This window comes from Aplidium turbinatum, chromosome 9, assembly GCF_918807975.1.
Source record: "Aplidium turbinatum chromosome 9, kaAplTurb1.1, whole genome shotgun sequence".
Taxonomy (NCBI): Eukaryota; Metazoa; Chordata; class Ascidiacea; order Aplousobranchia; family Polyclinidae; genus Aplidium; species Aplidium turbinatum.
The window spans coordinates 15407078-15479166 of NC_137480.1; the positions used below are offsets into that span (position 1 = coordinate 15407078).

Consider the following 72089-nt stretch of genomic DNA (forward strand, 5'->3'; position numbering starts at 1 on the left):
ACCTAAACACAAAAAATGGTTTAATTTCTTTTCGTGATGAGCTAACGCAGGGGTGGGAAACCTATGGCTCTTTTGAAGACGGCATCTGGCTCGCAAAAAAAAATCTTCTAAAGTGCAAACCGCAAAAGTTTTATCTTAACTTTTCATTACAATTTAGAGCTGAAAATGCGCTCAGAATGCACCAAATTAATTGTAATTTTTCATTTTTTTCTGGTGGGGAAAACCCCCCCGCTGTTTTTCTCCTCTTGCCAAGACACGTTCCTACTTTCAAAACTTCACCAGTGCCACCACGTGTTAATTGTATTAAGTGTTAAGGCATTGCAGTATAACCTACGGCTCTCACGAAAATGTATTTCCAAAAATGCAGCTTTAATGCCATGGCTCTCTTACTTAAAAAGGTTCCCGACCACTGAGCTAACGCTTCAAAAGTGTTCCCCTCAAGACCATCAACAGTTTTGATAACCCACCAAGGTCGATCAACGTAGAAAGTATCTTTTCGTCTTGTTTTTTTTTTACTCATATAAATTGTTAAAAAAAAACTTCACTAGCCTTTTTTCTCCATCTTTCTACATTTGTAAAAACTTTATTAAGGTGTTGCGACCATGCCATAACTGATTGTCCTGCTTTGGCATGATGCACGTTATAGCGTCCGTGTTTTGTCGCTTCTACCTTTTTTTAGACCCCTGCATATGTTTGACGTTTATTGTTTTTCGTTGTGATGGTTAGAAATAAAAACATACTGAACTGGATATCCACCTGCATTTTCATAAAAACCTGGATCACTTAAGTTGCCAGGATTGCCAGATATTAAACCCTAAACATGCACATTTTTGAAAATTGACACCTTTCTACCAAATTGGTAACCTTGCCTGACCGAGGTCTCCAAAAACGCTGCTCCTCAGTGAAATAACTAAAAATTAGGTAAAAATTTTAAACATACTACAATTTTTACATAAAAAGTTATTTTATATTTTAAAAAAAAAGTAGCCCAATTGGGCGCCAACCAAAAAAGCGCGCCCAACGCGAATTTTTGGCGCCTGGAGAAATCAAAAGTAGCCCAATTGGGCGTAAAAGCGCCCAATCTGGCAACCCTAGAAGTATCCTGAAACTAGCCCTTCTAGTGTTCGGATAAGGAAAAAAACGGATGAGGCTTCGTATCCCGTAATATAAATCCCTAATCATAACACGTTTATTGGCGCGAAAATTTCCCGCCATTCTGAAGCAACTCATTTTCAGAAAAAAATTGTGTTTGTGTGCACAGTGCATCCCTGGTACAAACAGTTATAAAGTTTTTCTTGCAAGAATGCAAGTTGAAGGTTTATGAACTTTGGGATTAAATTTTGATCATTGCAGCAAAAGAAAATCTGCCAAAATTTCTTCACTGCTTGATTTTCAAAATTTCTGATTCATTAAGAAATACTGTAACATTTGACTAAAATGTGGGTTCAAGTGCGAACCATGGATGGTAAAAGATCCGTACAAATTGATGGTTTGTCTAAACTAACCAAAATAGAAGATCTTAGAAAAAGAATTCTGCAACTATTCAACATTGAATGTGATTCACAAAGACTATTTTTTCGTGGAAAACAGGTACGGCACTATGAACCCTACAGTGGCTGTAGCTTCTTTGGTTTGAGCTTCATAATTGTCATAGTAGCAATTTTTATTTGTAATGGCTATGATTACCATAATATGCCTCTGGGACAGATGTAAACTATTTCGTCCCCTGAACACTTTGACCCCCAATTTCGCCCCCTGAAAAGACTGAAAAAAATAGAACAAACCAAAGTCACTGATCAGAGTTCCAGCAAACATTTAAAAATTTTCCCCTTGAAATAATCATTAAATTTTTATAAGCCACCACAAAATAAGTGACTTTTTTTGTAATTTTGTGTAGAAATGTTAGTTGGAAGTGAATAGATCATGCCGGTGTGGCAGCTCGTGATCATTTGTAATGGAAGGGCTACAATCTTAATTTGATCACCCAACCCGAAAGTGAGGTTCGGTTTATCAAAATAACCCTAACCCGAAATTTGGTTTTCAACTACCGGTATTATTTCATGATACTTAGCATGGTCAATTGTTTTGGCAATGGCAACTCTAATCAGCGACTTTGGCCTTCTGTATTTTTCTCTTGATTTTTTTAAAGAAAAAATTTTGAAATGTTTACGGCAACTCCGATCAGCGCCTTCTCTCTGCTGAATTTTTTTCGATCTTGATGAAATCGGGAAACGAAGTGTTCAGGGGACAAAATAGGCTGCACCCCTCTGGGACAAAGATTTCCTTTCACCCACTTTCAAGCCTTTACCGGTATGTTATTTAATACGCTATTTGTAAACATACATGTCAGTCTGTCACGGTTGTTGTACACGATTTTGCACACTGTTTAGTTTTCTTGTAATTGCGTGACGTTAGCCAAATGACCTGAAAAACACAAACTGAAAACTCTTGTTTAACAGCCTATATATATAAGACTTAATCAAATACAATGCAAGTAATAAGTATCTAAGGGTGTGATTATGAAAACACTCGAATGGCATTTGGAGTGTACAATTTTTTGCTATACACCGGCAGCAAGTGGTTTTGCAGTCAAATGTGCGGTACACTCAAAACCACAGACACATTGATTTAGCCTTTTTTTTTTCTTGATTTATAGGTAAAGCGACAAATGCGCGTAACAGCTAAAAGGCTTTGAATGCGCGGAGGTGTAAATTATAATAAACAAACAAAATTATTTTACGTTCCGACTTGTGAATTATGTAGCACTAGGGTAGCATCATTCTTGCAATGATACAAAATGTAACATCCTACCTATCTGTTTTCGTAGAAAATTTTCTCTTTAAATGTAACTAAATCTAGCTAACTAATTTCACTCCAATAACTACTTTGCTGGTAGTCGAATTAACTTTGCTGATGCTGCCTCGTCAGAAACCGTACGAACGCCATTTCTTCTTGTTTTGCAGTGAAGAGTAGATACTATCGTCATATCAAAAGAAACAAACCAAATCTCATTGCTTTGTTTCGTTTTTCACGAAAGCACGTGATCGAAGTCAAATTGCATCAGATCTTCCTATGCGCGCCAGGGCAAGACATGTGCATCATGTCGGCAAGGGTTGCCAGATTGGACTTTTTAAGGCCAGATTCCACAAATGTTTTTCTAGATTCTGTTGGCCTTAGAAATTATACATTTGGCCCTTTTCTAGATTTTGCCTTAAATTTAGCCTTTTTTTAAAATTTGCATATATACTCTTTAAAATGCATAATTAATCAATATTTCTCAATTTATATAGTATATTATTATTACTTCTTAAGGCCAATCTTGTTTATACTTGTTTAATACTCGTAATAGAGATGTGCTTAACTGTTATTTTTGTAACTGTTATTAACCGTTGCTTTGAAAATCTTAACTGCTACTTTCAACTGTTACTTTATAACAGGTAAAGAAATTAAAGAACAACACCTTGAAAGCAGAAAAAGGCTACAGTAAACCTCAGACAACTGGAAGGATAACGTGTGACTAAAAAGAAAAGTCACAAGTCATGTATTATTTTCAATAGAAACAGATAAATATCAGTTTGGCCTTTTTGTATTAATTTGGCTTTAAGACCTTTTCATAATCTGGCAACCCTGATGTCGGTTATTTATGCTTGTAGGACAGCATCTTCCAGGGGCGACGGAACGATTTTAATGGGGGCAGGGTTAGAAAAAATGCCACTTTTGTTGCTGAACGACCATTTTTTTATTAAGTTTTAAGATATATATCTCGGTAACCGGCCTTACGTCAAGAGCCTCTACAAGTATGCGAAACCAGGGGCGCCGGGACGATTTTTGACTGGGGGCAGGGTTATAAAAAATGGCACTTTTGTTGCTAAAAAGCCAATTTTTTATTAAGTTTTAAGATAAGATATAGCCAAAAAAAGTTAAAGGGCACCATTGCCCCCCATCCACAGAAAAATTGAAGGTCCGGGGGGAATCCGCGCCCGCTTCCGGCGCTCCTGTGCGAAACTACCAGGAATCACCTATCAAGGCTTTGTCACCATTGCCCCCCCCATCCACAGAAGAATTGAGAGCCAGGGGCATCCGCCCCGCCTGCCCCACTTCCAGCGCCCCTGTGCGAAACTACCAGGAATAACCTATTTAGGGTTTGTCACCAATGCCCCACCCATCCACAGAAGAATTGAGGGCCAGGGGGGATTTGCCCGCCCTCCTCCGCTTAAACGCTGCCCCTCCCGCTTAATCGCATCTGGCCCCACCGGCCGTCAAAACCCCCCTCCCCTTTTAAAATACCTAGCTACGCTACTGAATTGGATCATTGTCATTGGGGCCCGCAAAGCATATTCTGCACAGGGCTCGAAATACCCCAAGACCGGCACTGCTGGGGTTCACAGGAAGAGAGTTTCGACGTCCCTAAGCTCTGTGTGCTGTTATTCATTCATTCGATTGTGCAATAGGTGATGTAAACCTATTTATTTAAGTGGTTTTCGCGCAATGAAATTCCACGTGCGCTTTACCGTAATAAGCGTCGCGCATTAATATTTTTGAGTGAAAATGCGGGTAGTGAGTCTTTAATTACGTGCTTAAAAACGCGAACCGGAAATGACGTAATTTTTTGGGAGTACATACCTAAGATGTTAGGCTAGCTACAGGGTAAAAGTTACTTGAAATGGGCAAGAACTATTTAAGCTACATTAAAGTTTCTTCAAATTTCCGCGCATTTGTCGCTTTACCTATATATCATTTACATTGTTAGCTTTGATTCTTAGCATCATTCACATTGCTGCTTGGACTCGAACCTGCTGTTAACAGATTTTAACTAAACTGCCCCTTAATTAAAATGCACATAAAAAATATACTGAAAATGCATTAACATTACCAAATGTAAAATGATATGGTACATGAAAGCATGGTAAGGATAAATTTGCATGCTTTAGATTTCATACTGGTAGTACTGGTATTGGTTTAGGTGTGTATCTTTACATTCTTTGCAGTCATATCCGGTATCATGTTTGCAATGCTGTATAACAAAAAGCCATTACATATTCAAGATTTAATGATCTTTGTTAGTATTGTAAATACTAACAAAGATACTCATTGTCAGTGCTGTAAGACATTGTTAAGTACGGTAAAACTAGTATTTCTTCTACTGAAGTTAATTCAAAATGATGGGAAATCAAAGAAATTGACAATATCTCAACCTGCAACTGCTAAAATATTTCTCTCAACTGGTAAAGAAGACTAGCCCAGTTTGGCAAGCAAAACTTGCCAATCTGGCAACTCTTGAAAACTATAAGGCATCGTCGGCATTTTCAGCAATTAACAGACAGTTTAAAGGGTTAGATCATAATCCTACCCCCCAATTTGTAATCCGCAAAACCTGCTCAATTCGAACTGACAACGCCCAAATATTGAATATGCTTAACAAAGCTCGACAAAAAGCCACAATGCCTGGCAATTGGCGTATGGAGATACCGCTTCAGTACCGTATTTATGTCTTTCACTTGTTAAATGTTATGCTAATTTTTGTTAATATATGTCATATAGATGGAAGATGGGTACAAGCTATTTGATTATGATGTTGGTCTGAATGACATAATACAACTGATTGAACGCAAGTCCTCAACCATTCAGGTTTGTTGCTCTTGACAAATCACTGATCTTTTTAGTATTATTAATTTGATGCATTTAATGCTTTCCTTCAAGTTTTTAACCTTTTTTTTGGTTGATATGTCATATTATTTTCAGCCTACAGAATCTTCAACTGAAAAGCAAGATGTATCATCAGATACAGATAGCGGCATTGATACCAAAGAAGCTAACTCACATTCCCAAACTTCAAGTGTTAAAGACAAACCTGCTGAAAAAAGCAATGTGCGTTTACTTTATACAATCATTTTGTATTAATACTGGAGCGGAATGAGCCAAGTTAGGTTAATACTTTGTTTAACTGCTGCAGTGAAACTAAAACAGATGATTATTCATTTCTAAGTAAAAAATTGTAATTGCCTTGGTAAAGTAGAAATTCTAGTGCAATACAGTTTTATTTTTGATTAATTCATGTCCTGAGTAAATTATTCAACTGAAGCTTTTGGAGCTGTATTCAACTATTCATTTGACCTGTGTTAATACTGAATCAAAAATTTCAAACAATTGATGTATAAATAACTTAGTTGCGGTTACTACATACGGTACCTAAGCTAATAATAAATTTGTAGGAGCCTGAAATGAATGAAAGTAGTCATTTTAAAGCGAATGATTTTGTGGATGTACAAGACACTGCAACTGGAGCTTGGTTTGAAGCGAAAATTTTGTCTTTATCTTCATCTGATGAAGAGGGTTTACAGAAATATGAAATTTCATTTGACGAGTAAGCAGATTTTCTCATTTATCTAATTTCAATGAACAATCGTAGTTTAGCCACAGCAATGTTAATATGTCTAAACCCATTGATCATGAATTAAAGGATGACCTAAATAATTGATAATAAATAGATGTTGAAAAGTTTCAAGTCGTAGACTTGTATTGATTTGAAAGTATTCACTTTTGTTATAGCCTATGGAACTTTATGACATTAACTCTCAAACACTTTACTTATTATTTTTTTACGTTTGTTTTTTTTTTTGTTCAGGTATGACGAAGGTAAGATTGTTGCTGAAAATTATGTCCGTCCGCGTGCAAGAAAACTACTGGAATGGGATGATATTAAAATCAATGACAAAGTTATGGTAAACTACAACATTGATAAACCGTTTCAAAGAGGGTTCTGGTATGATGCTAACATACTGAACAAAGTAAGTATATACAGTATTAAAATTTTGCTTTTCTAAGTAGAAGTTAGACTACTGATTTTTGACAGTAGTAAATTATAATAATCTGATTATCGTTACAAGCAGCATCTATATAATTTATTTAGCGAACATGCAGTTAGTGAGTGTTGTGCAACCTTTATATATAAGCTTCTTATACCTAAAACGTCATCAACTTGATCATGTATGTAATTTTGTTATAAATCATAAAAAACGTACAAGTTTACAAATCTGCAGATAACAACAACAGAAGTTCTTTGTCACAGCACAATCTTTTTATTTCAGAAAATCAGAAGATCTGTGAAGGACATTGAAGTTGAACTTATATTAGGGTAATACAGGATGCTTAACGTAGTTTGAAGCTCTCGCGTGAATATTTCTGAAACGAAATGTTCCGGCATGACAAGTTTTTCTCTGTGTAATTGCAATGAAGTTCAATTAACAAAGCAGATACCGTATGTCATTAAAGATGCAGTTATGTTACTGTCAGTCTTCACAAAGTTTTATTGTTTTGCTGCATAACACATTCATTGTCGCCTGCATAGCCGAGTGATGAGAGCCCTGGTACAACACTCGAAACGATGCCGTTTCTGGGTTCTTTACTGAATACAACGGAACTTAACTGTAATTGCGAACACTAATGACTTGGTCGTAAAGAAACTAAGTGTGTTTTCAATTCGATGCTATTTATTTATGTAAGTAATGTGATTTACTTTCAGGCATGAAAAGACTCTGAAACCCTGTAAGATTATGTACGTTGAAGAAGTTTTTGCCATTGAAAAATGTGGTGAGGAGAGCAGTTTGTTGACAGATGAAACCGCAATTAAACGTAAGTTGTGCTTTTTATAATTAATCATGCTAGCAGCATAGTATGGTTTTTGTGTTGTTTTGGGGGCTAATAATGTGTTTTTGAGCTTTCATCCAAAAACTTGGGTACTAGTATGTGTTCCCAATGTTATTTTTTTAGATAACTGAGTTTTGAAGCATGGTTTGCATATAAAGAAACCTTAAAAATTAATATTTCAATTTTCTTGATGTCTCTAAACCACTGATTTTCAAGCTGTATTTCACGAAAGATGGTCAGGTGTTCCACAAAAATTTAATTAGTTCGATCAGTGTTTTATGGAACACCTGTCGAAAACCAAAAGCTTTACGTTTATCTTTCTGCAATTCTTTTCCGTATATCAACTTTATGCTCATCCAAACAGAACCAAATATTGCAATGAGAAAAACTGACAGCGAATAAGTTGTGTTGTTTATCTTACTCCATTGAAATTTCGTTTGGTGTTCCGCAAGATTATTTTAATGCATAGAGTGTTTCGTGGCTCAATAAAGGTTGAAAAACGCTGCTTTAAAGTTTAAACCCTCGTGTGCGGAAAGCAACACGAGCTGCCGCAGCCATAGCATCACTGCAAACAGCATTTGAGATTCCCATTTGTTGCGTTACGTGAAAAGTTTTGCTTTCTCTTAATGACGAAATTTGCTGTTTTCTATCTAGCTACAATTTGCTGTTTGTTTTCAGGCAATACGGAGAAAGAGCCTTATTGCGGTCACTGCAACGATAACACGAAGCGAAAGTGTAAGGAATGCGGATGTCACGTGTGCGGTGAAAAACGAGCGTATGATCGAACTCTTCTCTGTGACGAGTGCAATCTTCCTTTCCACACGTTTTGCTTGGATCCCCCACTGGAAAATCTTCCCGAGGAAGATGAATGGTAAGTTGAAACGTTTTTTTAAAAGCACTGTGTGCAAGCGATTTGTGCGTACATTTCTCCGTGCTTGAATTGTTGGTTTGTTTGTGATAGTTGACTGTGACATTTACCAGAGTTTTGGACCAGGCTAGGTGGTATTAGGAAGCAATTTCTGATTTTTGAGAGAAAGCTATTCTTGGTGATTTTGCAAGCATTACCCCTCCTCACGTATTTCTTGAGATGTATCGTGTTTTAGAGCCTTGGAATGTCATTGGTACCCGGCCCAAACGAGCTTTTCAACGGCTTTGTTTACTGACTGTTGCTCTTTGCACCCATTCACATTTATTTTCACGACTCAGGTATTGTCCTTTGTGTCAAAACGATCGGTCGGAAGTTGTAAACGCCGGAGAGAAACTGAAACAAAGCAAGAAAAAGGCCAAGATGATGTCGGCGAAAAACGAGACTGAAAGAGACTGGGGAAAGGTACCACAATTTGTAGCAGGCCATTACTGTGGTTTCGTATCAATAACGGTATCTAGAAAACTATCATGAATTTCACTTGTATTTCAGGGAATGGCTTGTGTAGGACGTTCTAAAATCTGCACCATCGTGCCTTCCAATCACTGCGGTCCTGTGCCAGGCGTACCTGTTGGTACGTTGTGGAAATTCCGTGTTCAGGTACACGCATTATGTTTATAAACTGTGGTGTCTTATTCATAGGCGCCTAACCCGTGGGGGCCAGGCCCCCACGCATATTTATGCATGGGAGCAACCTTTTATGCTGCATTGATACATAAAACAATAGATGAACTAGCGATCGGCAGCAGGAAAACATTTTTAAAAGCAAACCACAACAGCTTTGCGCTAAATAATCACTAGAACGAGTAGCGATGCTACAATCCCACCCCAGACAAACAAATCTGTCAATTTTACATTGATTTAACGTCTGCAGACGTTGAATTAATGTAAAAATGACTGATTTTGCTGCCTGAGACATATCAAAAATCTACCATTTTGCGTCGATTCAATGTCATCAGATGTTGAATGCACCCAAAAACAACATAATTTGCTACGTTGACGCGTGCGTTTAGCTTAATGCGCTTGCAAACAGACTCGATGTCGCTTTCGAAAGTCGAAACCTCTGCAGAGAATTGTCGCGGCAGTGAATCGCTTGCTGTGAAAATGAACTTGAAGTCTCGGCCCGAGGTTACCACTAACCAACGCAACAAGGGCTGGTACAAACCGCATTGCGCACACGCGGCATAATCAACACAACAACGGACTCGCGCAAACTGCATGGCGCACACACGACCGTTGCCATAGAAACCCGATCAAAGGCGGGAAATATGCGCATTTTTTGTTTCATCTGCAACCCGAAAACGGGCGTATTACAGCGAATTGAAACTTGAAAGCTGGTCAGCGATAAGTTGCGATATTGTAGTGAAAAGGGAGCAATGTTAAGTCGAAAACTTAATCAAACGTCTCTCCGTGACTATTTTTCAAGGGCTGTTTACGGATGTCAGAAACTTTTAAATGTATTCAAGGTGACGTGCTGTTCGCTGTTGAATTGATGTAAACATGAATGATTTTACTTTCAACAGGTATATTTTCAAGCGTATGATCAAGTTAGTATTTTCATTCCATTTACAGACAATACCTTTTAGTAAACCTTTTCGTCTCTTGTTTCATGCTAACAAATCTAGTTCGTTGCTAAACTTTATGTTGTGCTTAGCTTAAAGAATCGCAGTCCATCAACCGCTAGCCAACGCAGACGCATAGCATGTGTTTTGGTCGAATTTTGTTTATAATAATTAACGGTAGGTCGAACGTAGCGATAACTTCGAGTGTGGCAATAGAAGCAATCCTAGTGTGACGACATAATTACGTCATTTATCTGCGTGACATTTCGCTGAATTTACGTTGCTGCTGATGAAACACGCTTTCGCCCCCACGGCCAAAAAAATAGTTAGGCGCCTATGGTCTTATTCATTTGTTGGATTTTTCAATCTTCCGAAGTTTTGATGTGGTGAATAAATTTATCCAACTCACGGATGACGCTTGTGCGCGGCAGGTCAGTGAATCTGGAGTCCACCGCCCACACGTGTCCGGCATTCACGGGAAAGAAGGTGACACTGCGTATTCCATCGTCTTGTCTGGTGGCTACGAAGACGACGAGGTAACATATGCCTCTATCCCTCTATCAATACATCGGCAGCTTTTTATTTTTAGATTATGACGGTTGACTTGTGTGTGGTTTTTTAGTGTTTGCTAATTGTGCATTCTTGGAGAACATGGAGATATTTTTGTTGTAACTTCAGCGTAAGCAATTTCACTGGGTTAGTTTCTCAATTTGCATTAAACTCTTAAATCTGTTACATTGATAAGCATCGTGTCAAGCCTCACCTTATTTTAAGGTCTTGGAATTCCTCTTGCATTTAACGTATCTCATATCACGTAGGCTATAGCATTTCATTGTTACCAGATTTACGCTAAGTTGTAGCTATAGGTCAGACACTATAAAAAGCTTCTCAAAAATTAGTTTAGGACAATTGAATTAGAAGTGTGCAGAAGATTGAAAGGTCCATTGCCCACTGCCCTGCGTGACAATTGTGTCGAAATGACAGCTACGACTTGGCAGCACTGTCACTAAATGTGGTTTTTGGTTATAACACACAACAGCTTTCATGACACACAAGTTACTCGTTGAATGTGCGTGGGGGTGGAGCTATCGTTGCGTAAATTTGCAAATGTTCAGTTGCTTGGATGTTAAAAAGCTAACAACCATTTTCAGTGTTGTATGAATGAGTGAGTAGCCAACACCACTTCCTTTCCTACCTGCACAACATATTGTGTTGCTGGCTTGCATATTTTTCAGTGATTTAGATTCAACGTTTCTAACACTGTTTGGTATGCGTCTTTGCAACACAAACTCTCAACATCAACCTTTTCTGCGATGATGTTGACAGCGATTTTTAAAATTAGTTTAAATGTTCGCCTTGTCAGTGGCTAATTGAACAGTAATTCCCAAACTGCGTCCGTGATCCCTTCGGATCCACAAAGTAGTGCCAGGTGGTCGGCAAAAGAAATATTCTTTGTAAACTTTGCTATACTGTGTGTTGTTTTTTTTGGGGTGGACTTTTACATTGTTCTTTCGCTAACAACACTTTAAATTTTTTTTAAATTTATCTCTTTATTGTATACAGTCTCTTTACTTTTGTACTTCTATAGCTTTATGCTTGCACCGCTTCCCCAGAGTATTTGTGCGGTTTTTGTACAATTTGTGCTTAAATAATTGGGAATTATTGAACAAGAGTTTACACGATTGGTCATGCACTATGCAGTATTGAAATACAAGTGACGCATTATTCCCAAACATTTCGTTACAGGACAATGGAGAGGAGTTTACGTACACGGGAAGCGGTGGAAGAGATTTATCTGGCAACAAACGAACTGCCGGCCAGTCGTGTGATCAAGTTCTTGCTAAGAATAACATGTACGCTTTCAACCTAGTTTTAAAAAAGGCTTCGGGTTCAAGTGCATTTGTTGGTTTAACTTTCAACTACTGAAAGAGAGAATGCGAGTTTAGAAGTGCAGTAACTGGTTCATGCACGTATTGTCGCATTGCATCGTTATTGATCACCTCATTTTGAAACCATGCATAATTTCTCCCATCTACTTCAGGGCCATTGCTCGTTCTTGCAACGCAAAAATTGATTCCAAAAACGGGGCTGAGTCCACCGACTGGGCGAAATCTCGGCCTATTCGCGTGGTGAGGAACTACAAGGCGGCTAAGCACAGCTCATATGCACCAAAGGAAGGAAATCGTTATGATGGGATTTACAAGGTCAGTGGTGCGGTTAAGGGGTCGGTGGGAAAATTCCAATTGAAAAAGTTGTTTTTCTTTACTGAAATTATAAAAGCTGTAAAAATGCAACTTTAACCAAGAAATAAAACATCTTTCGGCATCTATTGGTTTCAATGTCCTTTTTCGACTGGCGGATCAGCTATTTCTTTAATTTGAATGATTATGTTGGAATATCATTCTAAATGCTATTTCACGTGAAATGATCGCTCTCCTTCGTCGTAGTGAACGATCAGTGTTTGCACATAAGAAAATAACTTCCAGCCGTTGTATCTCAAAGGTGGTGAAATACTGGCCAGAAACCGGCAAATCTGGTTTCGTTGTATGGAGATACTTATTTCGTCGTGACGACACAGAACCAGCTCCTTGGACGAGCAAAGGAAAGAAAAAAATTAAAGAACTTGGAATAGAAATGCAGGTGCAGCAACATGATAACAACTGCCTTGTGTGTTCTTGTGATCGTATAGACTTAGAGGAGTTACGAAATATTTTTGTTTGGCTGTAAAGTAAAAGTTTTGTCTAATTTTGAACGCCCAGCAATTTTGTCTTGTTTCTTCACTGATTATTTTGAACCGCTCTTTACAGGAGTTATTGCAGTTTGTTATCAATTTGTTGTAATGTCATTGAAAGATCCCGTGTGGTGCACTACACTGAAACTTACAGGAAGGCTTTGCGTTGCGGACGTGCACTGAAAAGGTAACAAAGTTTTTCATTCACTCACATGTTTGTTTACTTTCAGTACCCTGATGGCTATCTTGAGTCGCAAAAGAATGCATCTGCTGACAACGAAAATAAAGAGAACAAAAAACGGAAACGCGGTACGGCTAATAGTGTTTTCAATTGTTTTATTAAAGCGTTATAGTGACGACAAACTAACTTACTGGTATAGTATGCGATGCTGTCCTTTTATGGGGAGTTGTTTGAGGAATGGTGCATTTTCTTGTGCTTTTTTGTATTTATTAAAGTAAAATTTGCTAGTGAGTATCTTTTTTAGACTCGACTTCCAAGGGAAAAGATAAGAAAGCAAAACTCGCTGCCTATGAAGTTGCGAGTGACATCAAGAAGCTCATCAAGGCGGACAAGGAGAACGATAAACTATGGAAGGAAGGGCTAGAGTGCACCTCCAAGGGACAGCAGGTACATTCGGCGCAGATCTTTTTCAGCAACATTGCACTTAACATCTACGCAAAGCCGTACATGTGTCATCCAATGTCTGGTTTGCATGGTCAGATGTGTGTTGGATATCCCAGGCCTTGTTGCATATCATAAGATCTTGAATTGAAACTTGACTTGGTTTCTGAGCACACAGCAATGCGGTAATTGGTTTCTGATAGCATTAGAGGTGTGCTTAGGTTGTACTCGTGCAAAACGCTGGTGGATTCAGTATCGTAAAAATATACCTTGCAGCTTGAGATAAATTTCGTTAATGATCACTTTGACGCTGTGTTGTAAGGTTTTCTTGTATTCTGAACAGATCTTTTATGAGAAGCTGCAAAGTTTATTTTCCTGTGTTTGCTGCCAGGACCTTGTTTACCAGCCAGTCACCACTTCTTGCAAGCACAATATGTGCAAGGTATTTATATTTTTTTACCCAATCAGCTAAACACATTCTTGTGTTTTTGTCGTTTTGAACGCAATTCATCAGTAATTTTGTGTCTAAATTGTCATAAATTTCGCTGCAAGTCAATGTGAAAAGACACATAGAGCCATGTGTTTGAAAGTTTTATGTCGACTGTCTCTAATTTCAACATTTGACCTTTAAATATCATTGACCGCTTTTAGCGGTACGATTGCAACCGAAGTTTTGTTAGTGCTCCAAAATTGAACTGTGGCCTAGTGCTTCATTAAACTTGGTAAATTTGTTTTTTTGTTTGTTTTTGTTTTTGCAGGATTGCTTGCAGCGCTCGTTCAAAGCCGAGGTCTACTCTTGCCCGATGTGTCGCACAGAACTAGGAAAGGACAACAAACTAGAAATCAACGTTGATCTGCAGAAAGTCCTGCTCAATTTTTTTCCTGGCTACGACAGTGGGAGATGAATCTCAGCAAAGATCATCTACTCAGCTAGCAAGTCAATCATTTTTTTCATTTATTCAACGTCCGCAGAGGTTGAATTATTGTAAAAAAATCTGGCTGGATGAGCCCCAGAACTATCTTCGTTCGTAATTACGTCCCAGACAGCAAGTCAGTGTTTTGTTACATTGATTCAGTGTCTGCAGACGTTAAATCAATGTAAAAATGACTGATTTGTTGTCTGACGTCTGCTTTGTCAACGTGCCTTAACTCAAACGTCGCTTTTTTATGTTTATTTGTTGATGTTTTTGGATTCTTCCACTTTGTTAGACCAGGTGTCTCCAAACCGGACGTAGAGATTCTCTGATGTGTCGTTTCAGAATTATTGCAATAACGTCGCAAGCATCCAATTTTTCTACAAAGATGTAGAGATTAAAAAAAGACTGCCTCATTCAATTTTTGAAACTTTTTAGGCCGAATTCTATGGGAATCTATTGCTACGAATCTCGACACTCTTGCTTGTGTGCCATGGCTCTATGGGGAAACTATCGCGTCACATTGAAACCCTCAATGGAGACAGAACACTTAGCATTGTCTTTGCTAACAATCAGCTCAAATCTGCAGCAAGTATCTTGTAGCAGATATCCTTTTGAGTATGTGTTGCAATATGTGAAACAACAAATTTAACGTGCTTCGCCTTTTGGTGTCGTAGTACTGCTCAATATCATCTGCTGTATGCTTCTGTATCATGTTTTTACTGCGTTGTATGATTGTTATTCTCCAGTTTGATTTTCTAATAAAATTTCGAAAACCTCTACTTAGAAATTGCAATGAACATGTTAACATAAAAACTCTGCAGAAAGCGGTCCTGAAAACTATCTCATCATCACCAAAGAAAACCAAGTGACAACTTGACATATATTTGCGTTAGGCTCAGCAAAGTTGCATTCAGTTGAAACGACATCATCTACTTTGTTAGTATTCCAAATCTAGATTTTTCAACGTTTTTTGTCTTCTACCAGGTTTATTAGCCAGGAAATAGACGACTAGACGTGTTCATCTTCATCATACACAGTCTGGTCTTCTACGCTGACAGGTTTATCCCCCAGTTGTAAAGCACACTCCTTCACGCCATTGTCAGACATACCCTGCCTCAGCAGCTTCAGCTTGTTCGTTGTTGTAATCAGCCTGATCTCCCATGTCATTGTCAAACATGGAGCTCAAGTCTTCCGAATCGAACGAGTTGTCTTGCTCATCTGTGTCTGTTTCCGAATTTGATGATTTTGTCGACTTGCTTTCCGACGAAGAGCTTTCATCAAAAAGTTCCATGCTGCAAACAATGAAGAAATGTTGGTGCACTTTTAAAATGTCTTATGAAACAGTGGGCAAAATGAAGCCAATTGTCGTGGCGTAAAGTTGTTTTGTTAGAACTTTGCTATTGTTACCTGTGACGTTTCTTCATATTGGTAAATCCTTCCAGTAAATGAGGATTTTTCCGCAGATCGAACCTTCCAAACGGATCCGGCTTTTTGTTATTTTTGGCAGAAGCAACGCATGTTTTTACAGCTAAGTGCAAAGCAGAAACAATTTCAATCAACGAATCACAAAACGTACATTTGTAAAGGTTTAGGTGTCATATCTGCTTGAATTTAAAATTTAGTTCGGTTTTAAATCCACAATGAAGCCCGTAGTTAATTTTGAACGAAAACCAATTAATTTAAATCCTTTTTAAACCAAGATCGGCACATTTGATGCTTTAGAAAACTTTGGCTATTTTTCGCAATCTCACCTTTCATTTTATTCTTTTCGTACATTATTTGACAGTGTCTCTTCATCAGAGCTACTAACTCTAGAACTGTGAGAAGGATGCAGCACGCAGTTACCCCAAACATGAAATACAACATGACTGATTTTTCATTCGGTCTGGAAACGAAGCAGTCGACCTGCGTTAAAAATAGTAAATCCACAAAACAGCAGTGCCCCACTTGTTCACAACTGCAATAATAAACCAGTCAAAGCCACCCTTTTACCGCATGTTGGTGATCTGATAAAATGCTTATGAAATAGGCCTAGCACTGTTCTGTTCAAAGTATTCGACAGCTCTTCAAGGCCATTTTCTTGAATCGCTTATGACGACAGATATCCTCTGCGTGTCGTAGGCGATCGACCACGGCGGAAGGTAGGACTTACTAGGATCTCGAATGTTTACAAAGAATTCTATATTGCTAATTAGCCCAATTTACTTTTTACGGTATGCAACATTTAATTTTGTCTTCATAACTAGGCAGTTGTTGCTGCTGTTACATAAAGGAAAGTTTACAGGTGTTATTGCAATTGGCTTACCTTGTTTGGACATGGCCATCTCTCACACTTAAACAACTCTGGTACATCAAAACTGAAGACAAGATACTGCACTATCAAGAACGCAGTTTCAAGAAGCAATCTCATCAGGCTCTGTGCAAAGTAGGCAACTGCTATTTGTCGCTGCACGTTTTCGATTCTATGGACAAAGCGGGTGTACCCTACTCGGTCAGGCCTGGATTGAAATGGAATCTTAGCTTTTTTGTCAGTGCTGGATTGAAGGCTTTGTTGGCCCAAAGTGGTTTTACTGGAAGTCGATGTTTCATCTCTAGATATCAATACCCCGCGTCGTTGTTGAGCCACGGGCGAAATAGAAGAAGCGTGATGGCTGAACAGAGAGTGCTGCACAGATTTCTGTGACTGAAACACAGTCGTTTTCGAAGCATTATGTTTTGCCCTGTACGACGCACAGAGCGATTTGGGAGAATTTTTTCTGATATCCGAAGGCACTTTTCCACACGCCTTGTCTTTCGGTTGTGGATAGAGCTGAATTAATGTTGCCGGGAGAGGTTGATGTTGGGAAGCGTAACTGGCAAAGTTGTTCTGCAATATAAAATATTTTAGGTTGCTTCTGAAAGCTTAGTTTCAAAAAAAAAAAGTTTTAGATTGTCAGTTCATCGCATCTAGGATTGATCTCCATTCAGCTTCACCTATCTGTCCTAATGGATGAAATCGTTCACAGCCAAGCCAATCAGAAACTTTACTGTCAATCTCTGTAACCGGGCCTGTGTCAGTGGTTTGAAGCCTCTCCAAGTATGCATAACTGCCGAGATTAAGCTCTCAAAAAGCTTTCTCATTCGAAGAAAAATGTTTCTCGCAATCAATCGTGTTACCCCAACTATACAAAAAACATAAGAGAAGCCAGCCTTTGGTCACATCATCCTGACTCGACATCCTTTTGAAAATTGCTTTTGTTTCCCTCCATCAAATCAATCCTTTGGATACAATAATCAACATCTACAAACGTTAAATCAATATAGGCTACTGTAAAGGAGCACCGATTTGCTGGTTGCGTGGATTCCGTAGCCACCACAAGTTTTGCGAACGTTCATAAACTTTTGAGTTAACGGCAGTAATTTTTTATTTCCAATTTGTCCAGTAAGTATTGCAAATACAGTATTGAGTACGGTACTCGTTAAAATAAGCCGAATTGGAAACTTATCCTGCGCTCAGAAAAACACACATGCACCCTAAAATATTAGCTCATGCTGCCAAGATTTTTCAAAGTTTAGGACAGACGGTAGAAAGCTAAGTTAAAGGCAGCTTCGTCTTCTACAGCTATGTCATGCCTCTCATTTGGTGTTTTACAGACTGGGCCCTCAAGAATGACATGAGCAGTTTATTTCTCTCATCGAAGCAGACTGCCAAAGGAGCCAACAATCCTTGCGGATGCTGCCTTCTGCTGTTCGTAGTCGATTGAGTTTGCCAAAGGTGTTCTTTCTTACTAACCAGCAATTCAGTTCTTTTATAATCATTCAACGTCTGTACACACTGAGTTAATGTAAGCAAAATACTGATTTGCTGACTGGTCAAGCCTTGAGCAACAACAAATGCACGTCACATTTTTAGGCCGAGCCTTTTCTTTTTGCGTCAGCAGCTCCAGCTAAAATTACAAATCAATTTGACTTTGCAGCGTCTTCCGAGCTTCAGCACAACTAAACAGCTTTTGGGGATATAAATTAATTCAATATTGCAACAGCGCTAGAAACACATACTTCTGGTTATTTTAGGGCCATATTTTTGCTCTTTCTTTGGTTTGGCAGGAATAGTAACGTACTTTTAATTACTAAAACAAAAGCCGTTTTCAGTCACTACACTCATAAATATTCAATTTTTCATTTAGACATGAGCTTTTATGCTAAGGTTTGTCATCTATTTTTAATCTCGTTGACCTAGCGTCACTGATCTAAAAACACCAAAAAAGCTTTGTATAATAGAATCTGCACAACAAATTACCGCTGTTGTTACTTGTTACATTACAGGGGATCAACTGTTTAAGTTTTTTGTAATATTTTTTCAACTTCATTTTTGATTCCATTCAATATAGTGCATTTTTTCCGAAATTACTGTTATGTGGTTAAAGTTCTGTAATTTTTTATTTTGTGTCTTAAAATGCATAAAAAGGTGTAAACTACAGTATAGGAAGTGCATATAAATAATAATTAATGGCAAATCTTAGCCTGACTCTATGATACTTTTGTAGTTTGTGCTAGCCTATTTGATAAAATATCGATTTTAAAATAAGGATATTGGTTTACTGCAAAAAAAAACGCTACCAAATAAAAAATCTTTTATTCCATCCTTAAACAATTGGTCTAGTTTCATTACCGTATGATTTAAGATATCAATTACTGTAGCCTATTCTATGTAATGAAATCACAAATCCAGTAGCGACTCCGAAAGGATGCGAGTAAATCATGAGCGTTGGTATTAGTTCTACGTACTGCCTGAAGCAAAGTTTTATGTGGTGTTTTTTAACGCTTTTTCCGCGCCATTTTCGGTTTGGCATGAGTGATGCTTTTTCAAGTGTAAGTTTCTTATTTGTTTAGTCCTATCAGGTGATAGTCGAGCTTATAAAATGCCTTTAGAAATTCATGATAGTGTCCTATTTGTACAGACCCTATTCATGCAGCGCATCAAATGAGAGATTGGCGAAGAGGCCCGGCAAATCTTCCCCAGCCTCGGTCCCTTGCATATAAGTTCTTATTGCATGTAGTCCACATACAACAAACAGTTAAACCAAACGGCTGGAAGTCAGTATTCTTTCAACATGAAAGATTATTTCTCTTCACAAAGGAATATGATAAACGACGCAAAATCAATGATCACAAACAAATATGGACATCGATTATAGTTTTGTTTTTGATTGTGGTCTTTTTTGTATGATTATCTTTTTGATTACTGCGTGGACCTAGGCAACATCGAAATCCGATTAAGCAAAACTTAATTCAAAACGCATCGATGCTCAAATGCTTTTTGCATGTTAAAAAATACTTTTCCGCGCCAATAGCTGAGTTGGATAAACGTCGGACTTTGCAAGCAAACAAATGGCATGATCAAGCAGCGATGGTCAACTCCCGCGTTGTGGGCTTCAGCACTTCAAGGACAGCTTTCACAATCCAAACAAAAAACAGACCGCAACAACCTACTATTAAGTTTTTTTTGTACATTTCAGCTTACCAAATTGAACAGTTGTGGAGCCGAATATTGAGATGGCGACTGTGCAAAGGAAGGAACTTCATCTGATCTCATTGGGTTGAATTCTGCTGAATGTTGTCGTTGGTGCTCATTGCCATTTTCGATTTTATTTATTTTCTGGCTGGTGATATCTCCATCACTATAGCAACGAAGTCTTTGCACGGGTAACTGTAGATCTTGTTTCTTTCGAACTGGAGGATTTCGTACAGATGAACTGCTGAAGGAATTTCTTCGTTCTTTCAAGCTATAAAACGTATCATCAAATAACTAGGACAAGTAAAATCAATAAAGTCATTTTTGTAAGTAGGCTAAGTTATTGCGGGGTGGGATTTTAGTAAGAATTTCGGACACAAAGAGTATGTTTCTACATCTTAATTTGATAGGTCAATAAAAAGTCACGTTTTTATCGTTTGGTCAATTTTTATTTTAGGTCAATAAAGTCAAATTTTTGTAGTTGACACGTCCAGTCCAACTGTTTTCTTTTAAATGTGGAGAAAAACTGATACTTTAATAACTTCTTGTTTCCACTGTAAAAAAAAATTGACTCTTCGCAAACATCTGACCATTACAGAAACTCATGCCGAAAATGTGAAACACTACATCATGTTACTGTACATTTGAACTCTTGTCTTTGGTGAAAGAGATGTTCATTGTGAAGTTAGTTGCCCACATAGACTTCAGACTAGCCATAGCCTAATTCCTAATAGGCTACATTCAGTTGAGGATGTAAATGCTTTTGCGTTGATTCAAATTTCATTTTCGATGATGCAACCTTCTTTTAAATATAAAACACAAGAAACAATGATTCACTCAGTCCAATGGCGTTAGGTCAATAAAGTCAATTTTTTTAGTTGTAAAGTCTTTTTTTCTGTATTGTTAGGTCAATAAAAACTTTCCCTATAGCCTACAGATAATACTTCTATGAGAATAAAAATTATACTATAGGTTTACTGCAAAATGTTATTTACTCTTCTATCGATCTTGCAAGACTACAGTTTCTGGTGACATTAAAAATTCAAGAACAAAGCAAAATATGTGCAATTACATCTTTGAGAAAAGTTCATTTCATATTAACGTTTTAGAAAAAGACTTACTGTCCATTATCATTGTCTGCATTACATGACACGAAATAGTTAGATAAAAAATGTTGAAGTAAAGACGAGAGATTCAATCTTTCTCATAAAAATATTGGCTAAATATCAATTTACTGTAGTCTACAGTAGCCTACACATCAGTTACCTTCCAAAACTGACATCGCAGTCTATTTGGATAGATGGCATGGGTATTGTGGCAACTGGCACCTCCTCGTAAAAACACGCAGTGCTGCTTTCATGGTAGGCTGGTGGCCTATCCTAGGATTGTGAGAAAAAGCAAGGTTTTGTAAAAGCAAATCAAAAATCGCACGCATGTCGAAACTTATGATTTGGCTTGATACAAACCAATTGATGAATTATATCGCCAATCAAAATAAACCTTTACAAAAATGAAATCCAATAATTTTGCTCAACCGATATCTATCGATCATTCTTTTACCTTCGTATGGCATTGCTTGATGTTGAGTGCCCGACAATCAACATACAACATCGCACCATTAACTCTTTTCAGTTTATTTAATACCAACCTTCCTACACGCGTTGGCTGTAACGAATTGAGCGGCAGGCAATTATGTTTTCGTTTCATTTTAACTTAAGTAAATAAGAGGTGTGAAGTTAATTGAATCAGGTATAGAACCTGTTCTATTTTCCTGTCCATATGCTAGTAAGCTAGTTCTGTTATACATGTAGGCCTACATATTTTCTTGATCGATAATCATTTGCTGCCATGAAATCTTTTTACAATCAGCTTGCTGGCATTGTTTTTGACAACTACCTAAAAGGTAATAAAAAGTAACGTGATTTATTTATTATTGCCCACAATAGCTGTGCTTTTGTGGGGTTTATCAATTTTATCTGACGAATGCCCGCTGCTGCATGAGAGCATTTCAAACAGAAAGAACACGAGGGCACTAAGTTTCGATGCTACGAGTTTGACAATGGCAAATAGATGAAAACAAAAATTGAAGTTTCCATCTGCTTTATCCTATAAGTGTGTGAAAAGAATTTTATTGAAGTTTTGAATGTTTAATTGATGGGCATGATTTTTATTATGAAAATTTCTCTCCAGAAGAATAAAGTTGCGGCAAAAAATGTACACAAAAAGATATCCTTTTGGGGAGGTTATGTAAGCTTAAACTTTGTTTTTGAATTGCAGACTACTGGTAGCTAACAGTTAATCAACTCACACTATTATCTACTTAGTACTTACCTCATGTAGGTGCTCCCTGTCTTGCTTAAGAGACTCTGAAGTTTCTTTTAAACTGATCAGCTCAACTACTGGAGTGGGATCAAGTGCTGTTTTCCATCGTTTAACTGCATCGTATTTGCGTGTCTTCAATTCATAGCCTCCGCTTGTTTTCTTTTGGCAAGGTTGGCGTGGCAAAACAGTTGCTCCGTTTAGTGATGACATCAATGTTTTTCTGGAAAATACTCTTGAAGAATCTGTATCAAAAGAAGAGTTATCACTGTTCCAAGGTTAGTAGCCTATTGCACAATCAAGTAGCAATTAAACAAATGTGTTGGATCTTCTTTTCAATTATTGGGCTACAATTTATTTCTTGGCAGTCGAGTGTAGCAAGACTTTACAAAAGCTTTACATCACGAATTTAATCCTTGTTACAGTTCACAACGAGCATCTACTGCTTCAACAACAACATTGCTAGCAGTTTTTTGGACGCAATATCACATAACGCATGTAAAAATAGTCTTAAAATGATATATACTATTAAAGACCCATGTGTGATTAAGGTTCCATTGTTATAATTAGTCACCCTTTTTTGAAACTTTGCTTTTTTGGCGAGGTAGTTCAATTTGTCTTCCAACCAGTTTACAACTCATCGGAAGATGCGAAACTTTATGAGCCGCATAAACCATAAACATCATGGAGGGTGTGGCTACAATAATGATCTAAAACATATAAAAGATGATGTGCGGATGCATGATCAAATGAACGTGTTGCCATGATTGCTATGCTACAGCACCATACTCAAAATTAAAACACACACTCAGTTTGATTGGACGCTTTCGTGGAAACTTGTGAAATTGCCAATTTGTTTATTTCTACACACCACCGTAATAAACTGAAATGAAAAGTTCACTTGCAAAATAATATAACACAACCCACTATAAATTAAGCTAAAGCAAAAATGAAAGATTCAATAATGCTCTACCAGTCTATCACAGATTGTTGTTCCGTAAAAATACCAGTAAAATTGTTAACCTGATGTTTGGTTTATAGCCTACATCTTTAGATGCATCTTATACTGCTCATTATAGATTTACTTAAGTAGACAAAATGTATTCAAGGTTGGGTACCGGTAGATTAGGATTTGTTTGTTTTTTTAATTTGCATATGAGCATTTTTTAACAATTTACGCTTGACCACGATGGCTCAGTTGGTTAGCCTGTGACTTCGTGAACAAAGAAGCTTCAAGAGCAAACGCTGGTTCGACCCTCGGGGTGTACGTTGAGCAACGCATTCTAAGGACTGCTTTCCATTCAACGGCTCTTAATAGATGGAATAATTCCCTAGCAACAAGACTTCAACAATCGGAAATTTCACTCCGTCAATCTCGGTAAGCGGCTCTGTGTTAAAAGCTTTTACAGGTATTCAAAACTACCAAATATAACCGATCAATGCTTTGTCAGTCCGAAGATAAAGTTTTAAAAACCAAACCAACCACCGAGACGTTGTTAACACATGCTCATTGCTCATGCACAGTTGCAACAGTTGTAATTGAACCGGAAAAGCATAAGATATTGACATTACCTGAAAACCCCAGAATCGAACATGTGAGATAGGCGAGAAATCGTTGAAACAAACGTTTTCACAGCCTGGCTGCTTTATATTACATCTAAAAAAAAGCATGAACTAAAGTACAAGAAGCTTGTAGATCAAAATAACTTGTGCTATTAGTAGTATAATGTGTTTGTTTTTCGTTTTATGATGCATCTGAAACCACAGTTGACAACTGCATATTGACATATGAAACAAACCACATGGATGGGGTTCGAACCATTGCCCCTGCCAAGCCATCAGCTCTGCGCCATCCAATACCACGTGGGCTAATGCTTGTTTGTCCATGTGTCGTCTAGTTTGCTTGTCAATAGATTGCTTTTGATAGCAATGTGGTCGCTTATTGTCACTTCAGATCAATCAATGCCTTGGGGAGTGCAGAGATCGATATATTTTGACAACCATGAAGCAAATTATTTCTATTTTCCAAACATACCATAACCTTTTGCAGTGTAATATTTTAGAGTTTCGACCAAGTTGAGCGATATTATTTTCTACGCATTTGCATTAACATGTGTATAGCAATTAAAAATGTTTTTTATTAATATATAAAACTCAAATAAATACATACAGCTAATAGAACTGTTGAAAATTAAATTTTAATAATTCCAAACATCAATCAATGACAATTTCTGGTGTCAATAATTTTTTTGAACCTAAAAATATTTTTATTAGCTTACACTATAAATAAGTAGCTTAAAGCAAATTAATAACACTTAGAAAAAGCCTATATAATTGTTTGGGTTTTTAATTTCAGTATTATAAACTTTTTAACCAAACAAACACATGGAAGACCTCTGCATATGTTTAATCTGTATATATGTTTTAGCGCGTCACTTCTGGAACGAAGAAGCTTCAAGATCAAGCGGCGCTGGTTCGACTCTCGGGGTGTGCGCTTGAGCAACGCACGTTAAGAACTGCTCTCCATTCAGCAGCATCTAATAGATGGAATAGCTCCCCGGCAACAAGACTTCAACAATCGGAAACTTCACTCTGCCAATCTCGGTGACCGGGCCTGCGTCAGTGATTCAAAGCCTCTACAAGTATGCGAAACTGCCAGGATTAAGCTCTGCAAGAAGCTTTCCCAGTCCGAGGATAAAGATTCAATCAATTAATCAATCAACTATCATTACTATAGCCTCTTTTGATAAATCACCAATGCTTCCAAAAAACCCGTCATGCCGTTGACTCGTTAGTAAATGATAATTGTATTACACTGCAGCAACTCAAATTGTTATAACATCCAACAATTAAAAAAATACCTTCAAAATCAACACCTTTGTTCATTTTTACATTGAATTGTTAGTTGGACAAAAAGGCATAAAAGGCATGGAAACTGAGCCTATACATACATGCACTATGCCAAAAAACGTTGTATCTTCCCAAAACCCCATATCTACTTTTCGCCAGCGACTGATCAGAGGTTGATGACCTTTACAATGGAGAATAAAATGCGTAAAACTGTTTGTTTGAGATTAAGCAAGCTGTGATAGCAAGCCATGTATTCTATGTCTGCAATAGAATAAAAACTTATTTTTCTTCTTAAAATAGTTAAATAATTAATAGAGTTTCCATTGTGTCGCAGTCTCTTGATTCACACATGTCTGACACAAGAAAGCGTTGTCTCAAAGTTCATAAAATAACAACGTCTGTCGATGACATTTGACAATTTTTTTCTCCGAAAGTAGGGCATGGAACAAATGCTCTGCAAGTAGGATTTAGCCAAATTTTTCAAAGTCCACAAAGTGCTTAGAAAGGTTTGTGATGTTGACACTTCATTTTAACTTAACACCACAAAGGCTCTGTGAATACTGAATAGGTCTACTCTATATTTGCACTCTATTTTCAGAGAGTAGGCCTATAGGCCGTGCTGGTCGCGAGTAGGCCTGCTTTTTCTCTGTATAATTGCAACATTTTGTAAAGTAATAATAAGTAGTATTTTAGTCAAGGCAGTTGCACTCGTTATCGAAACTTTCACTATAAGAATCTTTAATGCATCATGCTAACATCTAAATGAAGCTCTTCGAACGCTTTCAAAAATTTAACATCGGTTGCAATTGCAAGTCATATAGAAAGAACTTTTATCGGTAGACTTTAGTTTTAAAAGATAGCCTCGGCTACTTGTCATTCTGAGATCTTATTGGCATTACGGTACTTATATGAGTTGCTATATGACTAATTGTTAATGGAATTGGTCTACACAGCTTAATGTTAATGGGAGAAACAACCCTGTTTATTGCAATCAATTCTTGTCAAACATAGAAGTCAAACACTCAAAAATAGCATCACGCCTGAATAGCATTTCATGCTTGCCGAGCGTGGACTACTCGGCCATGTGCTGTTTTTACAGTAAAATTTTGTTTTTTCTGGTGAGCAATATCAGGCTATTATAAATCTTAACAGACTTTGTAAATTTACCACAAACTGATCAAATAACGCAGGAAAAACTAAAGTTTTATAGGCTATTTTTGTCAACTGGTTGTTTTATAGGTCACCGTGGCCTACAGTGTTATTCATACCTTTCTACTGCATATCTCCATGCTTCTGTTCCATGAAATTATATTATTTAGGCATTTTGAAAGCTCAACCTGATTTTTCTTTGCGATTAGGTTAATGCAGTATTTTATTTTGGGACATCAAAGCGTGCAAAAGCGGCTTACGTTGCATCTGTTCTTGATGCATATGTGTGCCATGAACGTATTTGCGTAGTGGATTGATTTGCTATTTTCAAATCCTGTTTTTCAAATCTAATGACTAGGGCAAGTTTTTATTGCATTAAAATCGTGAGAAATTTGCACTTAATTTCAACTAAAGTTGCAGTAAAAAGTTGCATTTATGCACAAGTATTTTTAAATTATTAGGGTATGAGATACTCGAATAGTTCTGTTGTATAACCCAACAACTTAGGACTTTCTTTTCTGTACGCTATCGATCATGCATACATTTTGATGTTCTTGAGATTTGAAACCTACATCACAGCATTTCGCTGTCAGCTCCTGCAGAGCTGTCAAATTTAAACAACAGTGATTTACTCAAGCGATCTATTTACATATAATGCCAAATATTTCTTTGTTATGCAAATCAAAGAGAATAGCACCATGGGCCTACTAGCAACAGTTTTACAGCATGTTTTTTAAATCACATCTTTACATTTTGCGCAATACTTGATAAAAGTTGAAGTAAAAAGTTGCAAGTAAAATATACTGTAAATAAGTTGCAAAAAGTTGCAATATAAAATTCCTACAAACAGCTTAAAACATCATACTACATAAATTTTGAGTATTTAGGGAGCTGTAGGAAGCTGTAAAAAAAGTTACAGAAGTAGCAAAAACTTTCCCTACTAATGACTCATAAAACACCTTTAATTGCATACAAATCTTGTGGTGTTGAAACACTTTAAAATCCAACTATTAAGCGATATGTTTTGCTATTTGTGGTTGAGCGTTTATGCAATATTACTGTAATTGAACTACTTGCAGCTTCACAGACAACCAATCAACTGTTTTTTACATTGATTCAACGTCTGCAGGCGTTAAATCAATGTAAAAACGGTTGATTTGCTGTCTGAGTCTTCTCTTGACTCACTTGAATGCTGCTTGCTCGTCCGCATACACTGTATCCCCCATCCTCGTAACGGCTATCACACGAAAAACGAAAAGCAAAGTGATCCATACTTTGCCAAAGAATGTGGATTGTTTCGATACTTCGTCCAAAACCTTTTCCAATAAATGCCAAGACATGTTTTATAACTTATATAAAATTATCTGAAACCAAATATAGATTGGTTTTCTCGATAAACATCTGGTGAGATGGAAACCGGTCTGAGGCAGTGATTCAAAGCCACTGCGAGTTGCCTATCGTATGTTAAACTGCCTAATTTAACTAAACCGTTTCGCAGTCTGACGATAAAGATTTTCAAAACTAATTCATGACTATGTTTAAATCAATCGACACTTTTCCAGAAAAGGAATATATAAAATTAGAATCATGCTGCACGGTGCCCTTGATTTTTACGTTTCTATCACTGCCTATGTTTTGATATGACTTAGCTAAAACACCAATCAGGGTGAAAGAAGTGATCTGTTTTATCAAAAAGAGGTGAAATTTTGTTCTATAATTGGTGATTTGAAATGAAAATCTTTACAAGAAAATTAATTTGAAACGACACAAAACAACATCAATGCTTTTGTTTTGAATGCCCATATAAATGAATGAAATGCATCATTTGCTTTGGATTGTACGATGTTATCTGGGTTTTGGTATTTTCTTTTACTTCGATTTCGTAAGTCCAACAAATCAATTACAGAAAAAGAATTTTTTGCCGGACCAATAGGTTGCATTTTCTATGACTTGCCTGGAATTTTTTTATGCGCTCACTAGAAGTGTAGAACACGTGTCTCATCAGTAGGCTACAACACCTAGTCTCTTGTTGATATGAAAATGCATATTACTAAATTTTCGTGTGTTTTTACGCGACATAAGTTTGTTCTTTTTTATGCCATCGTAAAAAATGTGCTTACTTTTCTCTAAACACATTGTCGACTGCATTGCCGAGTGGTCACAAAGATTGGCTTCTTTGCCGTCCTGTCCACTTAATTTAAATCTTCAATTACCTGGCGTAAGCCTGGATACGACAAATAAAACATAAACACATTTATGATTCCACTGAAATATAACGATTTTAACGCTTAAATTATGTGCACAGATTTGAATTAAATTGCCAATTGCGTGATTTTTTTGTTATTTTTGTATTTGTCATAACAATGCTGCCCTTACGTTAACCAGTTAACTTGGCTACTCAGCCAATCAATCCAGTCCCAGTATTTCCTTGCTGGTAAAAAAAATAAAAAAAAAAACAAGAAACGTCTTGGTCGTCCATCACCACAATACGATTAAGCTTATTTTGGATTCCCACTATGCAAGTGACGCAACCAAACAAAATCCGACAGCAAATGCTGGAAGCTAATTGCAACTGTTCCAGAACACTGAGTAATAAATTATTTACTTGTTTCTATGAAGCGACTTAACCCTTTATCAAGGTAGCCTAACCATTTTTGCTCCTTTCGTTCATTGCAGTCTATAGAGCTTTTAAAACAATTACTTACAGTTTTTATAACTAACCTTATTTCATTACTTAACAACAAGATAAGTTAGGTCACAGTAAAATCTTTTTTTAATCTTGTTTTGAAATAACCTCAAAAATGAAATGAAATAGGCCAAGATGGTTTTAGTTTTTATAATGAAGTAGGCTACTTTCTTGTTTATCGGCAATTCTGGTGCCAAAGTTGAATGAGAACTTCTATCCTAAACTATACATCCCAGTTTTCCTTGCCGCTTTCGGTGCTTAAGAGATTTTTGTCTAGAACTTTAAAACGTAAGTATCGCTTTTTCTTCAAACCTTAACTTGGTTGTCTTTTTATATAACCAACGTTTTTGACCTTGCTCTGTTTTGCCTTGTAGATGTGATTGACAGCCGCAATATCAGTCTCGTCAAATAGCTTTATATTGACGAGACGAGACGATGCATTGTTTCAAATGCCAATTAAACGTCGATGAAACTGCCAGAGGGGCTCAAACAGCAAGTTTAGGCCTATAGATGCAACTTGGGTTGTTCGAAACGATTGATGGTTTAGTCGAAATGAAACGAAGTTTTATTCTACTGTATGTAAATCCATTCATATGGAAAACGTTTAGACGTAAAATAATCTAAAGTGAAATCAAAAGAGCTATTTTTTTGTCGAAACAAAATTTAAATTTCCAAGGGATGACAAGGAAAAAAGTTCTTGCATCTCGAAACCAAGCAACACGCATTTCTTTGCAAATTGCAATTTAAAAGCAACAAAATCAGCATAGAAAGTTTTTCGTGGAAACGCAAAAATGTTTTAAAGATTGAAAGTATTTCAGTTTCGAACCTCCCTATAGCCTACGTGAAGAACACCTAATGTATTTTCAGAAATAAAAATATAAATTAGCTTGAGACACTTGACTCTGACCTGTACGCGTATCGCTTGTTCAAGCGAATGAAGTCCTAAACAAGGAGTTATAGGCCTAAACATATTGCACGAAGAAAAAAAGGCAATTTCAACCACAGCAAGATCTTTGACGTGGCTCATGCAATGTCGAAACGTAATATTTTTACATTTTTACAACGTAACAAAGTAATATCGACCAAACATAACTAGTTCACTCTATAAAACAAAATAAAAACATAAAGTTTTGATGGAAAAAGCTTTTTCACATATTGTATTCCATAGAAGTTTTTTTTGGCGAATAACCACATGTTTACTTAATGGTCCCAAGCGGATTACACAATTGCAAATGCTTTGGAGTTGGCTATTTCAGAAATTGATTTACTGATGGATGAAATACAGGTCTACCCCGCCAGGGTATACAGTACTGTATGTCAAGGTATGGGAAGGAATAGGAAGCAAATTTTGGGATGGAAGATAGAAAATGTTAAGGATGGAAAGGGATAGAAGATGTGGATGATAGGAGGGAAGACTACCTTCGATCATTCCATCTCTATACAATCATAATCTTTCTAACATTGTCAAGAAATAAAAAAATGGTATGATAAGTTGAGTTAAAGTTTCCATTTGATTACATTTCTTAATGTTAAAATAATTCGATTTGTGGTACGTAATCTATTGCACCAATGGGACGCCGGGTATTGAACCAATGGATGTTCGAAAACGAGAAGTCAACAACATTCACATCTCGTGAGTAGCATAGTTTCACTCCAGTCAGTCATGTAACCACCCGTTGAGAAAACCACTCAAATCAAACATTTAAATAAAGAAAGTCATTGGTACCCACTCACACGATCTTCTGGCAGTCTTTGTTGGATGCTTTAGTAAACAGAGGCGTCATGCGACGTGCTGTGAAACACGGTCAGGTACAGTGGCGGCTGGTAAGCCTTAAAATGGGGGGGCTGCAGATGGGCAAAGCCCGCCGCGTGTCTGCCGAAGGCGAATACAACAGCGGGGGGTCTTCAGAAAATTACTTTTGATTTGGTGCATTCTGAGCATATTTTAGCTCTAAACTGTGACAAAAGTTTAAGGTAAAACTTGGCTTAAACGTTTTGCATAATGTGTAATATTTTGAAGGGGACGATCAACAAACAAATGTGAATAACACGTTCTTAATGATAAGAGAGAAAACGCTTGTTCTTTTTTTCATTACCTACTCGACAAAAAATTCTCCCTTGGCCTATGTCACTTTACATTTTGGATGTAGATACGTTGCTTGTTGCATGACATATTAAATTTAAGCAGTTTTTCCAAGGATGGGAAGTAGGTCTGCCGTCTTTCCTAAAAAGTATCAGTTTTTCTAGTGCCTCCGTATTTGCGTTCTTTATTAACTAAAACTACCCTAATACTAATCAGCGAAAATGTAAACTACTAATTGGTTTATTGCGTAATATTTAACAATGCGTAATTTCACAGCGTAGTTTGCAGAAAAACGCGAACACCCAAACAATGGTCATGGCACTCGTAGGCAGGGCCGGATTAAGGTTTTCATGGACCTGGGGCTATTGGTAATCTGAGGCCTATATTTCATTCCCCTCATTGTACCAATCAGAATTAAAATAAAATAATAAAAATTATACCCGAAGTACAGTATTTACTTATTAAACGCATTCAAATGACATGTTTTCTGGATTTAAACAAAGCAAAGCTGTTAATAACATCATCGGGGTCTATTTTTTCCAAAACTTTGTTTTCAATGCAGAGTAGAGCTAAGGAATGCAATCTTTTCTGGCCCATGGATGAACGCAGTTGATTCTTTACTCTTTTAAGCACTGAAAATGAGCGCTCGTCTGAACAATTAGAAACCATCAGACAAAGATACATTCTTAGTAGCCTACAACAAATACGTTAGGAAATGCATAGGACATCAACTCATTTTCATTGATGAATCTAAACATTCGAGTTTCTTTGCTGCATTTGCTGTTAAAATGGTGTTGTTTAAGCAGTGCAGAAAAATGAATCATCTCTTCAGGCAGTGATTCTTCTAGAATCTAGATCATCTGGATAATAGTGAAGCAATGTTTCAGCACTCTCTTCAAATTTACAGTTAGACATGGTGTTTAATTCCGCCGGAAACGAAAATATTATTTGAAGACGATGGTATGCTGCAATTCGGAATTTCAGACACAAAATAATTCGGTCAATGATTGGTAAATATGAGTCTACTTTGAATCTGCTCGATGGATCAAGTGATGTGTCTTCAGATCCACCTTCGCTATCCAAGCATACTTTTCTTCTCTTCCTTCTTGAAATTTCTTCATTCAATATAATGATGACAGCCACTTAATACTCTACCCCAGGGTTACTCAACAAATCTTAACAAAGGTCCAGTTTGACAAGTTGTATATTTTTAGCGGTCCGGTGAACAAGTTATTTCACACGCAACCACGAAAGCTAAACTATTTTATCAAACCACTTTCTTAGGTAAAATGTAACGCGAATTAGATTTCTGAGAAAGTATTGGAGAGTTTGGGAGTCGAAGACCCCCAGCAACTAAGATAATCACAGTAGAAATTGCTTCCTCCCAGTAGAAATATGTTTAAAAAAGCCCTCAAACGTGGCAAAGAGGGTATTCTTCCAAAAGATCAAGGTCCACCATCAACCCCCAGAAGGTCCGGATTCGAACCACGGTCCGCCAGTTGAGTAGCCCTGCTCTACCATTTTCTTTGAGTTCTTGAAATTGGGATCTAAATGTTTGAACAAAGTTATGTAGACCCTGAAGCAGATTTGTTGCCTTATTCAAAGTAATTTTGCTATCTTGTAGCGCCCGACTAGTTTTATGAAACCGTTCCATTATGCAAGACCATAACTCAATTAAAATAACGGTTTCAAGCTTTTCCATTGACAAGATAAACCCCTTGGCTGTTTCTTTAGTCTGTGATTGTTCGTCATTGTCATCAGACATTGCTTTCAAGACTTGAAGAACTGCTTGATAGCTTTTTCTCAGCGCATGTATAACGCCATATTGTGTGCCTCCCAACTTGTATCAGACGAAGGCTTAATTGTTGGCAAATGAGTTAAGAACCACTGGTTCACACAGTTAGCATTCGTTCTATGATTTTCGTCCTTTATTCTTTCAATCCTGATAATAAGCATGTCAGTTGCTCTTAGTAAGTTGTTATCGGTGGGCCTATTTTTTTGGTGGGCTTGGGGCTGCAGCCCCATCAGCCCCCGCCTTAATCCGGCCCTGCTCGTAGGCTATACATAGTTCAATCGAAGTTTATGGGAATTGCAAAGAATAAACAATAAGTGATTGAATTGTTATTTTGAAAGCACTGTGGTTCTGTTTAGGGCTTTTTGAAAGTAATTTTGTTTTGTCAAAACACAAAAAGAAAGCAAGCGCAATTTTATCACAATACCGGCTCGGTAGCGTAGTGGTTAGTGCGCCCGCCTCTGAATCGGTAGGCATGGTTCGATACCTTGTCGGGTCATACCAAAGACTTTTCAAAAATGGTACTGAATCTAATTCCTGCTTGGCACTGAGCAATGGAGTGGATTCGGGTAATAATGTACTCAGTTGCGTCTCTATACGGCTGCATTGACACTGTCTGCTTTGTAAAGCGCTGAGGAGCAACGCATTCTGCGTTGGATACAGCGCTATATAAAAAACTAACCTTATTATTATTAAGACAAAGGAGTAGTGGCAGCTAAGCACCTGTAGTGCCTGCGGCTTTTCTTATGTTTTCTTGCAATATCACGTGCTGAGTCGCATGACTGAAATCAGCTGATTCGCATGGAAAACTGTCAGTTTTCCATGCGAACCAGCTATTGTGCGTGCGTACGTACGTACGTGCGAACCCGCATTGGTTAAGAAAGGTAGGACAATTTTCCTTATAAACTCAATTGATTACAGTCAATAAGCTCCTTCTCGCACTCAGTTCAGTTCAGGTGCAGAAGAAAAAAGAACATCAGCAGAGGATGGGAATCGAACCTACGCAATCGAAATGATTATTCGCTTGCCCTAACCTTAACCCATTAGGCCACGCTGCTTGTGGCGATACATTCACTTAATTTTCTTTCTATTAAACATCTTTCGAGTAGATCAGAGGTGACGAACCTGCGGCCCGTCAAAGAATTTTTTGCGGCCCGCAAAACAATTTGACAATTGCTCATGCAGAAAAGACATCTCAAAGCTGTTTTATGCCTTCACTGGTGCACCTTTCCTTCTTTTCTGTCCCCTTCAATGTCACACCTGCTTCTGCACCCTATGAGCTCCAACTTGAACTCATAAAAGTACAGAGTGATGACACGCTAAGAGCAATGTATGTGAACAAGCAGTTGCTTGAATTTTATCGTGTATGTTTATCAAAGGAAGAGTTTCCAAACTTGAGAGCTCACGCTCTCAAATGGTCATCTGCTTTCGGCAGCACGTACCAATGCGAACAGTTCTTTTCTAAAATGCACTTTACAAAAAGTCGTTACAGGTTGAGATGAAAATCTTAGTATGCAGTTGCGAGTTGCCACCAGTGGCGTAGGAGCATATGCTGCAGGGGCGGATCCAGGTATTAACGTTAGGGGGGGCGATGTCATGGACATTTAGGCAAGTGATCAGCGCGGCACAAACAATGACGGGGGTCTCCCCTAAAAAAATTAGGTTGAATTTGATGCGTTCTGAGAGCATTTCGAACACAAATTATGAGAAATTCTATAACTTAAAAAACCCTCAACAATGCTGTTGTTTAACAAAGGGAGAGATGAAGAGCTGATGTGCTCTTGCCATGTCAAGTTGAAGCCTGAACAACTTAGGTTTTACTCTTGATTGTTTCACAGCAGTTTAAAAATTGACCACGGCAAAATAATAACAGATAATTCTGTCTTTGCAATGTCACATTGTCACAGCATTATATTGAGGTTGTTGTAGACTAACTGTATAACTTCAAGATTTTATTCCTCTGACAAGTTTTGAAATGTTATAAAGAGCAATGAGGAAAGGTTATGCATAGCCTACATTCAACATAATGATGAGCAACAAAAGTGGGGGCCAGGTCAAAACACTGGGTCATGTTCCATCCCCCGTAGAATCGCCACTATAGGCTAGGTATCGATTGTAAATTTTTATTTTGGACCAGCGAAACACTACAATTTGTAGCCTACATTAAAACTATAGAATGGCAGTTAAACATAGTGAAATGACGACCAAAGGATATAGTCTTCCTTAAAACGTGTCATGCACGGTCGCTGCACCAGATAAAGAAAGAAACTAACAACAACAGAAACAACTATTTCTGGGGACTTCACAAATAAAACGAAAATAAAAAAAATAGTTTGTCGGTGCGAGTAATACTAACAGGTGTCGTACCTTTGCCTACAACACAAAGTCAAGTTTGCGGTTTCTACTGTTGGCAAATCGATTTATCACGTAGTCTGTATCAATTAAAATGTCCCGATGCTGGTATAGTAAGGCCAATCCATTCAATCTTTCCTCGCCGATGTTGTTCCTCAGCCAGGTTTTCAACGACCGAAGAGATGAAAAGCTTCTTTCGGCTGATGCTACGCTGACTGGCAAGGTTAATAATATTTTTAGAGGAGAGTGTACGATTGTGTACACATCTTCATTGCACTGTTGTAAAGCTTCTTGCGCAGTCATCGGTAAGACTGCAGCAGTCGCCGGAACAGTCATATTTGCCCACTTCTCCTTCCATAGTTGAATGAACATAGAGTTGATTCCACACTATATATATGACGTAACAAGCCGTTGTAGGCATTGCAAATGACTTTTGTCAATGCTATCGGGTCGATACTTGAGCAATTTCGTGGTAGCAATGATGTCAGGTCCAGGTGACAATATGCTAAAGTCTCAGCTGAAAATCTTGTTTCCAAGTCAAGTATGAAGGAATCCAACATTGGAATATAGATCGGCCTTTTGTAGTAGGCCTATTGCTCTTGTGATGAAGATGGAACATTTGTCCTGTGAACTTGTCGTTTTTAATTCGAGGTAAGGAAACGGTAATGTCCAAATTTGACAAAACTTGGGATGCTTTTTGGAATAAACTATAGAAGTCATCATCACAATTTTTACGCCGGGCTTTGAGAATGCTTTTTAAATCTCTGACAAGTGTTGTAGCTGCAGATAAATTCAGACTCTTTTTCTAAAACAACCTGCTAAGTGGTAGACACAACATAAACACAGATTGTTGATAAAAAGAGTGTGATGATGAACTCCACATTTCGTATGGATGAAATCATACTTTTAGCTTGAGAAGCATTTTCGTTTCATTTCAGTTCGAAATGTATTCAAGGGCTTCAATTATCTTCCGCAACTGGTCAAGAAATTGCGCCAATATTCTGTTCTTTCAACCCACCTGGTTTCGCACATGCTCCGCAATTGAGCTTTGATCACATTTAAAAGAACTTGATTTCGCTTTGCAGAAGCGTTAAAGAAGGACACGACTTCTTTAATTGTTCCAATTGTATTACGGACACTGGAAACTGATGACATCTTGGACATAGACAAATTAAGCGCATGGATGAAGCCGAGGCACCTGGATGCATGGATTATTAGGCCTATAGCCTAACCTAATCTTTGAACATGGCAAAAGACTTATTCAGCATTGCTTTCGACATGTTGTTTTCCAAATTGTATACATATCAATGAAGAATAAAGCTACTTTCTTAGGTTTTAGGGGGGGCGATCGCCCCAATCGCCCCCCTCTGGATCCGCCCCTGATATGCTGCCGCCCCTGGCTTTCGTTGAAAATGCCGCCCTAAGTAGACTGCAGCAAATTTTGAAATAGTTTCATGTTCAAGCAATCTTTTCAATAAAAATAATTACAAATAATGTGCCGCGTCTCAGAAGTTCTATATTGCTTAAGAAAGAAGCCTCACTGTCTCAGGGTTAAGGCCAAAAATAAAAGACAAAAAATGGACAACAAATGTAGCCTATTAGGCAAATAAAAGATCAATAGCCGCCTCAAAATTGAGCTTTTCGAGCTTTCGCCGAAGCAAAATCAGCGATAATATCTTCAAAATCAAGTTTTTGAACGTAGTCTCTTTCTATAAAAAGAATCGATAGAGCTGATAGCCGATCATCATTCATGGTAGAACGTAAATACGACTTTATCATTTTGAGCTTTGAGGTGAGCTAGCTGTCTCTTTGTAAATCATTTTCTTGTTTTACTTTTTATTTATTTTTGCATTACTTCATTTCTCCTAGTGTGTGCACTGTGCAGCCTCATTTTGCCGCCCCCTTGTAGCCTGCCGCCCCTGGCGCAGAGCCAGAACAGCCAAGTGGCTGCTACGCCACTGATTGCCACATCGTCTGTTCGACCTACTATTGAACGCTTAGTCAAGCAAAATACTTTCCAAAAATCTCACTAAGCAAAAAAAATTCATTGCTTCAATGTTATTTTTTAATATTTTATGCTTCAATGCTGCATTAGATAGCTTCAGCTGTATGATTCGCATGGGCTTTTGTTTGTTATTTGAAAAATAAATTTCATTAACTAATTTGGTGTTTCGGAGCATAATGGTCGAAACATTTGGTCAACTTGAGCAAAAAGGATAGAGCCAAAAAAAGAAGAAATCATACTCATATGAAAGCAAACGCTTCGAAAATTACACTGTCTTCATTATCAGTGCAAGTACTGTTGCTCTATCCTTTTCACTCAAGTTGATTTGTTTCTATTTTTTACTGTTGTATGTTTCGATTCTGCGTAGGTAAGATAATTTCAACCGTGTGGGTTTTATTACTTTCATCTGCCGTTTGTTACTTTTCATGAATAATATCTTCAGTCGCTTCTAAAAGATTTCGTGGTAGGTCACGATTAAAAAGTTGTGTGGCCCGATAACACATGTGTTATTGACAAAGTGGCCCGCGACCGCAAAAAGGTTCGTTATCCCTGGAGTAGATTATCACGTGATTATCAGAATATCACGTGCTGAGTCGCATGACTGAAATCAGCTGATTCGCATGGAAAACTGTCCTATGTTAAAGTTCCTACCTTGTGAAACCTGTGTTTGTTAGGGATTTGAAACACTGTTAGAATTTGGCGTTTTCTTATTTCGTTTATTGGAGATTTTGAGCGCTAACAGTAAGTGTGTGTTCTCTTGCAATCGGCAATTTGATACACATATAGGCCTACGTAGTTTTACGTCTTTTTAGCGTTGTGTACCTGCCGCATGCTGCATTGCTTGGAGCATTCCAATCACACTGAGTTTCCTTTAAATCAACCGTGTAGCGTTAAAGGGCGGGGAAACCCAAATTAACGTTTTGCAAGTTTTTTGTTTCAGCGTGATGTCATTGTGTACAACATGCGTTTTAGCAAAAAAAAAAATCCAAATTTTGTTGCCCTCGTTTCGCTAAGGCCGCTTTTGATTGATACCCGTTTGCGAGGTCTCGTTGCGCATCAAGCTGTGACGCTGTTCGCTGTGACGTCACAATGTACATATAGTTGTGGCCAAAAGTTTAAAACCAGACTTGATTTATAACCATTTTTGCATTACTTCAAAATACTGCATCAGATATTGTTTCAGTTGCATAATCTTTATGCATCATCTTATATCTGATGCAGTATTTTGAAGTAATGCAAAAATGGTCATAAATCAAGTCTGGTCTTAAACTTTTGGCAACAACTATATGTACTTTGTGACGTCACAGCGAACAGCATCACAGCTTGATGCGCGCGAGACCTCGCAAACGGGTATCAAACAAAAGCGGCCATAGCGAGACGAGGGCAACAAAATTTGGATTTTTTTTTGCTAAAACGCATGTTGTAGGGCCTACACAATGACATCACGCTGAAACAAAAAACTCGCAAAAGTTCATTTGGGTTTCCCCGCCCTTTAAACTAAAATCAGTATGGTTTTTCTCAGTCATTGGGTGATGCGTTATTTTCAATCAGTTCACCACGGATTATTTTCTTGAAAGTCACGGTGTCAACTCAGTTATGTTTGTAGTTTAATTTTATGACCAGCTCAGTGGCCGAGTGGTTTCGCCTTCGGCTCTGGTGCTGGTAGATCTGAGATCGATTCCAGGTCGGGTCAAACCGAAGACTTTAAAAACGGTACCGATTGTGTTCTATCCTGCATAGCGCAGTGAGAATGAGTCGGGTAATAATGTGATAACATCGTAAACCTGATACAAATTAAAAATGAGCCCTGTCACTAAAAGACCTTAGTTGTTGTAGAGCGACAATAAATAAAACCATAACATTATTATTATTAGTTTAATTTTATGTTCTGAATCATGATTTCGATTCAGTTGAAGTCATTCTGTTTGTAATCAAGTTAAGCATTATTTGGCTGCAACGTTTCCGATCTGGAAGTTTTTTTTTGCAATAAACTCATACTCGCAGAAAATCAAGGTATCATTCTCAGATATTCCCCACTACCATGCCTGTACTCGGGATGTTGCTGAAGCAGTTACAGCTAGGTATGGGCGGATGCTCCAAACAATTCGACGTCCGCTACGCACCCAGCCAAAAAATCCACTGGTGGGCCATTATTTCAATTATTCTGGAAAATTTGGTGAGCCTTCTTTTAACTGCGCCTAAAATGTTAAAATTTGCAATACAGCATCTTTAAGCTTTTCTGACAACTTTTTGGCAGGTGGCCATTATATGCTTCAAGTTGCGTGCTTTCATTTACGAAACATTTTGTTAATGTAAATAGTAATTTGAAAATATTGACATTCTGACAAAGAAAAATAAATTAAATTGAAGTTAAATTGAATTCAAACTGATCTCTGCTGCGAAAAAGTTGTATGTATCACTGCATGGAAATTAGGGATAATAAGAAAATACACAAAATTAAGCTTTTTCTGGTAGGCACTTTAACATGCAGATATCCAATCCAGCACGAACCAATCAGAAGCTACGCTGTTCATGACGTCATCAAGGTTGCGTTTAAAAGGAACAAAGGAAAAACGCAAATTCTAGCTAAATTAAGCCATCGCTTTGCCATCGGTTGGCCTGGCGCAGAGGGTTAGGGCGGTGGTAGGTTAGTCATTTCATTGACGTGGGTTTGATTCCCACCACTGCTATAACTCTTTTTTCTTCTGTAATTAGCGAACAAAGTTCAAAGTAATACTCAAGTCTCTGGCTGAATTCTGGAATGGTCACAATTGGACAGACAAGGTAACACCTGATTGGTTCGTGCTGGATTGGATATCTGCATGTTAAAGCAGGTTAATGCACAGTGTTAAAGTGCCTACCATAGACATCTTATTATAACTAGACTGCGCTTCTCGCATTTCGATTGAAGAAATTGAAAAAAAGGCGTCGGCCATTGTTAGTGTCTCAAACTCGCGTGAAAGCTGCGCTGTTAACGATAACATTTCTGAGCTGGTTGCGCTTCTGCAGAAAATTAACTTGTTAACTATGGCATTATTGCATCACTGTGTTGTTAATTTAAAACATTACGTGTAGGTTTTAATTGCCCTTCATCAGAACAGAAGTTGCACTGAATAAGTGCGAAATATATTTTCTGTAACATCTACTGACAACTGATCCCTGTTACCTTAGCAATTGAGGTTTTAGCTTTGTTAACTATAATTTAGAACTTTGGTGTAATAGAGGTTTTATTCATCTATGAAATGAATAAAAGCATGTGTTAAATTGCACAGAATTATACATACAGTCTATAATATAAAGCAAAAACACTGCGATGCGAGAACACGTAAATGACACACTGAATTCATCATTTCCAGCAGTTCAGCATAACTCTTATTCAATTTGGCGTTACAGCTGAGCTGATGATTAGCCTATTGTAAAAATAGCAACAAACAGTTTATTACATCAAACCTAAGCGAATGATACGCTATATTATATCGGATATAACGTATAGCTCAAAAAAATCAAAACAAATTAAATATTCACCAATACTGATGTGATGTCGAAAGGAAGTGGTTTATTGGTGTTTGAAAAGTAGGCTACTGTTTTGTTAAGCGATTTACGAACCAATTTACCTTGTATTTGCTTGCAGGTTTCCTTACCAATGTGGTAAAACCTAATTTTTAAATAACATTTGGACACAGTTTTGACTAGCGTAAAAATGTGATTATCGGTAACGGTGCATTCAAACATATGATCCGTGAGATTAGTAAATATCTTGAAATGATTTATATTTCCAAGCACAGCTACCGCAATAGCTTCCACAATGCCTGGACGAAGAGGTAATTTCCCAGCTGTGGTAGGCTAGTTAGTAACCGTTTAATGCATAATTCAGTTTCCTCACAAATATATACAACACTGAAAGAAGGTTTAAAAAGTCCACTTCTATCTTTAAACGATAAGAAGCTGGGTTGAACAGGTAAAGTGTGTGAACTCAGTTCAAAGCGGCACCTTGCACAATGCACATAACGTTATCTTTGTGCACATTTTGGTAGCATAACCAGCAATGTACGAAATTGCAGCTTTTTTGTAAACTGACAAAACGGAAATGTTTGGAATGTAATTTAAAATCAACAAATTCCAACAATATGTTTGCGATTGTAGAACAGCAAAGATGAAATCATATAAAGATTTCGTCATAGAGGTGAATTGCGGAGATATTTATTAGTTGTTATTTCACAGCAACTTGAAACTGAAGCTATTTCTTTAAAAGTTATTGTTGATGAAATCACACGAATTTACGTCATAATGCAACGTTTTGCTACAACGGAGAAAATGGAAAGCCATCAATCTCTATTGAACAGAATCCTGGTAAAAGCTGCGGTTGTGTTGTTGCATAGAAAACTATTTGTTTTGTCAATTATTTGTTCAAAACGACTGAGTTTTTAAAGAAACGCAAATATTATGGGAGAATTACATTTTGTAGAAAGTTAAGTTGTGTTCAGTCGTGTTCTCATTGCTTTAAGAATTGGCGCTCCAGTTGTTTCAGGAACGAGGAGGCGACTGATTCTTAACTAATTAATTCATCTACTTCTACTTGTTTTAAAGTATCAGGTTTGGTGGCCGTGCTTAACTACTGTATATTTATCGATTCATATACCGCAATATTAGATCCTTTCATGCACGTCTTAACCCTATTTCCTGTGACGTATTTTGGCCAGTTGACTTGCGGAGGGGGGGGTCGGTGCGACACTATCACTTTCAGCTCGTGTAACTCAAAAACTACGCAAAATAGATCAATCAAATTTTCACATGATGCAGATAATTTATCTGACAACATAGCATCGAAAATCTTTTGCAATTTGTTCAACAGCGTAACTTGAAAAATCAAATAATTTGATGGTTGGTCATATTTTTTTATTTGACTTGAGAAATCGTTTCTTAATTACTTTATAATTGAGTGTGACGGGATAATTCTATTGTGTTGGATTTTAATCTCTTACGCGTGGACGTCGTCCACGCTTCAATGAAATCGTAATTGGCGTCTGACTTGCGTTTGCTTGTTGTTTTGCCCGAGGCATTGCAAAAATCTTTCGCTTTGTCTCAATATTTGCAGAGAATGAGACAAAATCACGGCAAAATAAACTGTTTCAAGTCATTTTTGAGCCATATGTTATAGTCTACACATTTTCAAATGTACTGTCATCGCTTGGTTTAAAACTAAATCAAGCAATGAGCTTTAGTAAACATTTTATTTGTAACAATTGTGTTCAGTTCAGTTTTCTTTTCACACTCATACTGTCCAATTTGGTTATACATGATCAAGAAACACTTTGCAGTTTACAGCACATCCCAGGGAGCTATTTATTTGTTTTTAACATTGTTTCAACGTCTAGAGACGTTGAATTGATGTAAAAGTATCTGATTTGCTTTCTAGCTAGCGGTTGATACAGAAAAGAAAGGTAGCCTATTGGTGTCACATGGTGTTTGAACCACAACCTATCCAAAGGTAGTTACTTGCTTCGATAGGAGCTTCAAAAACAAAAAGTGTCTAGAACTCCTGACTGATAAACTATGTCACGATGCATTACAAAACTGATTTGTTTCCATACCTACCAACAATGATCACTTTGAATGAAATAATTTTGCAACAATTTTGATAAAGTGAAGTGATAATAATCGTTTAGTCAAATCGTATTGGTAGGCTATAGAAAAGGTCGTTTGTACATTGCCAAAGGGAACTCCCGTTCTGCGTGACAAACTCAAAGTCGTGGCATAACGATAGGACGTAATCTTGCAAAAAAAATCTTTTTTAGGCTGATTGTTATTATCATACAAAAAAATCACTAAAATTTTGACTTTTTTCTTCGGCAAAATTGAAGGTTTTTGATATTTTGAAAATGCACGTTTATGTCTAAGCGATTGAAACGGCTTTTTTATGTTGTCAACTATATTTGCAAGATAAGGTTTTCTACATGTTTTTCTAATTTGTTGGACATGCATTTTGTGTCAAGCTATTTCTTACGCATTAGAAGATTTCTTTCTCTTCAAATTTTGAAATAACTTTTTAGATGCAGTTTACGGTTGACGGCATTACTGCAAAAGCCATCTTTTGTAATTGATACATAACCAAAAACAAAAGGCGCATCAACTACTGCTGGCTGATAGACCACGTAACAATACATCATAATGATGTTTTTCCGAACCAAAGACCCAGAAAACCAATTTTGTTGTATATTAGTTCAGACGTTGAACCAGTGACAAAAAGTGATTTGCTGATTTGAAACAAAGTGATTGCTGTTCCCTATGTGCAAACCTTTTGATAAAAGTAATCAAGTTTTGGCCACAGCTTTCTGGTCCACTGAGGCTACTCTGGTCAATCGACTCACGTTGCAAATAACTTATCGAAATTATTGGGTAGGCTCACACTGAAGTTGTTTTGTGTAAAGTCTTGCTTGTGAAAAAGTCGAAGTAAAAACACAAAAATGAAGTAAGTTATATTTACAAAGTATTATATTCTTGAATCAACCAGAGTTTTAAAAAAAATTAGTTTGAACAGGTTTCATGTAATAGAAACTACAATTGATATCATCGCGAAGGATCAAATAGCTGTGAAAATCACTTCGAGCAATTGTTTGTTATGATTTTCATTTTTCATCATGCAAACCAAGGTGAACCTCAATATCATACTTTTATGCCAAACGATAAAAATCGTTTTTATTTTTTTTTAGTTACTTTTAGGAGACAAGGAAAACAATCCGTATAAAAAATAATTCAATTCAACATATTTCCCTTATTTTGTCAGATATGTATTTCGTGCAACAATTTTTTAGAAAAATTGCTGAGTATGATATCGCGTTTTAGATGCAGTCAGAGAATGCAACTTCGCGGTTGATGGCGTTATTACAAAAGCCAATCTTTTGTCACGGAAATGTATTCGAAAACAAAAAGGCTCAAAAGCGGCTGACTGATAGGTTACGTTGCGATACGTTACAAAAACAAGGCATTGATTTCAGATTCTTTCAACCAAGCAAACAACTTTGCTCCAAATGACATAAACATCCAAATTTATTGGGAAAATGATATATGCCTACACCTTTTTGAGGTAAGCTTTTGTGAAAATAAGCTTTTGAAGATCAACATTTGAAAACAAAGTTTGAAATTATTGAGTTGGTCCTAATAGTGTTTCTGCTGAGATATATCAAAACTTTTCAATCCTCGTAGAGAAAAAATAATTTTGTAATCTCTCAAGCAACTGCAAAATTACCATTTAGGTAAAGATTCATTGCTGACAATACAGTATGTGCAATGTTTGTCAAAGCACAACAATTTCGCTGCGCGTGTTTTTCCACAAAAGCAGAGCAGTTTAGATAGACGATGTCAAGTTCTTTTCAATATCCTTCAATCTCTCGTTTTTATAAAAACGTTTTAACAACATCCATAAATATTTATGTGAATATAAGTGTACAGGTACATGCAGAAGTTTATTGGCGGGTCAAAAACTCACTCCTTGTTGCTTTCCGACAAGAAATCAACAAAAAACTTCCCACATCAGTTTGTTTGTTTTGTGAGATAGACTGAGTTTTGTCAAGAAATTTTCGTACGGCTTCTTGTTATAAGTTAGAAACAAAATGTATTGGCCATAGAAAACTATGTAAAATTACATCTTTTTCAGCATGGCTTATCGTATACTTACTCTCTGATATAACTTCAAAGAAACCCAGATGTAATTAAAAGATTAATCAAAGCAACTCAAAACTCGAGTTTGCAAACAAAAGGCGGAATCATTACGGTCGAATGCTTTACAACAAAGCCAACTCACGAGATATCTGCGTCGCAGTTCCACGCACGACGGCGCTCAGTAATCCTATTAATCCGTATAATTAGAAAACAAAAGGACTAGCTAGTAACAGGCTAAAATATCCGAGTATGTTATGAAAATCATGTCATATCTCTAAAACTATAGACAATAGCAATGCCATTTCAAGCGGAATAAATACTTGAATAATTTTTAGGAAAAGTCAAAAAATTTCAAAGGTGTGGATTGCGTAGTTCTTTAGTGATATTGCTTTGAAAAGCGCCAAGTCCCACCCGACCCCCCCCCCACAGGACAAAGGGTTTAAACCATTATGGTTTTGCCACCTTTTCCTTTTGTTGGTTTTGTTCCTGTATTTCTTTTTCACAATATCATTTCTTGGTTAGGTGTACGTCGGAAGGCGTACACCGATGCATAGCGCTCAAGTCCGCTTTCCCGCAATGCAGGATAAAGATAAACAAACAAAACAAAAACAAAAGGCTGACGTCTGAACGTGCTTTCTTCAAAAATCGTAAACGAGAGAAGTGACGATGCGCGGTCTAGCTATGATAAGATGTCTATGGTGCCTACCGCTTTTTCTGGCTTTTTTTCATGTTTCATCAATTTTTTGTCAAATTAATAAAAAGCCAACATAATTTTGGCTTTTTTTGGCTTAATCTTTTTCTTTTCCGATTTTTTTTAGAAAAAAATCAGTCAGCGTCAATCGGAGCAGTAATTTCTACCTTAAACTTGGTTAGTGTCCGACCGAATGTCGTTTTGAAGCCAAAACTAGAAAATTTTCTAGTTGCTTGTCTTTTCATCAACTATGTTTCTCCGTTGTCGCTGAAGTCAAAGTTCGGTGGGACACTATTTGGTTATGCACTTTTTGTATGTGCATGTTTAATGAACACTAATTGCCTTTTTCTTAGCTTTTTCAGGTGTTTTCTTCTGGCTTTTTTGTGACTAGTCTGGCTTTTTTTGGTGAAGACAGGTTGGCAACCCTCCTTGCATTTGCAATTGCATAATGAAACGCAGCTTTCGCCATAGGTCGGCGTTCGTCTACATGCGGTGCGGTGGCTAAATTCTAGGCCATGTTTATTCTCAGATAAAAAATCGAGAAGGCCTAACCTAATTACTCTATATTTACCTATTAATTTTTAGGAGTATGCAGCAGCATTTTTGTTTGTTAGTTTGCTGTCTGGGTTACAGTGACTCTTTCACTCAAAACGTTTTGCTTTCAGCAGTTGTTTCATTCAACAACCACAAGTCTATGGGATTCAAATCAGGCAATTAGGGAGGGGCCACATTTCCTTGCTCCAGAATCTTGGAAGTTGATGTAAGCACGTCCTGAGTCTTTCTTGAGGTGTGGGATGGTGTATCATCTTGTTGGAATGTGAAGGACTGATTTTTGTAGTGTTTCTTTAGGCTACCGTATCTCTTCAAGGGCTGGAACCGAAATATTGTTGATGTAGCAATCTGAATTGATTTTAATCCCTTGTATCATGACAATCAGAGGAGACTCATGTTTTGGGGATTGTGGTCCACACCATGTCAGAACAGGGATATCTAGAGAAGGGGATATGAAGGCTCGCAGCGATTGCCTTATTCTCGTGACACTACCAGGGCGGTAGTTTGTGGTGCTTTAAACATGTGGTTCTTTTTAAAATCGTAGAAAGTTTTGTAGTGCAGCTGGTACAGTGAGCTACAGGAGACAGTTAGCAAATGTTACGTAGAGCATATTTAAAGAATACTTGCTTACAAAGACAGTTGAAAAGTTACCAGTAAGCTGGTTTTTTGAACAAAGCCTTTGTAGTAAGCTAGATGTAAAGCAAGTATACAAGTAGTTGAATTAACAAGCAACCATGAGCATGCTGTGAATATCCAGGCCTGATGCTAATAGCGCAATGCAAGTTATCATAACAAAATTTATTAAACTACTATCGGTGCCAATTGTCATTTTACGATAAACACAGATTATTTACGATAAACAAAAGCCCTTCTATTGTCAGACGTAATAAAAGCCTTTGTATCCCCTTCTTTAGATATCCCTGTGTCAGAAGACTGTTTTTGATGGTGGTAAACTGTTCTCACAGAAGCTTTAATATAATTAATATATATCTGCTGAAGACTGCATAAATTCTATCATTCTGATTATTGAACTTAGCTTCAATTGTGAAGAGTTTTTTGTCTGAAAAAATGATCTCTTGACCTGCCATGCCTGCCTTCAGTTCTCTGAGAAGAATCTGTGCTCTTTCGTGTCTCTTTTGCATACATTCTATCATTCTGATTATTGAACTGAGCTTCGATTGTGAAGAGTTTTTTGTCTGAAAAAATTATCTCTTGACCTGCCATGCCTGCCTTCAGTTCTTTGAGAAGAATCTGCTCTTTCAAGTTGGGTGAGGTGTAAGGAACTGGGTGCAACCTAGTTCGTACCCTGAACAGTTCGTACCCTCAGTTCATACCCTGAAAAGATCGAGAGAAAAAATTAAAAAAAGCTGAAGTCGCTGATCGCAGTGTAATAGCACAAACCCGAACTCGCTGATCGGAGTTTCCGAAAACAAACTCGAGGGTTAGAGTTAGCGGAAAAATGAAACTGCGGAAAAATATTTGCGGAAACTGCGATCAGCGAGGGTTAAAGCATAGATTACTCTATGGTCAGGGTAAATGTTTGCGGAAACTGCGATCAGCAATGGTTAGGGTTAGAGAGCATAGATTAGTCGGTTGTTAGAGTTAGGGTAAGCGGAAACCGCGAAACTGCAGAAAAATGTTTGCGGAAACTGGGATCAACGAGGGTTAGGGTTAGAGCATAGATTACTCTATGGTTAGAGTTAGGGTAAAGGTTAGCGGAAACTGCAGAAAAATGTTTGCAGAAACTGCGGTCAGCGAGGGTTAGGGTTAGAGCATAGATTACTCATGGTTAGAGAGTTAGGGTTAGCGGAAACTGCGGAAAAATGTTTGCGGAAACTGCGATCAGTGAAGGTTAGTGTTAGAGCATAGATTAGTCTATGGTTAGGGTTAGCGGAAACCGGGGAAAAATGTTTGCGGAAACTGTGTTGAGCGAGGGTTAGGGTTAGCGGAAACTGCAATCAGCGACTTCGGCTTTGTGCTAACTTTCTCTCGATCTTTTCAGAGGGAAAAGAAAATTTTAAAATGTTTGCGGAAACTGCGATCAGCGACTTCCGCTTTTTTTACTTTTTTTTTCAATTTTTTCAGGGTACGAACTGAGGGTACGAACTAGGTTGCATCCTAAGGAACTGCCATTTTCTCATCTTGTAAGGAGACAACTGAAGATCCTTTTCCACAATTGTTCATTGCTTACTCCACTTCAGTTCAAGTGTTAACAAACAAGTTCATCTGATCCTGCTTATTTTTGCCGAGGTCAACAAATTCAACTGTTCTTTATCACCAATTTAATGTGCTCAGAATTGACGATATTATTAAATTAGAGACCGCAAACTTTATGTACAAATATGTGCACAAAATGCTGCCCGGGCCTTTGCTGGCTGAGTATTTTTGTAAACGAAATTCACCATCATAAAACCCGTCAGAACCAAAAGAATGATTTATATTTGCTTTCTGCAACGTCAAACTCTGGTAAGAAGATGCTATGTTTTAATGGAGTGAAACTATGGAATCAAATACCAAAAGAAATAGTTATGCATCAATTCAAACCCAATAATTCAAAGTGGTCAATTCAAAGCGGTCAATTCAAAGCGATCAATTCAAAGCCGATAATTTATTTATGATAAAGACAATAACCCTAACCTTAACCCAGGGACCTCTGAAGAACAGAGATTTTTTTCTTCAGAGATCCCTGCCTTAAAATTTCGTCGTTGAATCATCGGCTTTGAATTGTCTGCTTTGAATTGTTGGGATACCATAAGAAATACAAGAAAAGTCTTATAATGCTTTTAAATATAAATGTTCATTAAAGAATTTGTACTATGATCACTCCTGAAACATATCATCTGCTTATTTCTCTGCACAATTTTTTTTTATGTTGTCCTGTGTTACTCCACTGTTAATGTATTATGTAAAGTGCTGGTATTGTGCTATATGTGTTAATGTTCTTAATTTTGGGTCTTTTGTTTAAATGTTTGGGTGGCAGCTGACTTTGGTGACCTTTTGGTTTTTCGCTGCCATCCTTGTTGTGCAAATTATTTGTGTTTTTGTATATTTTTGTTTTTTATTTTTTGCCAACAAAAATAAACTGAACTGAACTCATTGAAGTGTTGCTCATATTCATGTCTTTAGTCATTTGGCGGATGGATCTGTTTAGGTTTCTTCTCACTCTTTCTCGGACAGCCTTAACCACTTTCTTTGTTCGAGCAGCGCAAGGCCTTCCACTCCTAGGACGATCTTCAGCTGTGCCAAGTTCCTTAAATCTATTCAAAATATGGTAAACGGTAGATTTGGCAACTTTTAAGAGCTTAATGATCTCAAGAGTTGGTTTTCCTCGCACGATGGAGCTGAATGATGGCTTCTCTTTGGTTCATTTTTGACCTTACAATTAATGCTTACAATTGGACTTAAATTTTAGAGAGTTTAGCAAGATACTTAGCATATTAAAAGGCATATAAGTGAGTTAGTGACATTCAATAATCAATATGTTTATAATTTGGGTAGAGAGGTAACTCTTTTAAACCATAAACAGACATAACTAAGCAACAACACTACATTTAACATTATAAAAACAACAAGCGAACGTTTTCGGCTAGTCATATAGCCCTTTTCAAGCCTATAAGAAAAATACATTATTGAAAGAAATGCTAAAGAATCATATAGTATCACAGCAAAAATATTTTTGCTGTGATTACTATATTACTGTGATTACTACTATATTTTTCTTATAGGCTTGAAAAGGGCTATATGACTAGCCGAAAACGTTTGCTTGTTGTTTTTTGTTTTTATAATGTTAAATGTAGTGTTGTTGCTTAGTTATGTCTGTTTATGGTTCAATATGTTTAATCACAAAATAAAAAAAAGTCCAACAAATTTCTGTCCACCCTACATGACACAACACTACAGTTGAGATTATCCTAATTGAATCTTTAAAATGAGATAATGAATCTTTATAAATTTAGATTATGCCAACTCGAAGCTCTTTTTAATAATTTTATGCAGGGCCATTGCGTGGATAATAATTTGGGCCTGGTACTAATGAAATCATTGATCCTAAATCAAGACATTTCTAAGAAACATGCCATATATCCGAAGAATAGCCTAGTGGTTTTGTCAACTTTTTGGGCCCCTAATATTATCCTGGGCCGGAATCAGAAAGTATCTTCTCAACTACCCTGTCAATGGGGTCTGCTACTATTCGGTTAGTCCGATTCAGTGAGTTCCTAACCTCTAACCCTAAAACGGCAATGATCATTAGGCTACGGTACCCGATAATTTAAAAAAAAAATGAAAAAATCCTCCGTTAAGGAATCGGACTCACTGAAACGGGCCATTTCGCTGTCAATGGTACTGGTTGTATGTAAATAAGATCAAACTTAGCATTTAATTTACCTCTTCGCAAACACGAAAACTGCAATACTATAGTATCGGCAAAAATATCGGAATTGGTATCTGCCTAAAAAGTGATATTGGGCTCGGTGAAAATATTGGTACATCTCTAGTTTAGTCTCCATCTTACATATTGTAATATTACTAATTTAGGTCTTCGTAATGCTGTAAGATACATGTGTTAATTTTGTTTACTTTCTCAAGATGGAAATTACACCATCACAACAGATGCTCTCTTCAGGATCTGGAGCAATCCTCACTTCCCTTTTTGGTAAGTTTTAGGTCATCTTAAAAGAGCTTTGAGAAAGTATATAATTTTTGTAAACATGCCATAAGTTTTTACATATGGCTTACAAATAATAAGCATTTAACTTGCTAAACAATTCTGTTTCTGTCTCTCACATTACTGAAAAATGATTGAGTGGAGAAGATATTTTGTAATTAGATGAATTGCCAAATATCCAGTTATCCTTATGACTATTGTATGACATTAATGTTGATATAAAATTTTAGGTTGTAAGTTTCAAGCTTTCTTCCTTGTCATAGTATGGAAAAAGGTTGTGCTTCAGATTTTTAAGCTAAAACTTGAGATACTGTATGTATATATAGAATCGTTTTTGTTCAAAGGGTTTCAATATTTTTAATACTATTCAAATCCCTGGCATATCATTTTGTATTACAAAGTTTGTGTTTTTATTTTATCAGTAACACCATTGGATGTCATAAAAATTCGAATGCAATCTCAAAAGACCAATCAAAAATGCTTCTTATATTGCAATGGTCTGATGGATCACATGTGTTATTGCGTAAATGGAAACAATGGGGTCCAAAATCTGAAGTGGTACAAGCGACCTAGTCAGTTCAATGGAACTCTTGTCAGTAATAGCATGTATATATAAGTAGATTGTGAATTGTTGTACTTTTCGTACGGTATATATATATATATATAATAAGTGTTAGAACTCAGAAATGTTTGAAACAAACTACATTGGAGGTACGGTAAAGGCTATGCAATATTATATATATCATTTTTGATTTAGTTAATACATTGCATAGTCAATTCAAATTGTTAGTTTAATATATATATAAAGCTTTGGTAGAGAGTTTGCTTTGTTGAACCATAGAGAAAACATAGTAACTTTAGCGGGTTTAGCATACTTTATTTCACACAAAATATAACATAATTAAATAAAATAAACTCAAACGTTTTCGACACGTACGTGTGTCCTCATCAGGAATTAAATCTGCAATACATAAAATGAAAAATCGTAAGATAAATTTGACTATGCACTGTAACTGTAACGACACTCTGGACTGAAAGCACAAACTGAATAAATGATACGAGAATGATTGCGAGTAAATTATGCGGTGGGAAACAGATCACGTGAGGTGTAGACTACAGGCATTGGACAAAACAATTAGAACACACACAAAAGGAACGATGAGCCACAGGCGAATAACTGCCGGTTGAGAGATGGGTTGTTACGTTTGATTCTTAAGGCTTCCATGATCTTAGTCTGAAAATCAGATCTGCCTCTAGAGATGATTTTAAATTGGTCGATCGAGACATTGTCAGTGCACGTTTCACAAGAGGCGATGTGCTCTTTAATTGCACTTTTAGTTGTTAGGTTTGGGTTTAAGTGCTCCCTGGCACTTAATTCGGCACTTAATTCTAGTTCATCCTTTTCTCTAATATATATATATAATCATTTATTTAAGCCATCAATTTGATTCAATTACCCTTTCTTGTTGTGAACTTACCCAAAATGTATTTAGCATGGAATGATCCACATTGCCAGGAGAGAAGGTATAACATCACTGTGGAGTGGCCTATCTCCTACTTTGTAAGTTTTAATTTCATCCTTTTTTACCAAGTTTAGAAATAGCAATGCTGTTTTTTTAGTGTAGAGTTTATCAAGTTGAATTGCTTTGACACCTACCTACAGGATCTGTGGAGTTCGGACCTCATAGACCCTAAAACTGAGACAATGCACTGGTTGCAGCAGCTTGAGATGTTGCCGGAATTGCTGTTTCATAAGCAAGTATTGCATTGCTGGAAATTGATTTAAACTTTGCAGTGTTATTTGTTATGCAACAAAGGTTTTTATATTGTGTGCCAGAGTGATGGCTGTCCCTGCTACTGTCGTGTACTTCTCAGCTTATGATCAACTGAAACAGTATTTCTCTGTTCGCTTCAATTCTTCTTTTGTTGACTATGCACCCATATTTGCAGGAGCTATTGCAAGAGGTAAATTGATCATGATATACATCACACATTGCTAATATTGCAGTATGGGTATATGAAATAACTAAGTACACGGCATTCTGACATAGCCAACCTATTGCAGAGAAATTTCACTGTAATACTATTTGACGTGAGTTTTACTTTACCCGTTGAGCATACCTTGCCTTGTGCAGATACTTTTGTTTACCAATGTTTAATTCCCATCACAAATTTATCACTTAAAAAGACTATCTCATCAACACATTCTATTTTATGTTTATTTTTGAGCAAAAGTTGTGATAGGTATTCAACACTGGTAAACAAAAATGCGGCGGGATGACGCAGTGGATAAGACGTTGTCTTTCCAATAATGCAAACCCAGTTCGACTCTCGGCTTACGCTGGTTGTTGAAAACACTCCTCACCTCCACCTAGGGTGTAATAATTTGAGTGCGCATAATTGCTGAAAGAAAAGCGGCCGAGAGAAAGAAACTGGCCACCCTACTCTCCTTAGTGCCAAAGCTTAGTACAATGAGAACCTTATCTTCTCATACCTGACACTTAAAAATCAAGTATGGGACCACCTTTACTTTTTAAACAAAAATATCTGCACAATGCAAGATAGACTTGAATTTGCGTCAAATAGCATCACAATGAGATTGTACCCTGCGGTGAGTTGTCTCTGCTACAGGTCGGAGCAGACAGTCGTCTCCCGTCAAGTCGGCCGCGACAGAATGTTCTGATCTCTATTCTCTAGCATAGCATTTCAACCTGAAGTCAAATTTGACGCTTGCTTATTGGCATGGCCTGTGTACATAAGTCACTAAGGTTTTCATTTTCGGGCTGACTCTGTCTTTTCATGAGATACTGTTTAATGTAGGTGGTATTTTAAAGTTTATAATTGCTTGTTTGTTTTAGCACCAATTTAATCATAACTTAACAGCAATTGAATGTGTTTCACCTTAATTAAAGTGAATCTAAAGTTGTTATTTGTTAAATGCATTCATTGTTTGTTCATGCATTGTTACAAACATGTATCTGGAATTTTTATCGTTATCCAAGCTGTGTGTAAGTAACCTTTGTTCGTTTTAGGTGGCACCGTTACACTTATTTCCCCGCTTGAACTCATTCGTACAAAAATGCAGTCAACACGATTGTCAGGAAAAGGTATGGTTCCATTCCTTCAAACTTCATTTAGCTACCAACATATTGTAGATTTAATCTTTTTTTGCCGATGTTCCATTTGTCATTACCTTTCCTTACAGTTGTGGACATTTTTGTGAACCTTGTATAGAAATGTTTAATTTCAAGTTAGGTTATCGTGACTCTCCGGCCAAACTATAGCAGAGATAAAGTCCTCTGTGATGAACGAAAGCGGATTTCATGAACCAAACATGTGCAATTTCTGTATTTTGTGCCTGGTTCTCATTTAAAATCATTTTCTTGCCGTTGTTGAATTTCTTAGTGAGTTGACTCAAGTTTAGCTTTGTCAAACTGGTAGTTTAGGTCTTTAGGCAATGCAATATGCAAAAGTTTCCTTCCACTGCCAGATTATTTACTAGTGTATTTTATTATAGAAATTAGAACAGCTGTCCAATCTTCCATTCAAGCAGCTGGAATCCGATCTCTGTGGATAGGTTTAGGTCCGACAATGCTCAGAGATATACCCTTTTCAAGTAGGTGAACCTAATTTTGCTTACTGACTGCTGTTTCAAAGTTGTGAAGAGCACCGTTTTTAACGAAATGTTTTATCAGTGTGCTGGAATAAGGACTTTTAATTATTGTCGAATTTAGTTTACAACAGAATTTTCAGCACGAAGTACAATTGTCAAATATAGTGTGATACGGTATTTCATATCTGATGTTGCATAAACAGAAAAAACAATGTTAATGTTCGTTCCATGTTGTCGTATGTTAAAGTTACATCGCCTTATCTCCATGTTTGCAGTGATGTACTGGTACTTGTATGAGCGACTCAAGTTGAAAGTTCATCATTCATCGGTGTTCGTCAGGTCGTTCATATGTGGATTTTGTGCTGGAATAGCTGCCGGAATTGTTACTTTACCTTTGGACGTGGTTAAAACCAAGCGTCAAATTACTCTCGGTGAACTCGAAATGTTAGGATGTAAGTCGAAACCATAAAAATAGCATTTGTTTCGCTTTTTTTACGTTCTCAACCAAGAAAAAGTTGGTAAAATAGAAAAATTTAAGTTTTACGATTTCAATTTTTATTTTACATAATTCTTATTTTCTATTGCCGCATCAAATCTCTCTGCTGAAGACATTCATGATTGCTAGTTTTTGTCTACACTAAAAACAATGTACTCGTGATTTGTACTGACGTTTTTTTTTTCGGCATAGTGATGACGATGGGATTGCATTTCGGTGATACGGATGTATTTTTCGAACAGTCTGAAATAATCATTAATCAATTTATAGAAAGGTCTCTGTGTCAGGGTCTCATGAAATGAGTCGAATTCTGCGCTACCTAAACACATGCACGTCCAATTTCCTCTGAGTTTAAGTTAATACAGTAGAAACGAGAAACGGCTCTCTTGCATGGTCAATTGGCCATAGTATCATGCAACGCCGTCTGTATGCCATTAATTGTTGTTCGTCCTCTTTAAAGCTAGCGGTCTGCTGATGACAGAATATAGTTTGAATAACCTTCTTGTTAATATTGATGCAGTGAATGCAAAAGAAAGTACAACTACTTACTCCGTGATGAAAAAGATTGTACGCGAAAGTGGACTCAGAGGCTTATTTGTTGGTTCGTATATGAGCAAAGAAGGGATTTATCGAGATAAAGTCTTAAAATTTTCCTATTCTAAATCGAAAAGTTTTCGTGACTGATGTTCATTTCTGTGCGAATGTTGCTGAGCAACCAGCTTCAAAGATAGACATGCGATTGAAGAAGTGTCCAGGCAACAATCCTTTACATGCCTGTAGTGGAAAACTTCATCAGAGCTGCCTGGTTCAGTGATTTAAAGGCTATACAAACACACGAAATTGTTGGTGTTAAGCTTCTAAACAACAGACTTTCTCAGTCCCGAGATAATGGTTAGCTTGCATCAATATTAAGGTCAAACGGTTTTTAAGTGTTTCAATTTATTTTCAAGATAAAATTAAGCCAATTTTTTTGTAAATAAAATGTACTTGCTCAAAAAGCAGAATCTATTTTACCAAGTGTTCGGTTAAAATTTCTCACAAAGAAGAACTCATTCATTTTTTTTCGTGATTGCATCCAACTTCGCGCCTCGCCACTATTAAAAGTTAATATTTATCTAAAACTTCATTTTTCTTTCAGGAATCATCCCACGTTGTGCGAAGATAGCTCCCGCATGCGCCATCATGATAGGCACATATGAGTTGGGGAAAAGGTGAGAGTTTTTGCGCTCTTTGTTTGTTTTTCAACTTTCCTTTTGTCGTGCGATGCTACTGCGCTTTCCACTTCTGAGATACTTAAATCTTGTTAGTGAAGAGAGCCATTGGTATGCCACATCCCAATTTGACATTGTTTCATTTAACAGCTTGCTTAGATTCTGTTTAGGTTCTTTTTTTTTTATTTGCGGGATCAGGTGTTTACTATAGATCGACGCGTGCTGCCTTTAACTCAAACTGTTAAAGAAAGTGAGAAAACTGGCTGAAATTTGTCAGTTTGGTATTAAACAAACAAACGACTGTTGTTGTTTTTGCAAAATACGAGCTCAAAATGTAGTTTGTCTACACCCGGCTAGAACAAGGCTTTCCAAACTATGGGTTGCGACCCCATAAATCGTGATTTTAGGCTTGCCAAAACAATGAAAAGTGAGCCTATGGTGCGTAGTTTACACTATAAACTGTCCACCAAAGGTTTGCCTAGAAGATTATTGTCTGAAAAAAGATTGCACTATGAAGACGTTTGCGAAGCCCTGAGCTAGAGCACATGCGTGGACGAAAATTAACTTGTTTGATTTTCAGTTTTTTTAGACAACGAAACGCGAAGAAAGGATCTCCTGACCTCGACTGTGATTGCCATGAAATAGAATCAAATGAAATCATCCCACCGACGGAATTCACCACGAACTTAACATCGACCAGCTGATTTCTTAAACCGGTTCCATCCGGAATACCTATGGTCACGGTCCACGTAACACGAGTGCAGTGAAGCGCTGAGGTCACCACGAAAGAGGAAAGATTTGTGATGCCGCCTTAATCGCTGGCTTGCATTTGACTACCGAACGCTTTGGAAATGATATCAAATTGAGTTTAAGTGTAATATTTGTTGCTGCAGAAAAACTAATATGCAATTATAAATGGGTTGCTAACAATTAACTATTAGTTTTGGCTATTTTTGTATTTGAAGAATATTTTGTGGCACATGTGTATAATTTTGAATAGGCAAGTAACCTACCCTATCTTGAACCGGTGTATTGCAGGAGTAAAGAGCATTGAAATTTTCTAAAATTGATGCGCTGAAAGTGTTCCGTAGGCTACACTTGTTGTGATTAAAGTTCTTTCCTTAGAAAATTGCAATTTTAAATACTTTACGTTATTGCTTCAATTTCTTATTAAAAAAAATAAGAGAGTTATGTTGATTGTCAAGTTTTTATAATAAAAACTTTTGTGGTTGCCAACGTGAGCAGTGAGCACGTTGACAACACATAAGAGGCAGGGCAGACTAAGTATAATTTTTTTTTACCTATTCCAAGTCAACTACACCACTTTAGCGTCTGCAAACATTAAACCAATAGGAAAAAGGCAATTTTAGTCCCAAAATACTGCGGACGTTGAATCAATGTAAAAATAATGGATTTTGCTGTCTGGGTACAGACAAGCAGTGTTTTTAGGTCGACACTTTCATGTTATGTTGCGTTGGAAAAAAACTTTGGCTGAGTGTTTAGCACGAAAATCTGGATTTGTGTGTTAAAATTAGTTTTTGGGTCAAGAATTTAACTCACTCTACCAGGCGCGGCTAAGGTTTAACGTTTGTGGCCATGTTTACACTTTATTAATTGTTACATAATTTTTGCTTTGCTGATAACAAACCAAGCAAAAACAAATTAAGCCGTGTAACATTAACAACGTTGCGTGAAATTTCATGCAAACTGGAGCAAAAACAACCTTATCGAGTTATCATGACGTATGTTCTTGTGAGGAAAGATTACTGCAAAGATAAACATTTTTTCGAAAAATTAAAAAAGGTCGTTTTGCCCCACCTTTCCCTATGTAAGCTCAGCTACACAGATATTACATCTGAAGTATGTTTTGACAAAACAAAAGTTGTCTTGCACAAGCCTATCCATCCAATCGCGGCTACACAAGTACACAACACATGCTGCAAAAGCGTTAATTCCAACATTTTTTTCATGAACATAAATTAAGCATCAACTAATACAAGAAGGCTTCGTGCAGCAAGGTAAAAAGGTTTCAGATACAGTACCATAGCTTACGTTTCAATTGATCGTTGTTATTAATTTGTCAATGTCTGCAACTCTGGGAACTTTGATGCAATGAGATTTTCTCCCCAGGTTTTCTTCGGTCGCTTGGTTTGTGCATGAAGCCTCTTCAGTTTATCTTCCCTTGTTTCTGAGTCCGAGCCTTCTGAAGTGGTAATTACCCCCAAATCCAAAAGAAAAACAAGGTCGTGTCTGCGGATTCGGATAAACGCAAGCCGGAGCTTGCCGATGATCTCACAGGGTAGTGTGCGCTCCCGATACTTCATTAGCATCTTGTGTGCTTGAGCGTACAGGTTCTGTGAGCTGCTGGCGGATGCGATGATCTGTGAAACCTGTTAAAAAGTAAAATTTTGAAAAATATTAAAGATTGCGGAATGAAACTTTTATTTCAATGTACACTTATAAATCTTTGGTTCTTTCGCTTAAAGGGTTTGTGGTTTTGGCATGAATTAGTGGGCGATACTGATGAGCCCAGCCTCATGGGCGAAACACGTGGTCTATCGCTGTCAAGCTACATTCGACTGCCGAAAAACATAAATTAAACCTGTTCAGTTTAACCTGTATTAAGTGATGTAAAATGTAGTTGGACACAATAAAATACCAAATGGAGTTAGCAGGAATGGACAAAATTGTAGCTAACGATGTGCCTACATGGTGGATATTAACGGAAAATCCTTTTAGCTTAGACTGTGTTTCAAATTAAAAAGTGTAGGCTACCAATTTTATTATAATGGTTGGTTTTTGAATCTTTATCCTCGGACTGACAAAGCCTTGATAGGTTATTCCTGATAGTTTCGCATACTTGTAAAGGCTCTTGACGCAGGGCCGGTTATCGAGATTGACAGAATGAAGTTTTCCGATTATTGAAGTGTTCTTGCCTGGGAACTATTCCAATCACTAGGTGCCGCTGAATGGAGAGCAGTCCTGAAATACGCCGTGTGATCTTGAGCCAGGCCCGTAACTACTAACTAGGGGGGGCGCAGGGGGGGCGAAGCCCCCCCTGCAAAAATGTTGGCATCCCCTGGAAAAAATTATGTTAATTAGCTCTGTTCGCTGACTTTTCAGTTTTATACTCAATTTTCTTGTGTTATTTAATTGTAAACATTGTGTGTTTAAGGGTGTGGTAGAATGTTGTCAATAAAACAAAGTTTGCCTAATTTTAAACGAAACTGCATTAAAAGAGCGAGTTTTGCCAATACCAAACATTCAAATATCTCAGCCAGGAATTAGCAACAAGAAAACATAGAGACTTAGCTTTATTACCGAAAAATGCCCTAGAAAACATGATCTTATCCTTTTGCTATGCCACCGGACAGCACCATTTTACAGGAATATTTATACCCACATGTTTGTTGAAAATGCTTTCAGAATGCACCAAATTCAAAGTAATTTTTCAAAATTTTCTGGGGGAGGCCCCCCAGACCCCCCACTGCTGGGTGTCGCCTTTGGCGAAGACGCCGTCGGCCGTCAACCCCCACCCCGTTTCAAAATTCCTGGCTACGCCACTGACTGGTTCTATGATAAACTAGTCTAATGTAAACGTTGTATTAGGCCTACGATTAATGTTCTTGCGTAAATATACCCACATTGTGTACAAACGTCGTTTTCGTACATGATATGGAAAGTAAAAGTTGGGCCCCCTCTAGAATACTTTTCGCCCCCCCTGCTGCTCCAAGCTAGTTACGGGCCTGTCTTGAGCCTGGCGCATAACTACTGAGCGAACGGGGGTCGACAATATAATATGCTATAACCTGCAATCTGCATTAACAGAAGTTACAGTGTTTGCTAACTAGCATTGGTTTAACATTATAGGCCTAAGCTTAATGACATTCCCAAACCAATATCAACAATACGCCACCTGCTGTATGCTCAGTTTTCTCCGACATTTTAACCTAAGACCTGAGTGAACAAAACAAATTTGAAGCCAAAACTTACTTCATCTGGTAAGAATTCAAGAGCGTATGCCAATCTTTTCCATTCTTCTCGTGCAAGCAATTGCCGAGCTAAAAAGCTTACGTTGTTGTCCGTAAAAGCTATCTCACTTTGGTTGAGAGTAGTTGAACTTGAATAACTATTCTCGCTCAACAAGTTCAAAAGTTCAGGAAATTGAGTGGGGTCTGCATTTTCGTTATCATCTGTAGCTATAAAGAAAAATTCTTATATGTTGCAAGCAATCAAAGAAGAATATCGGACTCAATAAGAACTAAGCCTACTTGCTCAACGAAAAAAACCTTATATCCTACTTAAGATACAATAGTGTGCATTGTTGAAAATCTTTCTTCTTATGTTTACCTTTTATAGCTAGTTCGAGGCTAATCTTTACGGCCAAGTCATGTCGCCGTATTTTTTGCAAAGCATCGCTAAGTCGAGGAAGTATTTCATCTGGAGCAGTTTGGTCGCGCCAGGTTTTCAACATCATTGTGCATTGACTGTAAGAATTTTGTGAAGAGCTGGCACGTCCGGTGAAGTGAGCTATAGCCTTAAAAAAGAAGACGAAATTATTCAAGATAATAGATTTCACAATAAAACAGAGATATAGTCTCAAGTAAAACATTGTAAGCTGGGTATATGGCTCATAAAACTTTTAGTAGCCTACAGTGTTTTTATTTCTATAAGCAATAAAGGATTACTTGTGGTAAAAATCCAAGTGCATAAGCAAGTCTAATCCAATCATTGCAGCCAAGAGCTCGAGAAAGATTGCTGATGGAACGGTTGGAGAACATAACTTGTTGAGGTGAAGGGCCCTTTTTCTTTTTACTCTTTTTAGACTTTTTGCCTTTCTTTATTTTATTATTCTCATCAGTTGTCTCTTCTTCTGTAGTTTGTTCAGGTACTTCAGCTTCTTTTTCGTCTGTAAAAAAACTCAAATAAAACAACTAATACCCGGTATTACAAATCTAGCTGTTAGGTCATGACACCACTCAAAATCGCAAAACATTCTAAAATATAGCCTATAGGCCCTCAGCTGTTTGTTTGTACTAGGGATTAGCACAAATAGCCTACATTTTCATTCATAATTACCAAACAAATAAAATCAGCGAAGTCCTATAACTTGTATAATTTATTCTGATTAGGAATTACCTTCGCATGGAAGGGGTTATTATTCAGTACCTAATTCAAATTATGCGACTAGATTTGTTTTCCCATTTACGCTACTTACAGTGGGATGTCTTAGAGAAAAGCTTTTGCTTTTAAAACCACACTTAACTCTTGCTTAGGCTACATCCGAGAAAGAATTCGTTGTCACGTAGGCTACTTTTGTAAAAATAATTCAGTTGTGATACGAGTATGGGTTTCAGAGCATTTCTTTATAGAATCGCGTTTTTAATACGTTTTTAATCGTTGCAATCAGTACACATAATGCTGCGCATATATTTTGCTCATATTAACTTGATGACTCTATACTTACGTAGGCCCTATTTTCTCGTGCGCCATACATTAGAGTTGAAAATGCCAAAGTTAAAAAAGTTCCGGGTTATGGGGCAGGGCCTCTTTTAACAGATTTTCACTGGAGGGGAGATATTATCAGTGATTGTCGTAGCTGCTGGGGGGCAAAGCCACCCAGATCCGCTCAACTCGTTGCTGACTTCTCTGATGGATAACTCACATGCCAAAACGTATTATTTTATTTTTTCCAAACTTTTTCTATGATAGCATCAACGTTCATTTGAAATCCGCAATGGAAGTATTATTTGATGTTTGCTTACAGGCCCACGAAGTAAGCTTACATTGTCAGTGTATTGATGTGCTAGTGCCAAGAGTGTAGCCAGCACAAAAATTCGGAGTAGGGTGGGCACTGGGCAAATAACCATTATTTGCACATGTCTGTAAACCTGGCAACGAGTTGACGAAAGTGAAACACCTTCTATTGGGGGCATTGGAGGTCTCTTCCAGAAAAAAATTGTTTCATAATTTCAAAATATTTTATCATTTAACAGGATAGTTTTTATTGGTCTGATAATTCACGTCTATTATGTCAAAAGAGTTTTAACCGCAAAGGAATAATGCTGAACTGATGCTTAATTCTGAAAGGAGATTCGAAAATTTTTAAAAGGTAGGGCAGGCTACTTTTCTTTTTGTAAAGAAATTACAAAGACTGTTATTGATATTACGTAACTTGAAATGAAAAAAATTACTAAATAGTTGGGGGGGCAAAAATTTAAGTGCGAACCTTTCACCGGAAGGGGCAATTGCCCTTTACTTTCCCCTTAAAAGAGGCCCTCTTATGGGGCCAATGAATGCATGAGTTATTTTATTTAGAGATTTTTTGATATGCATAACCCGTCTAAATAAGTTTAAAAACTCAATTTACCTTTTTTAAACAATTTTTTCTATGTCGTTCACGTATGGCAATAAAATATACTTTACCTTGAGTTTTGGTTTCTACATCTTTTGGATCTTTGCTTTTCTTTTTGCCAAGAAAACTTTTAATGATTCGGCTACTCTTGTTAGACCCCATGTTTAGTGATTAAGATATATTTCAGAATATACTAAGTGCAGCCTATTTTATTGCATCAAAAAAAACTTAACGCTCTCCGAAAATAGCTAAGTCTACAAGCTCACATAAATTAAAACCCTCCGGTAGCAAGCGACTTCAGCTAGATCTATGATCAAGCAAAGTCACAATAAAGCTTTTGTTAGAATTAACTTTACTTACTTGAGCGATATTGTGTAGAGACATCACAAGACATTGTTTTCCTGACTTTCTTACTTATCACTAATTAAAACATTTCTTTGTTCAAATAGGCTGTAAACAAAAGGTTTAAACTTTAAAGACTGTTTCTACCCTTTCAAATTATAAACAAAAGCAATCTGATATCATGAAATGCTGGATAGTTTTCTTTGTCTGAATGCTTGCTCTGAAGTAGTAAAGTCACTATAGCAGTGCCTGGTCACTACGTAGTATAAACGTCTGACAACGATGGTAAAATGTAGTAATGGCAAACTTTGATGGTTCAGAGAAACATAAAGCGTGGTTTCTAGAACGCCATAAGACACAACAATACTTTAAAAGAAGGTTTACACAATACATGGTTATTTTTGATAAGCTATTAGTTTGTCAACAAACACAACCCGCCCCCAGTAGGGTTTTTGATTTTCCGAATTTTTGTTAAACCAGAAAAGCGAGAAAAAGCCTTGTTCGATCCGGAGATCCTTAAAAAAACGAGGTTATTGTAAACACAGCTTAATGATAAAAATGGCTGATAAAAAAAAATCAAAAACAACAAAGCGAACATGCAATGACCACATTTAAGCTCAGATAAAGCTCGTTTTACCTCAATTAATATTGGCGGGAATGCTCTGCAGTCTGCAATACATTGCAAAGGTGCTGCATATTACGTGCATTGTAAGTATTTGGAAAACACAGGAATTTTGTGCGCGTAAAACCAGAAATGGAAATTCCAAATTATCGTTAAATTACCGGAAATTCTGTAACCGGCTTCCCGGTGTTAAATCCCTTGCTCTGACAACTCAGTAGATAAACATCCGGCTTTACAACAAAAGGCACGATCAAAAAATTGATAGTTCAACTCTCAGTCTTTTGTCGTATCTAGACTTAGGCTCGGTGGTTGAGGTTTAGATTAAGTGGAAGGGAAAGCAATGAAGCCAACCATCATAGCCTATATATCCATCTTCAGACATGCCAATATGTGCCAAAACACACATTGTTATCATTTTTATGTGTCACGCCAAAGACACAGTCGCATACTTTTAAACAGTCTCAAACTTTCCGAGCGTCATACCAGGGCTCTCACCTCTTGGCTATGCAGAAAACAACACTTAGTTCAATTATCTAATACGCGGTTAACCAGGGATCATATACATCAATAAATTAGCTGTTTATTTGGTTTTTCGGTGCACTGCGTAATTTCAACCATTCATCGGGTAAAGTATTTTCGTAAACAGCATAAAATAGTTTTCTAAAATCTGCTACAAAAATCATTCAATATGATCAAGAAATAAATTATGGCTTGTTATTGTTCCTGGTTAGGGAAACAGCAGCCAACAGTTGCATAATCCACTTTACTCCATAGCTTTCAAACAAATCAGTAAATTTATTCAGTCGACAACCCTTTCGCTGCTATAGGTATGTCTAGTCCCTGTGCTAAGCCCTTTTTTAGGAAAAAATATGCATTTTCAAATGAATGTGCAAAAAGTACTACAAGAGCTTTTTTGAAAATTTCTTTTGTGTATTAGAATTTAAAAAGGGTTGGACTAATAAAAACAGGCAAAATTTTAGAGTTTTGCGCAGTTAGATTGTCACGTGACGTCATGGCAGCCATTTTGATTTTTTCATTTTTGTGAAGTTTGTCAAGAAAACGTTTTTTTTTGTAATGAAATGTAGTTAGAAAGTCTTTTTGCTTACTAAATATGGATAAAGATACACAAAACGAACAAAATCAATTACTGAATAACATTTAAAAAATGAAACTGGTAAAAAAAGTAATAAATTAAAAAAAAAATTTAGAAAAAAATATACATTTCATAATGAATGAAAATAAGCTCCTATTAGAGCTTTTTGAAAATTTCTTTTGTGTTTTAGATTTAAAAAAAGTTGCACTAATAAAAATAAGGAAAATTTTAAAATTTTACACAGATAGATTGTCACGTGACTTCGTGGCAGCCATTTTAGATGCTTTAATTTTTAGAAAATCTGTAAAAAAAAGTTTTTTTTCTAGTAAAATGTTGTTGGAATGTCTTGTTGTTTACTGAAAATAGATAAAAATACACAAAACGGACAAAAAGAACCATAAAATACCATGTAAAAAATTAAAGATACATTGAAAAATAGTTATAGTTTGTAGGCTACATAGTGATTGTAGTCTTCTATCACATAGGCTAATGCTTTTCAATAAATGTTTTTGCTTTCTTTCACAGTACAAACTTCAGGTTGTTGAGTTTGGTGAGAGCATAATTTAGACATTTACTCGTAGGCTATACGTCTAATGAATCTCTGTTTTTTTCATCAGGTGCAACCAGGCCCGGATTTAGGGAGGGGGCAGAGGGTGCAGGTGCCCCGGGCCTCCCTTTTGAAGGGACCCTCGACGCAGAAAAAATGTAATTTTGTATTATTATTTTTTTTCGGCCTTTGAAGTTTCTGCAAAATGCTGTGCAGTGCTGGATTACTGCTACTGTACACGTAGAGGTGGTTTTTCGCGCCGACGAAGCTAAAAAATTTTTTGCACGAGGCCTCCCGATCTAAAAGTGCCCCCGGCCCTCCATCAGCTAAATCCGGCCCTGGGTGCAGCTACAGAATAATCCAATTTGATGTGGTAAACCCTAAAACAATCTTTATCTGCATGCAGGCCTGGCTGGCTTGAACAGTCAGGGCAAACTTGGGCGGACCATAAATGCGGCTACTTGGGCGGACCATAAATGGAGTTCTGAATGGAAGTCAAGCGCCACCAGACTCTATTCGTTCAGCCCCGACGCCGACACACGCCCCATCGGCCTAAGGCTACCAAGACAGGCATGGGTGCGCCTCAACCGTCTTCGTACGGGCGTCGGCTTTTCCGCTCAACCATGCACCAACGGGGAATGGCCTCTTCCTCCTCCTGTGATTGTGGTGCCGAGGAACAGACCGCAGACCACATCATCAATGACTGTTCCATCTTCAAGCCATCTAATGGAGTGGAAGGTCTGCGTGTCATGGATGATGAAACCAAAGACTGGCTGCTCTCTAGTAGCCTTCCAGTGTAGTCCGGGAACATCGTAAATCTGAGGTGGTAAAAGGATAGACCCTCGGGCCCAGAGGCTCACACGACGACCACCCTCTTCATCATAATCGGGAGACACATCCATGGATCTATCGTCAAGATGTAAATCATAAAAATCATTCAAATCACATTCCCAATCACTCCCCGGGCTGTCATAGTCAACATGCGGAAACGAAACTTCTCTATCAGCAATATCAAAATTGTCCTCGCTGTCTGTGCAAGCAAAAATCTGACCTACCGCTTCCTCCGTATTGAATCGACTACCTCGCACATTGCTCCCCGACATTTTAAAGTTTGACGTTTTTAAACAGCTACAAATAACTTCTAGGGCATAGAAACAAGCCAAGCTGGCACGTGCAAGTCAATAACTAGCTTTAACAAGGTTTTAACTGACTACCCGGTATTACCGGGTACACGCATTTCACCGACATGTTGCTATACCCGGTAACACCGGGTACACGCACTGAAAGGGTTAAAAAATGAAAAGGGAGGAAATTCAAATTCTCTCAACTGCTCTATTGTTTGAGAAAATGTCCTATCCTCAGCGCGAGTAGGCTATAATAACTTTCTATGAAAATTGTTTGATTTTGCATTGTTATTATATGTCTTTGTTGGTTTGGCACTTAGGAGTTATGAGAAAAGAATGCCAAACTTAATAACGCCGAGAAAAAGCTCTACCATAATATCTTGTGATGACGCCTATTGCCTACAACTACAATGGCTCCTAAGTTTGGCTACAATAGCAGCTCAGGACAAAACAATCTTACCTTTGTTGACCAAGCAAGCACTGAACCATGATTTTGGTCCACTCAATCAAAAAATTAAATTTTGGTTTACCTATCGAAGGTTAGACTTTCAATATAAAATTGTATTATATGTTTTTGTTGGATTTTGGTTTCGATTATGGGCAGGGGCGCCGGAAGCGGGGGGGCAGGGGGGGCGGTTGCCCCCCTGCCCTCAATTTTTCTCCAGATGGAGGGGCAGGGGGGCAATGGTGCCCTTTTAAAGTCATGTAAGCTACTTCACATTTTGCAATATAACAATTTATGCTATTCGCTCTTAGCCTAATTATAATCTTTCATTTTTGCCTCAAAATAATATTTACGGCACAAAATTTTGCCGTCATCTAACTCTAACGACACTCGCACGAGTGTCTCCAATGTGGCTGATTTTAAAGAAATTCGCCACTTCCCTAGAATTCTTTTTAGCAACGAAAAACAATGTTCGACATGTGTTGACGATGACGGCAAGGTAATAAAATAAGTATTTCAATGATGTGAAGGACATTACTAAAAGAAGGATAATTTTTGCAAAATATGATCAAAAAATGTTTTCCCCTCGGACGTCAACTAACCTAGTTCTCCTTTTTAACAACGATTCAATGTCCGACAACATCGAATCGACATAAAAACGACATTATTGCCAGCCGACTTAAATTAGCACTTCGGATTAAGACTTTGTTAAAATAAACGTCAGAAATTACAAACAAAACTTACAGCGCTGGTGATCGCAGATGGATATATTCCATCAATAACTAATATTCCTGCACAATGCAACAGTGGCGATTATGACGCGCTGACCTAATTTTGCGTCACTCTTTGATACTACATATTTTTCAACAGTTAATCCACGATCATTCTATTGCGAAATTAAATAATTGGCTAGAAGAGACCGGCAGCCAAACTTGGCCGATTGAGGAGGTAGCACCGGCGGTCATTTAAGCACTACTTAGCGGCCATGGCCGCAGGCTGCTTTAAGGCTTGACAGTAGGTTACATCATTATAACATAGCATGATGCCTTCTTTGTATACCGGACACTTGTAGGCTATCATTACTTAATACATAGTGAGCTGATAGATTAGCATTATCGCTATATCTTATCTTAAAACTTGAAAAAAAAATTGGCTTTTTAGTAAACAAAAGTGCCCTTTTTTTGTAATCTTGCCTCCCCACTCAAAAATCGTTCCGGCGCCCCTTGTTATGGGCTACTGTAGGCTACTGTATATTTTAAATGCCAAATTAGGTGTTGATGTTTTTATTCAAAAAAGTTCTTGGATTTTTTGAAATAAAAACAAATGAAGTGATATTCCTTCAATTTATAATAAAAAAAAACAAAAAAAAACATTAAACGTATTTGACTTGGCTCTATTGGAGAAACTTAATCAGAAAATAAGGTTGTGGAAAGCAATAGAGAGAAGAGTTTATTTCGCTTATTGAGAAAATAATGCGGAACAAGGATAACAAACCAATACCGTACGAAAAAACCCACACCATGGAAAAGTAAATTCAACAATAGACCAGAAGCAGCAAAAGAAAACGAGAGCTGTGTACTCTGCAGCGGTATCGAACCGACCTCCTCTGGAGAGTCATGCAAGCACCCTCACCACCCAGCCATGCTGCCGAACGCAGTTGCCAATATCACGCAGTGAGTTCATACGTTTTGATAAAAAATAATGGCAGGTTTCTTTTCCCGACACTCCAACGATAAAAACATGATTTTACAAACAAAAAACAGCTATTTCAAGCCAAAGAGTCATATTTTTTTCAATCGTTCAACTGGGTAGGCACTTTTACATCACCCACTCGTCGAAGACTGCCTGCTTTTCAATGTGAAATTGCTGTGTGTTTTAGTCACAATTTCGACTTGTTAAAGTGGCTACCATTAAGATCCTTCTTGCACTCAGTTCAGTTGCAGAAGAAAAAATAGTATTAGCGGAGTGTGGGAATCGAACCCACGAAATCGAATTTACTACTGCTCTGCCCTAACCATTAGGCAACGGTGATTGTGGTGAAGCATTCAGTTAAATTTTTTTGTATCAAAATTTTTCGATCAGAATATCACGTGTCGAGTCACATGACTGAAATCAGCTGAATCGCGAATGAACATGTCACGCATGATTGTGTACCTTTTCGACGAGTGGGTAATGTTAAAGTACCTACCGTTCAACTGGTGGACTAGCCTATTAAGCGACACCAGGTGATTGGAAAAATCTACACGTAGTAACACTTAAAGTGCTGTATAAGCAGAAGCAATACGAATGCCCTATTTGTATTTCCCATTTATGCTGATACCACCTGAACCAAGGTAATCCAGGAGGAATTCGGACAGTTAGTTATGGTCTGAAATCCAGACATTTCAAGACAACAACAAAAAAATGTTCTATTTGTAGTGCAGCACTTCAATGATATCCAAGGATATTAAACATAGGGAATTAAATAAATGTCCGAATGATTTTCCAGCAGTCGGACACAGCATAAAAAACTAGATCAATTTATCGTTTTCTTCCCAAATTTTGAGCCACCTGGTAACCATGTTCTGAACAGCGTATCTCTCACGTGCAGCGTGTTCATTATTAATTAAACTAAATCATTAATGCAAAGGTAGAACTGAGATCCAAACAAAGATCTTTAAAACACATTAAGGATAAAAATCCATCCTTGAACAAGCAACTATGGGCGTGCGGGTGGTCTTTTTGCAGCGTGTTTTCTATTTAATTTGTTTCTCACATTTTTGCTTATTCTTTATACTTCATGTAATTTCTTCTTCACCAATTGGTGCGGCGCATCATCTATATGTCATTTTTGTCTTCGTCTCTCGTGTTGTCACTATATATCAGAGCACTCGTCGTTTAGCCACTGCCTGGTGTCATCAAGGGAGACTCGGCCTTCCATATCATGAGGTGGTCTGTTTAGCGGGCAATGCTTGATTATGTGAGCTGCCGTCTGCATTTCACCACACTCACAGGCAGCACTCTCTGCCAAGTAAACATTTCCTGAGGAGAACTCCACGAAAGCCGAAAACGTTTGGTATTAGTTCTTATGCAATTTTTTTGTGCCTGGAACAATAACGTTAAGTTCTTTGCAGATAGTTTTTTTTATTTTTTATTTCACTTGTGATACCAGCGTCCGTGCAAGCAAACCTTGCAAGACAATGACATAATCAATTTTTAAAACAATCGTCTAAATTATGACAAACACCGAAGATCATTATGACCAATAGCACAAAAAGACTTGCGATGCCTTGCTGCGGCCCGCAAGCCGTTCGTAAATTGACTCATTCCGTTTGATTTAACTGAAGCGTGAAATGAACTCCTTTTGCCTCTGCAATGAGTGTATAAGTTTTTGTTGTATTTCTATGAATTTCCATGTCGTGTCTGCTGTGAGCATTCAATTTCTGTGCATCTTTAAAGCAACGACGAAGGTACAGCATATGTAGGCTAACGTTTAATTCTGAGAAATATATTCTTCGCTTTTTTTTTTTCTCCCAATTGGCTACTTTCCTTTGTTGGAAAAGAAGATTGTTTGCCGATTGTTTTCAGCTTTAATGTATTTGTATAAAAAACCTTTGTAAATTACAAATTGTCTAGTCATGTAAGAAAAAGTATGTTATTTGAAAACAACAACTAAATTATCTTCTACTCACTTTCTCTTTAAGTTATCCTTGGTCTTCTTCGTTCTTAATTGAAAAACATGCAGTTTTTCATGAGGAGGGTCCTCTAAAGTCTGTAAAGTCATTTTTTCAGAATTTTTTTTACGTGATCAAATGTATACAGACATTCGTTTCGCTTAGCTATGTTGAACGAGTTTTCTAGGTTAAAATAAAAAAATTTCACAAATGTTTTCTTTATTTTATCAACAGACTCCAAACTATTTCATTTCTGTGACTCAAGCTTCACAATAATTGCATTGACACGCATTGTTTTATTTTTCTAGCATCTAAATAGCAAATACCGTTACCGGATGCACAAAATACCAAAAACTACCACATAAAAGAAACGATTCATTTCATGAACATTTTGTGAGATACTTATAAAGAGAAGAGAATCAATTATTGCAATATAGTAAAGTTGAATATACATTGTTGCTTTTTTTAGTGGAAACAACATTATTAGCTACTCAAACGATATGAAGATGCGAGAAACGAAGATGCTGATACTATTTGTTTGTTTCATTCTTGCCACAAAAACAGGTAGGCAAGAAAATTGACTAAGAAATTTATACAGTAAATACCAAAAGTTTGGTGTTGATCAGGAATATTGTAGTTTCTGGCACTAGTTGCAACGTTTATCTGACAAATGTGAAAGTGAAAGACGAAACGTGCAAGTTGAGGTTGAACTTATTGAGAATTATTTCGAATAAGCTTTTTATTGGCAAAGTGGCCTGAAAATGGTTAATGAATCCTTTTCAGGCTAAACATCGATAGTATATAATAGATTTTGATAAAGTAGATGTGCAAACGAAGTGTCAAAGTGTAAACCTTAATATACTTGAAAAAATGATGGAATTGCAAAGATTTTTTTGAGTTTCCTTGACGTTTGAAAAAGGTTATTTAAGTGTCAACACAACACGTTCCGCAGATTTGTTTACTATGTTGCATGTAGTAGAGTTTAGACTCCCATTGTTAACACCATGGCATCAACATCTTTAGACAAAGAGCTGAGATGTGAAATTTTAGAACGCTTTACATTTAAAAAAAATAACGACAAATATTTTTATTTTATTTGCAGTAGCTGCTTCTGGATCAGACAGTGTTTCTTTACTTATGAATTTCCTTAGGACAATGACAACAAAGAATCCAACCACAACAACAGTGCCATGGACAAGAAAGCCGTTTGCCGTCATAATTGTGAGTCAATTATGTGCCTGATCACTTCACGTTGTGCAAACAAATCTCTTATTTGATAGAATTGAACTATGACTTATTGAAAGCACGCAACTGTCTAAGCAACCCACATAGCAAATCCGTCGTTTTGTACGTTGATTTAATTATCTTTTACACATTAAATCAACGTACAAAAACGATTCGCTGTCTGGGAAGGCATTTGGGCAATTTTGGGTCTGAAATCTGCGTGATGGCAGTTACCTCAGTTAGCAAAAGTGCCTTTTTTACATAGTTTCAACGTCTGGCGATGTTGAAATGATGTAAAAATCGCAACTGTTAACTGGTACGGAGATTGGCTTACTTGCTTTAATAGATTGGCTTACTTGCTTAATTTTGGTATTTGGGGTTTTGACAATGGCTTCATTCACAAGTCTATTTCATTTTACAACCAAAATGTGACAGAGATTGAGTTAATTTTATCTATAAAAATATGCTTGGCTACTGTTTTTTCTAAAGCATTATTTCATCACTAATGTCAGTGGCCTGTATCATCTACATTCTAAACCAATTTTCACCAGTTATTCATTCCCATCAAAAGCGTCATTTCCACAAACTGGTCATCAAAACGTCGCAATAAAATAAAGGAAAAAATTGCATGCGCCGTTAATGTCATGTCAGGACAATAAAAA

At 37.2% G+C, this 72089-nt stretch overlaps 3 protein-coding genes and 2 pseudogenes across 6 annotated transcripts; 2 read left to right on the forward strand and 3 right to left on the reverse strand.

The window, feature by feature from the left end:
• The first annotated feature begins 1248 nt into the window (after positions 1-1248).
• Positions 1249-15183, forward strand: LOC145777029 (E3 ubiquitin-protein ligase UHRF1-like). Of its 3 annotated transcripts, none has more exons than XM_082588297.1 (19): positions 1249-1590; positions 5542-5628; positions 5743-5868; positions 6213-6364; positions 6626-6788; positions 7089-7135; positions 7523-7632; positions 8326-8518; positions 8854-8977; positions 9065-9172; positions 10566-10670; positions 11881-11987; positions 12176-12338; positions 12637-12774; positions 13096-13174; positions 13351-13493; positions 13831-13929; positions 14246-14424; positions 14840-15183. In XM_082588297.1, exons 1-18 carry the CDS (start codon positions 1438-1440, stop codon positions 14390-14392), a joined length of 2244 nt encoding a protein of 747 aa, XP_082444423.1. In that variant the 5' UTR covers positions 1249-1437; the 3' UTR covers positions 14393-14424; positions 14840-15183. The 3 variants fall into 3 exon arrangements, with proteins under 3 accessions (XP_082444423.1, XP_082444424.1, XP_082444422.1); XM_082588298.1 differs by having other exon boundaries at positions 14246-14420; XM_082588296.1 differs by having other exon boundaries at positions 14246-15183.
• A 16488-nt stretch (positions 15184-31671) lies between these two features.
• LOC145776732 (uncharacterized) lies at positions 31672-32750 on the reverse strand (annotated as a pseudogene).
• Positions 32751-35150: 2400 nt separating this feature from the next.
• LOC145776733 (52 kDa repressor of the inhibitor of the protein kinase-like) lies at positions 35151-37984 on the reverse strand (annotated as a pseudogene).
• Positions 37985-50570: 12586 nt separating this feature from the next.
• On the forward strand, positions 50571-57207 carry LOC145777061 (mitochondrial glutathione transporter SLC25A40-like). The gene is made up of 10 exons (XM_082588342.1): positions 50571-50690; positions 51125-51294; positions 52196-52263; positions 52540-52667; positions 53735-53809; positions 54220-54318; positions 54591-54767; positions 55332-55412; positions 55950-56022; positions 56603-57207. The coding sequence occupies exons 1-10, from the start codon at positions 50624-50626 to the stop codon at positions 56724-56726; spliced, it is 1062 nt and encodes a 353-aa protein (XP_082444468.1). The 5' UTR covers positions 50571-50623; the 3' UTR covers positions 56727-57207.
• Positions 57208-57957: 750 nt separating this feature from the next.
• On the reverse strand, positions 57958-62824 carry LOC145777062 (uncharacterized). 2 transcript variants are annotated; one of them, XM_082588344.1, is made up of 5 exons: positions 62738-62824; positions 60711-60931; positions 60373-60559; positions 60016-60221; positions 57958-58412 (listed from the first exon to the last, which is right to left on the reverse strand). In XM_082588344.1, the coding sequence occupies exons 1-5, from the start codon at positions 62769-62771 to the stop codon at positions 58095-58097; spliced, it is 966 nt and encodes a 321-aa protein (XP_082444470.1). In that variant the 5' UTR covers positions 62772-62824; the 3' UTR covers positions 57958-58094. The 2 variants fall into 2 exon arrangements, with proteins under 2 accessions (XP_082444470.1, XP_082444469.1); XM_082588343.1 differs by lacking the exon at positions 62738-62824 and adding an exon at positions 62449-62673.
• Positions 62825-72089: the final 9265 nt, after the last annotated feature.

Excerpts from the sequence above, each read along its gene's own strand:
- LOC145777029 (XM_082588296.1), top strand. The coding sequence starts at position 1,438 with ATGTGGGTTCAAGTGCGAACCATGGATGGTAAAAGATCCGTACAAATT. Across the intron at positions 7,136-7,522 it reads GAAGTTGAACTTATATTAGG|GCATGAAAAGACTCTGAAAC; the intron begins GTAATACAGGAT and ends ATTTACTTTCAG. Across the intron at positions 13,494-13,830 it reads GCACCTCCAAGGGACAGCAG|ATCTTTTATGAGAAGCTGCA; the intron begins GTACATTCGGCG and ends TATTCTGAACAG.
- LOC145777061 (XM_082588342.1), top strand. The coding sequence starts at position 50,624 with ATGGAAATTACACCATCACAACAGATGCTCTCTTCAGGATCTGGAGCA. Across the intron at positions 52,668-53,734 it reads TGCAGGAGCTATTGCAAGAG|GTGGCACCGTTACACTTATT; the intron begins GTAAATTGATCA and ends TGTTCGTTTTAG. Across the intron at positions 56,023-56,602 it reads ACATATGAGTTGGGGAAAAG|TTTTTTTAGACAACGAAACG; the intron begins GTGAGAGTTTTT and ends TTTGATTTTCAG.
- LOC145777062 (XM_082588343.1), bottom strand. The coding sequence starts at position 62,539 with ATGGGGTCTAACAAGAGTAGCCGAATCATTAAAAGTTTTCTTGGCAAA. Across the intron at positions 60,560-60,710 it reads CACTTGGATTTTTACCACAA|GCTATAGCTCACTTCACCGG; the intron begins GTAATCCTTTAT and ends TTCTTTTTTAAG. Across the intron at positions 58,413-60,015 it reads TTGAATTCTTACCAGATGAA|GTTTCACAGATCATCGCATC; the intron begins GTAAGTTTTGGC and ends ACTTTTTAACAG.